We start from the raw sequence: 72,089 nt of genomic DNA, 5'->3' as shown, positions 1-72,089 counted from the left end.
CTTTGAAGATTTATCCGTGTAGCATACGCAGAGCTGGCAAAGTTATTTTGTTGCCAACTGACAACGTCAATCATTGCACACTTTTATATATCAAGATATTACTATCACATAACCAATCAAATATTAATATATTCCCTTAATGGAATGTGTCAAAATGTGTCATCATGAACACGTATCACGTTATCATATGATTATGACTTATACTATAAGTCTTATAGCATTAAAAAAAAATTATTTAACCTTTGTACAGAGTTTTTACTTCTCTGCTCCATACGATGATAGCCAACCAGTCTACTGGCAAGCTAGATATAGCCAGCAACTAGACATACTGCACTTCCTTAAACCATCCTACAGAATACAAAATCTTTGCAAATACAAGTGAATATATTGTTAAAGCAAAGTTACACACATAATGAAGCCCTCATCAATCAGCTCCCATTTTGTTATCAATTATAAATATCGGATCACGACTGAGGCTCCGCCGAATCGTCCGTTAGACACTCCAGAGAGGCACCCTGCAGTCTGTGCCGCTGATTAGAGCGTCCTCAGGACACTCCAATCAGCCTGCACTTACTGGTGCTGCCAGCCCCGCCCCCTCCGAGCGACATAATGACATCATGTGCCCGACATGATGATGTCAGACTTATTTGTATAAGCAGTGAGCTCTGATGTCATTGCTTATGTCATCATTTCACGGTCACTAGGAACGTGTGTGTATTATAAGGAATGATATTGTCTCTACTGTAAATTTGTATGGATACTAGAAGTTACGTTGGAATTCTACATCTGCCTAGAGCAGCGTTATTCAACCGCTGTGCCGCGGCATGAGCGGTCCTCGAGTGCGCCGTCTGGAGAAGTGTCGCCGGAGATGCCTGCCAATGCACAGCCGCTACCAGTTTAACTTCGAGCCCAGGCAGCGCTGGGCTCTTCATGTTAGCTCATAGACGCTGCCCTGGCTTTGACCTATGAGACGCGGTGGCGTGAAATCATAGGTCACCCACGCGGCATTGCCTACCTGTCCGCACCCACTACTCTATCTCTGCGCTCTGCATTAAGTTGTTAAGTGTGACTGAGGCTACACAACACTGACTGCTGGGTACCAGTACCACCCGCGGCTGGGGGACAGGGACAACTGGGAGCTCCTATCTCTGCTACCATGAGGTCAGCCAAGTCTTTTTTGGGGGACTAGGCAATAATTGAGTTTTATTTTTCTATTCTGTGCGGGCCAATGTCTTGAATTTTTTTTTTCCTGTGGGAGCCAATGGTCCGTATTAAATTTGGAGTGAAAGTCCGTTGCCGGACTTTTCGCCGTCTTCTGCTCTTTTCTGCGCTAAAAAGTATCGTGCGTGTCCCCGCGTATCCCCGTATTCAATTACAAATCGGCGAAAACGTGATGCAACGAAACTCAAAACAGGCGAAAAGTTCTGGCATTTTTGGGGAAAGCCTGACACCCCCCTAAAGATGCTGTGACATGGGGGTTCACTCTGGGTACCCCCGATTAGCCCTGCTAAAGGTTTTTGGGGTCTTTGAATGGTCTCAATAGGCGCTATTTTGCGTCATTGAGCAAGTGATGAAGAATAGATTTTAGCAAGTTTTTTGGGGGAAAATAAGTATTCCCATCAATTTTGGGGTACATGAAAATTGGTGCAAGCATAGTTCAAAGTCACTAAAATAAAGCTTTAAAGTGCACAAAAAAATGCACCTTCAGCAAGCACCTGCAATCCAACCCCCCCCATACTTCCAGACCCCCCCAGAGGTTATTGTGCTAGTTTTTGAATTTGTACCCCAACTTTTTTTTTCTTTGCCCATTTTTTCAAAGTGCTTTTTTGGGGTGTCCTTTGTCTAATTTTTTGCGTTTTTTTTACGCAGTTAGCGTCAAGGGGGGTGTAAAAAGGGTTTAGGGTGGTCCCCGCAAGTTTGCACCCCAAAACCTCAATTCTGCACTCTTTTCTGCCGAGTGTTCATAGGCAAAACTATTTTGCCTATTACATTACATTGCGTTATCGCGCCGGCGAAAAAAGACGCTGACATTGAATACGGGGATAAATCAAATAGGCGAAAATGACGTCATCGGCGATACTTTTCCATAAAAACTGACTTTCGCTCCTAATTGAATACGGCCCAATGTCTTTTATTTTTTTTCCTGTGTGGGGCCAATGCCTTTGATTTTCTTCTTCAGTGGGGACCAATGTCTTTGATTTTTTTTCCTGTGAGGGCCAATGTGTTTTATTTATTTTTTCTGTGGGGGCCAATGTGTTTCATTTTTTTTTTTGGGGGGGGGGCAATGTGTGTGTTTATTTCTCGTGGGGACCTATGTTTGTGTTATTTTCACACGGGGGACAATGTGTGTGTGTTTTTTTCCAGTGGGGGACTGATGGTGTGCCTTGGCAATTTTTGAATCGTGTTCGGTGTGCCACGAATTGAAAGAGGTTGAAAATCACTGGCCTGGAGCCTCGTGCTCTTATGTCACAGAAGTCCTCTAGGATTTCTAATATCTATATAATTTACAGTAGGGAATGTAGTATCTATATTTATAATTGCTATGTCATAACAAGGCCAAAAAAGGATAACATTTCATGTAACATTCTTATAATGTTTTTTTACTATAAAAGTGTTGCCCAAAGAATGCGTACACATTTACAGTACAGTACATGGTTGTAGCAAAATGGATTAGAAACGGATTTTAATGACCTTTGTACCCAATGATAACATTACTTATTGAGGCTACCATGGATCATTGTAATCCACGTTTAAACTTACTTTTGTATTTACAACCAATAAAATAATCAGATTATTAATTATTTTGTGTATTACACATTAAAACTTCTACATTTATGTCAGGTGTATTTTCAACAGTAAAAGCATATTTTTATATTTTAAATGCAACAATAACATATATAAGAGAGGTAGATTATTAATTACGAAAAAACAAATCATAGCCTCTTAGGATGATGAGAGCCACATACATAGGGGCCTATTTAAAATTATTATAGAGAGAAAACATATTTTCTTGCCGGAGACAGGACTTCTCCCTATCTAAGTCCCCTGGACTTAGCTTATATAAAAATTTGACACGTACCAATGCTGTTCCCCTTACTTGGAAAATTACTTTTTGTTTTAAATTTAAATAAACCACCCCCCCCCCAAATTTAAATATATAAAAATATTTTTTTTTCCTCTTCTTTACGCAATTCAATAATCCCCCGACCCAATGCAGTAATGCTTTCTGCGATAAGCTATTGCTGTATATTAGTAAATGGACCCGATAATTGGATCATTGTCAGTAAAGGTACAAAACACTGTTTTACATTTCAGTGTGTCAGTTTCTCAGTACATTTCATGGCATTGGAGCGATTACACGGCATAGTTACACATATGTCTAACTTATTTCTAAGGAAGCACCTGGAACATTATGCTGTGGGTGTAACACAGACCCCGATATCACGCATATATCCCAAACTGCTTGTTGTGACAGCTGCAGGTATTCTCAAATCCCTCCAAATTGTGCACTTTAAAAAAAAAAAACAACTTAATCTGCGTGGCTCATTATCATAAACTGCATTTTGCTAAATCACAGGTGAGACTTTAGCGGCAAATTCGAAGATGTACAGTGTGTTTTTTACACATTGCATTAGAAAATTACTGCAAATCACACAGGTGACGTTCACAAAAAAGAGATAACCAGGAATCGATAGAAAAATGTTACGACACAATGATGTTACAGTACGATGATGTTACAATACAATGATGTTACAGTACAGTGGTGTTACAATACAATGGTGTTAAAGTACAATGATGTTGCGTTATAACGATGTTAGGCTACAATGATGTTACGTTACAATGATGCTAGGGTACAATGATGTTACAGTACAATGATGTTGCAGTACAATAATGTTAAGTACAAAGGTGCTAGGGTACAATGAAGTTACATTACAATAATGTTAAAGCACAATGATGTTACAGTACAATGGTATTACAGTACAATGATGCATTACAATGATGTTAAGTACAATAATGTTACAATACAATGGCATATACAGTACAATGATGTTATAGTACAGTGCTGTTATGTTAGGCTACAATAAAGTTATGTTACAATGATGTTACGGTGCAAGGGTAGAATGATGTTACAGTACAATTAAGTTACATACAATGAGGTTATAGTACAATGATGTTGCAGTACAATGATGTATAATGTACAATGGTGCTAGGGTACAATGAAGTTACGTTACAATGATGTTACAGCACAAAGATGTTACAGTACAATAGTGTTACAGTACAATGATGTTACAGCCCACAGATGTTACAGTACAATGGTGTTACAATACGATGTTACGGTACAATGATGTTAAGTAGTAATAATATAAATCTAGCAAACTGTAAGCCCCTGTTGTGAGATGCACAGCTGTAGTCTATCTTAACATTTGGGTTACTTATTTGGTAAAATGATTTCGCTGAACATAATTGATCCAATGTTATGTACACATATGATGTAGAAGTATGCACACATTTTGCATGTAAACCATGTTATACTATAATAAATATTGGAAACAGAAAAAAAGAGCAAGAATGGAGTTACACAGCCAAATGTCTGTGAATACATCAGTGTATTGAAATTACTTTGAAAGCTTCAAACAACATAATTCATTCTATTTTCAAGAGAGCAGAGTTTAATCAAAAGACAAGTTCTAAACATGGAGCTTACAGTCTAAACAAAAAAATATCCTGTGCTTTTTAGCATTCGACTTTTTTTTTTAAACAAAGAACACATAAAAAAAAAAAAAAAAAGCGACAAACTTAGGTTAAATCAGTGGTTCCCAAACTGGGTGCCGCCATGTGTTGGTGGTTCAGTCCCAAATTAAATTATTTAAGATCGTTGTGATAGTCGAAACTAGTGCTGGTAGTGGCCATTGATAACATATGTGGACAAACAGAAGCACAGCCTCATAACTGAACTTAAGGATGACGGGGAAGCATCATTTATTTAATGTAATCAATTTTGATGATTATCTCAAGCAGAAATGTTTGGCCTAGGGGTGCCATTAAAATAATGCTAAGGCTTCAGGGCACCATGATTCGAGAAAGTTTGGGAATGACTAGGTTAAATTATTGGCTCAAACACATCCTATCTTTCCAGAATGAGGTTATTAAATGAAACGATCTTCAGCTTTGTGTCCTATGCGTTAAATAGAAGTAGTGACCTTTGCACCGTTTTATATATGTCTTTCTAATATTACAATATTTTTTAGCAAAATAAATGTACTAATATACTTTATGTGGCAGGCACTAACTGATAGATCAATATTGATCTACTTTATTGCGTAGCAGTTACAGGGATTATATAGTATAATTCTGGAAACCTACTGTGTCAGTTGGGTTACAGTGAGTTAAAAATATTGTACTATAAACAATATGTATATATAAATCGTGAATTTCCTGACATGACCAAAGTAAAACTGGATAGTGATGCAAAATGTATTCAGATGCATGTACCCTGAATAATTAGTCCAGTAGGGAATCATTGGAATTACCAGTTTAATTATTAAACTTAATTGAATTATTGTCAGTAAAAAATTGAGCACTAATATAGATTGAAGGCCTATAAGCTCAAAGACAAAATTACTACCTGTTCTATTGTTAAAAGTTTCTATTTGCAATTACTTTGTATTTAACTTCACTGCAGAGCATTTTAACAAATAAATATAATAAAAATAATGATTATAATTATAATAATTAATGGGTAATTAATTATTGGAACATAACAACTTATTCACAAAAAAAAATCAAAGAATATGGTGGTTTACTAAGCCGCAGATACTGTATTTCCTCCAGCTTCTCCAATCCTTCTGCATCCGTCAAAATGAAAAACAAAAATCTTTATAGGCCATCTTTACTTATATACACCAGATGCGAATGGCCATCCCAACATGTGGACTTCACTGATGTTTTTTTGTGCAAGCTTACAGATGTTGCAGAAGGTCAGTTAAATAGCAGCAATGTGTTTCTGAGTCTTGGACGGGCACTTTCAGACAAAACTTCTGTTTTAAGGATCAACAGAGTACAATATGCCAAAAAAATTCCAGTAACTTTTCTGCATCACCATCGACACAGGGTAACGTCATAATCGGTGGGTCGGGGACACAGAAAGAAGCAGCAACAGGACAGGACATCAGGCAGAGTTTAACCATATTGAGTGCAACAACCTATTTGAGTCATTGACACTGTTTATGTATGGGGACTACCATTTACACTGCTCTATATTACAGCAATTTACCAGATGCGCCTGATCTGTATTTCATGTTTTCGGTAATCAGGAAACCCCTTTCTACTAATGACTTATAATTTCTCTCTGTTCTTGTTTGTCTTCTACCTTTAATATACTTGTCTTTAACCTCTTCATACAAGATTTATTTTCTATAATAACTTTGTTTAAAATGCTTCTTACAGAATTCCTCACTAAAAAAACAAATATACATTATTTAAATAATGTTATTGTATTTTTATGGTTTTGGAGGATGTGCTGTTCACTGGATCCGATGGAGTCTCTGGTGTCTATAATGGTCCCACACCTCACTCCCCTCTTATCCTACGTCTGGGCTTGTTTCATGTGGGACCAGGGTTATTTATGCCCCCCACCACCCACCAATGATCTTCCTATTTGCATTAACCAGGAATTCATGGTTTGAGAGGCTTTCGACAATCACTTACAAACAGGCCGAATGTTGATAGGAGAAAGAGTGTGGTGTGTTGTATACAGTCACCAGGTATCCCGGGCGTATCAGTCAAACAGCGCATCCACGCGAAGTTGAACAACACCCAATGCTAATATTCCTTTAATAATTTGTCCAAACATATATAGGGCTTGTTTAAAATTACACGAGATGTGCAAAAGCAAATGGGCTCTTGCATTCGTGGATTTTTTTTTTATTTAACACTCTAAAATATTTTAAAACAACTATTTGCAAAATAAAGAGTAAATTAAAAAAACAGTAAAGTGAAAGTAATATAAAATTATCATAAAAAAGTGTAAAATTAGGAATGTACAAATACTCTTCTGAAGAATGCAGACATCCAAATACACATGTTTAAAAGAACCATTTACATTTTAACAAATTAAATATAGCTACCTATTATAAAACAATTTTTTTGTAGAATAAAGCACATTGTATACAGCAGTGATATATTTGTATTGTTTAGCTGTTGTACTAGTTAACTCAGTTAACTATTAAAGATATACAGTATTTTCTTTTTTTAAATAGCACATTACTGATTTTCATACAAATGTATTTATTACAGGCAAAACAAAGACGTGATATAGTTACATAGTACTGTTTCATTTTAAAAGTTGCTTATATTAATTCAGGAATATATATGATGTATAGATTAAATCAGCCATAGGGATGTATACTTTATTTGTGTTGTTTTTTTAACTTTTTTTGTTATTTTTTTATTGAGATTTTGCAAAAGAAATAAAATATAATATGTGTAAAACAAAAAAAATTGGAACGTATTATACAGAATTAACCTTTAATAGTGTTTTAACACAAGACGAAAAAAACATATCAGGTAATAGACTCCTTTAGGCATAAATACAAAAAATGCAATAACAATGTAAAATAAAATAGATATTGGTAATGCTATTAGGATTATCTTGTGATAGATGCAAATACAGGCTATGTGTTGAAGGGAGACTGCTCTTGTCAAAATGAGATAGAGAGAGGAACAGGGGGTGAGACAGTGAGAAAGATGGAGAGAGAGTGCAATATATTTCTCTCTAAATGCTGCAAATAAGCAAAATAAAATACAAACTGACCTGATCCTATACCAACATAGTGCTTGATATGCTAATCAACATAGAATAATAGTTGATATTTGTAAATTAAATAAGTTTTGGATATTTGATGTCAGATAATTCATGATGGTTTTATCCTAGATTTGTATCTGGCAACAGATGTAATGTAAAACCAAAGCATACATGGCCTAACCACAAAACATACCACTGTAACATCCTTCCCAGTAAGTATGCACAAAGCTTTTGCATTCCCTTTTAAACACCCTAAAGTTTTCTTGAAGTACAAAGCCCCATTGTAAAACAACATTTGCTGCTTTAGAGTTTTATTTTTTAAAATGTATTTAATTCCTCACTTCAAATAAATGATGAAACATATACAGTATATGTAACTTTAAAGGTTTAATACTTTGAAAATTTGTACCTAAATGCACATTGCATCATTAAATAAAATATGTAATTATTATCTTTAAGTTTATAATAATTTTCTTTTTAAGTTTAAAATATTTTGGAAGTAACAAATTGTTTATTCAGCTGAGAAAATAATAATTATGTAGTATATATTTCAACAAAGAGATGGAACACAAAAAAACATTTACGGATAAACTGACAGAGTAACTCCGACTAATTTAAGTTTTTACAGTATGCCTGAGCAAATTCTGCTGAAAATTCAGTCTGGATGGTGTTTCCACACAGATATCATGTTATATAATATCATGTAATGTTATATTGCAATTTAATTTGTAAGATCACATATATTTAATGGGAATGTAATATGTAAGATTATAATATTATAGTGTAATGTAATATGTAACATCATATAATATATCTAACATAATATATTGTATTAGCGAGCAAAGGAGAGTGGTTCAGCAGAAAATTTCATAGGATATTAGTAGAAGAAACCAAAATTTGAAACCAAAATCTGACAATTGAAGGATCAAATTCCTAAGTATGTCATCTTGGCGGTGCACTAGAGAGTCAGTAAATTAATACATATTCACAAAGAGAAAGAAAGAAGACTCCCTTTGTGTGCGTATTGTAATATCATATTATGTTGTATTGTCTTATATTATTTAATATCGTATGAAATGGTTTTGTATTATAATATCACAATCTATGGGTTTATTAGAATATAGACCCTGTGCTCCGTGGTACCAAATAAATAAATGTGCATAAGTGCATGTTCAATTTAGAATTGAACTTTGTTTCTTATAGCCAGTAGATGTTATCTATACTGAATGATGTACCAAGTGTCAGTAGTATGAGCCATAGTGAAGATGTATCAAGGGGGGGATTTATCAAACTTTAGAGAGAGATAAGGTACCAACCAACCAAGTCTTAATTGTCACTTTACAGGCTGTGTTTGAAAAATGACAGTTAGGAGCTGATTGGATGGGTCTTTATCTCCATTCAGTTTATCTCTCTTTAATCTTTGATAAATCCTCCCATAAACCTTCTAAAGAGGACTAGTGGAGAAGTTGCCAATCAGCTTCTAGCTACCATTTATTTATAACATTCTCTAAAATGATACCTATATTCTGATTGTGCGGAAGTTCCCACAAATATGTTGCAGTTATACTGTAGGTTGCTTTGCTGTCACCCTTCTGTCCAGTTTATTCCTAACCACATGGATGGGGTTTAAGTGTGGAGACTGTGCTGCCATGTCATGATTTGAATCCTCTCATCTTGTTCTTTTCATCTAAGGTAGTTCTGACCTAGCCTAAAGGTATGTTTTGAGTCACTATCTTGCTGTAGGATAAACTTTTGCCCAACTAGGTGTAGACCAGAGGGTATTGCATGGAGCTGCAAAATACTGTAGTAGCATTTTTGGTTCTCTGTGTGCAAATCGCTGACTCGGGCACCTGCAAAAGAGCCATGGGGGTTTATTTTCCAAGCCACCACGTTCCGTCACGTTGCAGTCCGAAATTTAAAAGGACAATGCGTTTAATAACAAAAGGATGTGGAGGCTTTAGTAAATAACTCCGCACACTGACGAACCAACTTTTTGCCTACTCGGCAGCATATATAATCCATGCATGATGAATCAAAGATTTAAAATTTTGATTAATCGGTCCATACGACCTTCTTGCAGTCCACAGCAGCCCCCTGGCGGTGTTTCTCAGCCCAGGCAAGTCCCTTTTTCATTGCTGCAGAACAGCTGTTCCCTGAAAAGGCTTTATTTCATAGCTCTGAAATTTACATTATTTTTCAGTTAGCCTAAATTTTTTTTATTTATTTTTTACCTATGTACCATTTCAGGTTATTTACTGGACTTGAATTACTTAAATTTCAATAAAAACTGAAAAATTTGAGGTGTTCTAAAACTTTTGGCCAGTTGTGTATACAGAACATGAATTATGTGGTTACTCGATAGGAGTGATGATAAATGTTGCACAAAAGGTATATATGACATTTGTCCACATATACAGTAGTTTTATTGGGTCTTTCCAGCATAAAGTATTTTCATGCCTCCCACCTTCTCTTCCTGACATTAGTCATTAGGGCGCTCTCACGCGACACATGTTGTTTCTCGCTGTTGCAAGTTGTAGTAGTTACTACTAGTCCTCTTTGCTGGTCCTCTTCTTCACTTAAAACATAAGTGAATGCCAAGACTGGGATCCCATGCACAAGTAGAAATGACTAAGAGATTCTTTATATTTCCATTTTTTAAATTTACCATGGACAGAGACAGGGGTTCTCTTGCTTGAGAAGGTGCTGGAAGCATAGAGTGACAATTCATGTACATTGGTGGTAATGGTATAGGAGAGAACCCTCAAAAAGCCCACTCGCAGTCTTGAGAAACAACTAGAAGCCCATGTGCCAAGTGATAGTGGCTTGCAGGCAGATCGAGGCGCATGGATGCGGGGATATAAGAAGAGGCCACCACACCACCAAGGAGAGGTAAGTTACCTGTTCCAGAGCGGAGCCTGCACCATAGGCACTGGACTTCCCACCTTGCCTCTGCCGGGAAAAGCATAACGGTATCAGAGAGAGATGATTTAAAAGAGCCAGGTACTCCCTTCGATCATGCTGTCAATGCGCATCAATGAGCCTTGGAGTGCCCGAGGAGAGCCTGGTTCTTCCTTTCACCAAGCTGATCCACCTATACAGGAACATCTGATCCGCAGGCAGCTGTGGGGAAGTGTCAGGGACAAGTATGGACCACGGTTGGCACCAGAGCCAGGGGAGGAGATGATGCGAAGTCAGCCACAGCTGAGACGATGCACACCAGGAGGTGCACTTAGCTAAAGCTAAGAGAGTAGGCTCGCGGGCAGTAGTACATATAGGAGGCCACAATGCAAATAAAAAACTCTCTTTTCAGCAGCAAAGCAAGCAACTAAGCCTGTGGAAGAGGGGCTTTCCTGACCAAGACGTCGGCAAAGTAGATTTAAGTTAGAGCGGCCTGACCTGTGACCCAGCGGAGGTGCGTTACCAAGACTGAGCTTGCAACTCTTTCCAACTACATATTATGTGCACCACCGATGTTGCAACAATAAAACTGATACATTAGGGACACTTGATGATTTGGGTGCTTATATTACAGTATAAGAATTTACATAGAAGATAGAGTTATTTCACAGTTTGTGCCTACATTCACATATGAAATTTTATTTATGATATTGTGATTTATATTGCTTTTTAAAGACTGCAAGTATTGTACTCACCTGTTACAGAGATTGTGGTTAAAGGGCTAATAGTGTGGTTTATATTGCCTTGTAGATCACATGAGGATTCACATTCAGTCTATATTGTATTGTGACCAATCAGCATAATTAACTACAAAATGTATATTCATCCTAAGTTTAGTTTTGTAAAGTATCTACTTACCTGTGTAATAGTTGGTGCATCCAGGTTAAAAAACATTTGTGGAAGATCTCCAGAGAAGTGTTCCTGAAAAATAAACAAAACTATATATACGCCAAGTGTTTTTTTATATATAAGAAAATACTGTGAATTTAATGTCTTGTGTTTGATTAATTTGCTGAAAGTGTTTAAGATTTATGTTCCTGTAGAGGGACCGATAATCTTACCCAAGCAGGCCCAGGAGGTATACACTAGAATGTTGCTTGGTTGGAGTCACCGATAAAGCATCCTACCTAAGTAGGGGGAGTAGAGGTTGGTTGCAGAGGCATATAAATTCATAAAAAATTAAGTAAAAGTGGGTTACAAAGGTAAATAAATAAATTAAAAATTAAGAACCAGTAAAATTCTTTTAAATCTGCTGTGAGAATACAGAACAGAACATGAAAGAGCAAAATAAATAATGCTTATCTACCTTAATTTCTCCTTATGCAACCACAGTTACGCACTTACTGTACCTGAGGGAGGAATTGCTGTAATGAGGTGAGATGATGGAGGAAGAGCTCTGGGTAGGGCTGACCATTAGCAACATCAATAGTTTTACCACTGATGGGAGGGTCCAATGGTAAAAAGCCCATTGCTTTTATGTATTGTGCATACAGTACATGGTCTCAACTACCTTAATCTGCACATACGTGGACGCGAACCATAGCTGATTTAACCATCAATGGTTTTCCGTTGATGGTAAAAAGACCATCGATAGACAAGCCTAACTCTAGGTGACAGCGGAGGGAAGGTTAGAAACTCACAGAAACTGCTTCCTCCTATGCTACCTGTGGCTGTGGCCAATAGCTGAGCTGAGAAAAGGTCAGAGCAATTGTCTCCGGCTCTATCTTAATGGGCTAACCAATAGGAGACTGATGAGATGGGGTTTGTACTAGACCAGGGAGCAGAGGCCACCCTGCTCTTCCCTGCAAGTATTTTGAAAATAATTGGTGCAATCCATAATGTGTTTCCATAGTTACAAGTAAGATCAGTTACTCATGAGCTATCTCTGTAAAATGGCTGCATCAGTGTGTTTCTGAGGTCCAACAGGCAATTTCAGATGGCATCCTGTAGTAATACACATTGTACATTTTTATCTTTTTGTGGTTACTTTAGGGCTAATGCTACACTGAGAGCAGCTTGTCCTGTGGTAAATATTCTGTCTTTTAAAGTGAGTGAACCTTCTGCGAATTTAATACACATTGTACATTTTTATCTTTTTGTGGTTACTTTAGGGCTAATGCTACACTGAGGGCAGCTTGTCCTGTGGTAAATATTCTGTCTTTTAAAGTGAGTGAACCTTCTGAGAATTTTCTGTGTCTGCACTAACACTGCTAGATTGGCGTAACCATTTATAGAACATTGTCTAAAGATTTACACGACAATGACTCTGACCTCCATGTCACCAGTCAGACGCTCCCTATAGATTGCAAAGTCAAATGCTTTTCCTTCCCTCACTTACACCATCATCACCTCCCCATTGCGAACAGTGGCTCTGAACCTCTGGGTTTGGCCGATGATGCTTTTGTGGGTATTATGGCTGAGTGTGTAAGAGTTGTTATGTAGCTTGCATCCTATGTTCTGCAGTGATTTGTACTGTAAGTCTTTTGCACTTCATTTGTTTTTATGTCACTGCTTATGTACTATGTAAGGCTCTGCGGACTTCTTATGGCACCATATAATTAAATAATAATAATGATGATGACTTACAGACTACTAAGCACGGTCAGTGTATTACAAAATATTTAGTATTAGAACAAAGCACAGCAGCCTCCTCTTCCACAGGTGTACAGATCAGTGACATTACAGCGCATCCCCGGGAATGGGTATGTAATGCCGGCTGTCGGGATGCCTCCTGTCAAAATACAGACAGCGGCATCCCGATGGTTGGTATCCAGACAGGGGTTGGGTAAGTATACCCCTAACCCTCCCTACTCCGCACTCTAACGCTACTCGTTAGTGCCTAAACCTAAGTCTCCCCGCTTCATGCCTAAACCTAACCTCCCCAGTGGTGCCTAACCCTAACCCCCCTTAGGGGTGCCTAACCCTAACCTCCCCCTAAAAAACCTAACGCTAACCCCTCTATGGTAACTAACCCCCCCTCGGCTAACAGCTAAGACCCTGGACTTACCTAATTCAGGCTGGCACCTGGGATTAAGATAGGCGTTCTTTATTTCGACACCTAGCTTAATTCCCGTGTCAGACTTCCAGCGTCGGGATTCAGACCGGCAGCATGCCGTCCGCAAATCTGCTACCTACATCCCCATCCCAGAACTTGTACACACTTGATATTTGCATATGGCAGAGATCGGGTTCCATCGAATACTTTTAATGGGAAGCATTTTGGATTGTCCAGTTACACTTCCATGAAGGAACAGTTTTAGGTGGACTTTGCCCCAAAGTAAGCTTCAAACGCACATGTAATTAATGCAGTCCCAATGTCTCCTCACTCCCACAATTAATAAAATACAAAATGACGAGACTATCTCCAGCAATAATTTAGAAAAGGTGGTACAGATGCATCCTCATACATCTAGCCCCAATATGCCACACAGCGCGACATGCCTGACGGCGCGACATGCCTGGCGTGAGCAAGCCGCCGGGTCCCATGCTACTCTGCTAGCGTCGGGCGCCCTTTTTTTCTGAAAAAGTGTCTAAATCGTAGTTTAACGGTTTAGGTGACATACACTCTTGCGCCTTGTCAGAATTCTGCACCTCTCTGGACTTTTACTTTGTGGTAAAAGCAGAGTAGGGGCGCTCCATGATTACACATTACATTACACATGCAGCAGCTCATAATTCATTTGAGGATTTTGTAAAGATTGGTCAAGTGGTAGAACTAAAGTAGCATAGATGATGCGTTTGAGTTTGGAATTTCACTGGTCAACATGTATGTTTTTTTCCCACAAGAAAACTGAATAGAGGCTATTGCGCAGTTTTAAATTCTGAATTCAAATATGTGATTAGAATTTTTCAATAAGGCAAAGTGTGTTTGTGACAGTTACTTTTCTTTTTTCATATTTTAGTGTTCTTTATGGCCTGTCATACACACACAGACAGGGGCATACACACAATATGTCCCCCTGTAGTCCCTCCCACCTTTATGTGGAGCCTACAACAGCTTTCTCCTCCTCCTCAATGCAGCCTGACCTGCTTGTGTAGCCCCAAACCCCTGGTCGGGTCAGAGGAGCATGTGTGCTGGGCTCCTCCAATCAGGGCCCAGCACATTCTCCTGTGACCCCTGGGTGTCTCTCACCATAGTGGATTCTGTTAGCCAAAGTATTTGTTGTATTAGTTGTTAGAATATTTTCAATAATACCAAGAAAGTGTTTAAATCATCCAGACAATTTCAGTTATGTGTATGGTGAAGTAACCGTCAAATCCCAGAGACGAAAATTCACGCCACTTGTAAAAAAGTGTTATGAACTTTACTTTGGGTGTAAAGTTGGTGGTCTGGCTAAGAACTGAGCCCCTTGGCTTGGGGCTGTCAGTGATGAGCATGGCGACCGTTTCCATCAGCAGATTTCTACGATGTAAAAGAGGTACCAAGGTAAATGGAGTTCCACTATGCTGGCTAATTATTGCTGTACCCAGGGCCAGGGCGTGCCTGTAACGTCAGGCTGGGGGCAAGCCCAGCACTCCGCTCCGTCAGTAGCTGGGCTTCCCCCAACCTTCTTGGCTGCATGTGTGCTGCTGGGGGCAGTGGCTGACAGTGAAAGACACTCTTGTAAGCCAATCAGCAGCTACTGGTAATTGAGCAGTGAGTGACTGGACCTCATTCAGAGTCGGTCGTTGCGGCCGCACGATCATAGGGGAAAAGGGTCCGGATATGCAAATGATGCACTCGCAAGTTGCGTCCTTAAGTTCGGATCGTTAGTTGGCCGACAAAGGGGAGGATGCGGCAGTAAGACAAAAAATACTCACCCTTCTCATACGCATTACACGTCATCTCCAGGCATATAAGGATTAATCGCGACCATTGGAACTGGTCGTAGTGCTTAAGGTTGACCATACCCTCTCTTAAGCACTACGATCAGGTCAGTGTACAAACCACCCATGTCACGTGTGCCATGACACTACTTTGTTAATTATGCACTAGCATAAAACGCCGTTTGCATAATTAGGCACGCCTGCGTTCGGATCTCCACTCCCCCGTTTTCAAGCACCTTCCCCTGTTACCACCCACAAATGCCTCATTCTGTCACTCAAACTACCGACCTGGCTGTGTTCAAGGAGAGAGAAATTTCTGATCGTAGCGGCTAGTTTGCGCACGCGCATTGCAAACTTTACACATGCGCAGCTTAGCGAACATCGGTGGCGTACGACCGTGCGGCCGCAACGACTGACTCTGAATGAGGTCCACAGTGTCAGTCACTCACTGCATGTGCAGTATACGTATGTGTGTATGTATATATATATATAAATTAGAGATGTGCGCTGACCCCCGTGTTTTGGTTTTGGGTCTGGATCTCCCCTGGTTTTGGATCTGGATTTGTTTTTTAAAACCTCACCTCCGTGTTTGTTTTCGTGTTTTGGTTTTGGATTTTTTCTTAAAAAAATTTAAAAAACAGCTAAAATCACATTAAATTGGCCTTTTTTTGTTCCTACAGTATTAATAACCTCAACAACATTTATTTCCACTCATTCCAGTCAATTTTGACCACCTCACAGCTCACAATATTGATTTTTTCATCTAGTTAAAGGGCCAAAAGGTTGCATACAGCTTGCTGGCTCAAAACTGATTGATATAATTATTAATAGAGTTGAGGACTGTGCAAAGATGATGGTTGGGATACCCTTGAGGATTGAAGAATTGATAGTTGGTGCAGCCCCTGGCTGTAAAATTGCTAATAAATTAATTAAAAAAACAATTCATTGGAGCAGCCCCTGGCTGTAAAATTTATAATAAATAAATAAAATAACCATTGGTGCAGGCTCGGGCTGAATAATTAGTAATAAAAATAAATTCATTGGTGCAGCCCCTGGCTGTAAAATTGATAATAAATTAATTTAAAAAACAATTTATTGGTGCAGCCTCGGGCTGAATAATTAATAATTTAATTAAAAAAGTAAAAAACAATTCATTGGGTGCAGTCCCTGGCTGAATAATTCATAAAAAGAAATTCATTGGTGCAGACCCTGGCTGTAAAATTGATAATAAATTAATTTAAAAACAAATCACTGGTTCCTAAATCAACCATAACATTAATTTAAAATGTCAGGCAGCAATGCCCCAACCAGCACATAATGGAAAGGAAAATGGTGCAAGATGGAATAGTCCTTGCGCCCTTATGTTGTATACAAAACAGGACATTCACAGTTTAACAAACCAATCATTTCAGTGACAAGGACTGCCAATTATGGCTGAAATGATTGGTTTGTTTGGACCCCCATAAAACAAGCTGCCAATGTGCATTGGACATGGAAATGAAAATGATCCCATACACAAACTTGCTTTAGATTACAAGTTGTCGTCGTCCTCGTCCTCCTCATCCCCATCAGTGTGTACATCCTCTTCTTCACACAATATTAATTCGTCCCCACTGGAATCCACCATAGGTGCCTCTGTAATTTTTTTATGTAATTGTTGGTAGAGGTCTTCCTCGTGGAATTTGTAATTCATTTTAATGAACATCATAGTTTCCACATTTTTAGGAAGTAACGTCCTACGCTGATCACTGACAAGGTTGCCAGCTGCACTGAAAACTCTTTTGGAGTACACACTGGAGGGTGGGCAACTTAAGTAATGCAAAGCCAGTTTGTGTATGGGCCTCCAAATTGCCTCTTTTTCCTGCCAGTTCTGAAAGGGACTGTCTGACATACCTATTAGGATGTTATCTCTGAAATAGTCCTCCACCATTCTGTTAATGGAGACTGTATCACACATAGTCACGGTAGAAGACATGTCACTAGTAGGCTGTTCTCTCAGGCCCAACCAGATTAAATTTTTTGGTGAACGATCTGCATGACCAGCAAGCATTCTGTAAGGAAGAGTTTTTTCCTGGCAGCTGCAGAAACTGAAGGAGGAGATTATGGCGTTTCACGTGCGGCTGCAGCTGACATTTTTTTATCAACAGCTCTTTGCATAGTTTTAGAATTCGGTCTGTTGGAAAAAAACTCACAAGGTAGGACTTAAACCTAGGATCCAGAATGGTCGCCAAAATATATTTTTCAGATTTCGAGATCGACGACTCTTAGATCCTGGTAAAGTGAATCAAGGGCTTGATCCACCAGTCCAACATACCTTGTGCAATCACTCCGTTTCAGCTCCTCCTTCAGTTTCTCCAGCTATTTTTGCAAAAGTCTGATTGTTAAGGGCTCAGAGTCACTAGTGGGGAAAAGTCCTGCACAGCCTTGAGTATCTTGGCAAGATGCGGCCGTATTATAGTGATGTGGCTTCTGGGGCCTGTTGCAGCCTCTGGGCTGGTTGAGGCCTTGAGGGCAGAACGACTTGGCAGGAGGATGCTGAGTAGCTACCAGTGCCGCCGGGATGACACTGGCGATGGTGCACTGGATTGCACACTGAGGATGCTGAGACGCTACCAACGTCGCCTGGATGACACTGGTGACTGTGCGCTGGAGTGCGCACTTGGACCGCTGAGTCGCCACCAGTTTCGCTGGGATGACACTGGCGACGGTGCGCTGGAGTGCGCACTTGGACCGGTTTAGGTGACATACACTCTTGCGCCTTGTCAGAATTCTGCACCTCTCTGGACTTTTACTTTGTGGTGGAATGTCCTGAGAGCAGAGTAGGGGCGCTCCATGATTACACATTACATTACACATGCAGCAGCTCATAATTCATTTGAGGATTTTGTAAAGATTGGTCAAGTGGTAGAACTAAAGTAGCATAGATGATGCGTTTGAGTTTGGAATTTCACTGGTCAACATGTATGTTTTTTTCCCACTTTTAGCGGCCAATGTTGCCGGGTTGACACTAGCGCTGGACACAGACTGGCGCTTCAGGTGGAGAAAGCACACCGTGCCGTCAGGTGACACAAGCAGCACGAGCAGGTGGAATGCAGACTGCGCCACCTGGATGGGACAAATGGCAGTAGATAAACACAGTAAACTGGCTCTGGAACTCGACTGGAAAACAGGAGACTGGAACAACCGGGAGTACGAGAAACTGGTTTGAATATAACAGGAACAGGGAAAAAACAAGAGCAAGTTGCCCTAATGACAAATTATTGAGCACCTGGGCTGTATTCAGACAGGAGAATCAATCAGTGTGCACCTGATAATGCACACAGACAGGCAGTAATTAGTGCAGAGGCTCAGCAGCAACCAAGACTGGAACTGCAACAATATGCTGCTAACCACTGATCCTAACAGGAGGAAGGAGGAGACTTCAGTGAACGCTTGTCCGGCGTTCACCCCGCAGAGCATTGGCAGCGCAGAGGCTTGTGACACTGATGAGGTGAAAGACCTGACTCAAGCTGGCAGTGTCTGAACTAATTTCACGTGTGGCAAGTTCAAAGTGTTTGAGAACCTTGCACAACATGGAAATTATTCTCCACTGCGCTTGAGTAAGGTGCATTCCGCCTCCACGGCCTATGTCATAGTCCGCTGTATAGGCCTGGATGGCCTTTTGCTGTTCCTTCATCCGCTGAAGCATATAGAGGGTAGAATTCCACCGAGTTACTACCTCTTGCTTCAGCTGATGGCGGGGCAAATTTATCAGTACCTGCTGGTCATGCAATCTTTGACAAGCGTTTACCGAATGTCTAAATGTCCGGATATTTTGCGGGCCACGGAGAGCATCTCCTGCACGTCCCTGTCATTTTTAAAAAAAATGTTGCACCACCAAATTAATTGTTTGAGCAAAACATGGGACGTATTGGAATTCACCCACATGTAGTGCTCTCACAATATTGGTGGCATTGTCCGAAATCACAAATCCTGAGGAGAGTCCAAGTGGGGTAAGCCATTTAGCAATGATTTCCCTGAGTTTTTCTAAGAGGTTCTCAGTGGTATGCCTCTTAGTAAAACCAGTTATATAAAGAGTAGCCTAGCTGTTATGGCGTCAGTAATCTGCTGTGCAAATGGGTGATTGCTGTAATACTTGTTTGCTCTTGCAAACGATTGTTTGACAGTTAATTGTTTTTTGGAGGATATGCTACAAGTAGTCTTCCTCCTGGTCCCCTTCTGGGATGAAAATCCACTCACAGCAACAGCAACAGGTGTAGTCATCAAGGATCCTTCTGAGGAATCATGGATAGGAGAGGAGTTAATCATGCTTCGAATAACAACATTGGATGCAACAGGACTACTCCCGATGACGAATGAGGATGTTGATGAAGCAGGTGTTGGAGATCGAAGGCGCTTGGATCTCACAGAGAGGGAGCAGGTAGGTGACACTGGACTTGTTACGTTTTGAGTTTTGGAACTTGGTGACATACACTTTGATATTTGATGAATGAGCTCCAAGTGACGTAACAAGGAGGAGGTTCCTAGCTGGTTTAGGTCCCTTCCTCTACTCACTCTTGCTTGGCAATGGTAACATATGGCTTGACAACTGTTGTCCGGATTGGGGTGGAAATAATTCCACACGTGAGAAGTGGATTTTTTGGTCTTTTGCCCCAGCATGACAACAATGAGCTTTGGCTTTTTTAATCCATGGGCAACAGCTGTTGCCTTACTTACACAAAGAACATCCTTGGCATCAACATCCTCATCATCCTTAGCGCCTTCAACTACCAAAATATCCTCCTCCACCATGTGCAATTCCACAGAAGCATCCTCACTGACTACGTCTGCAAGATGTTGACTGCCCTTCCCCACATTTACAGAGGGCACACAAATGTTGGAACTTGGAGGATCCTCCAGTACACTAGTATTTTAGTTCTGGCTCACACATGGCAACCGCGGACACACTTGCACTCTCCTCTGGGATTTGTGATTTCGATTTCTCAGGGCACACAGTTGGTTTTTCCGGAGCTGTCTTACTCTTCTTAACAACTTTAATTTTTTTAATGGTACCACCACTAACAGGGGTGTATCTAGGGGTCCAAGCGCCCCTGGCAAAGTAATGGACTGGCGCCCCCCCATATTTTCTGAATTACTCTGTACTTATAATGTCTCCACAGCCAGCCCTCCTACTGTATCCCTAGCCAACCCCCATGTTTTATCAGCCAGCACCCCCTTCTGTTTTTTCAGGCAGCCCCCTTTTTGTCTCCCCAGCACCACCATCACCCTCCTGTCTCCCCAGCCATTAGCCTGCCTGTAATAAAGGGCTCAAGTCCCTGGCCCCCCCAGATCCAGCCCCCTGCTCCAGTCCCTGACCCTCTGCAGATCCAGCCCCTTGCTCCAGTCCCTGATCCCCCGCATCCAGCCCCCGGCTCCAGTCCCTGGTCCCCACCAGCCAGCCACCGGCTCCAGTCCCCCGCATGCCCACAAACTTACCGACTTCAGCCTGTGGCTCAGTGGTTCCTCAGTGCAGCAGCAGAGATGAAATGCACATGACGTCATGACGTGACGCGCGCCTTGTTAAAAAAAAAAAAGCTTTATATATTCTATGTACCTACCAGGCAGTCGCCGGCAAGCGATGGCGGCTGCCCGGACCTTGACATCTAGGAAGTTCCTAGATGACAAGGACCGGGCAGCAGCCATCGCTTGCCAGCGGCTGCCTGGTAAATAGAATAAATAAAGCTTTCTTATTTAAACAAGGCGCGCGTCACGTCATGACGTCATGTGCGCTTCATCTCTGCTGCTGCACTGAGGAGCCGCCGAGCCACACGCGGCCGCGGCCCTATCTTGATTCTAGCCACTGGCCACAGGTGGCACCCCCGGATGGCGCCCCCCATTGGTCAGCACCCCTGGCGCATGCCATCCTGGCCAATGGGTAGATACGCCCCTGACCACTAATACTACTACAAGCAGAAGGGCTATCAGAATCAGAACCAGCAGTCATCATAAAAAAAGGCCAAGGCCTTATCATTTCCTTGCCACTTCGTGTAGTGAATGGCATATTGCCAATTTTTTGTTTATCTAAAGGCAAATTGCCTTTCAATTTTTTTTTCTTAACTTCAGTAAAAGTAACTTTACCATATCGATGGCGTGACTTAAGCCCTGGGGCATGGGCCTTCATAGAGGACGAGGAGGTTGATGGCCTTGCACTGCTGGTGGCAGCTACATGTGGTTCTTGGCCTTGCTCTCCATGTGACAGCCCTCCATATTTTCTGTGGTCTTGAAGCAGTGTTACAACCACCAATAGTGTAGCCAAGGTGCGGTTACAAAATTCACACACGTGCAGTCACGCACACACACACAAAAAATTTGTCAAAAAAATACACGGTTTTATTTCTTTCGCCGGTCCACAACTTGGGCCTGGAGCACTGATTGATGTCGATTGGAATCGGGCAGCACTAGGTTGCGTTGCTGACTTGCTGTATCTTGTGCGGCTAAGCCTAACACGCACACACACACACAGACAAAAAAAAAATATATTTTTTTTTTCGGGTCCAGAACTTGGGCCCAGAGCACAGATTGATGCTGATTGGGGCTCAGCTCGGCGGCTCCTCTGTTTCAGCACATGCCACAGCACTGATGGTACAGCAGGACACGGAACCGGTGACAATGGAGGAGTTGCCCCCTTCAGGGCTGGCGCCCGGCGGCAACTGACTCCATTGTCTCCGGCAGTTCCGCCACTGCAGTAACACCAGCTGTTGCAAGCGCTTTGTCGCCTAAGAACCAATGACACAGCCGTGGTGCTAAATGCCAGCATCCTGGCAGCACAAATACCCCCATTTAATGCCAATGTTTCAAGAGGGCTGCTTGTAGTGTGCTGCTTAAGAAGTACCATGTCCTTACACATCTTAATGTACATTTTTTAAATCCTCTGTGCGCCGCTGTTGTTAGAACTACTGGACTGTATACTGCAAGCCTCCATCAAATAAACATAAGTATTATTTCAGAAGTTTATTAGTATAATATATTAGCGTTCCCGCTAGGCTGTTTTAGCAGGGTGCGGCACCCTGCCCTCCTTCTGGAGGGCAAAAAGCACCCTGCCCTCCAGAAGGAGGGCAAAAAGCACCCTGCCCTCACAGGCTGAGGGTGCAGTCTTCACCCGCAGGACGCAGTGTCCCGCGGGTGGAGACATGTGCGGTGACCCGGTCACCGCCCGGCATCTATTCTCCCTGTTTGCAGCGCTTGGGGGCTGCCCGGCATGTCCGTAAGTGCCGGGCACGCCCCCAAGTATGATGAAAAAGGAGACGCGTCTTATAGACACGCCCCCTTTATGGCCACGCCCCCTTTTCGCCCGTGCACACAAAGTTGCCCTCTCTAGCTCCGGCACCCTGCCTGCCGCCGGAGCTAGAGTGAACACTAATATATCTTTAAGTAGGCAGTTTACTTAAATAAAATTGATACATCGGTTAACATTGATGTTCCAGAACCACTGTTTAGGACTAAACAATGTTTTGTAGCCAATGTTAAAAACATTAGTACTTCCAATGTTTTCTTTCGATGTCCCATCCATAACTAAAAGTGAATGCAGTCCGTTAAAGGAGAAATCAATGGTTTAAGATGGGGAGGAATTGTGACTCAAACGTACTGGCAAAATGTGTACCGCACAATTTTACTAAGCCTTGGATGGTGATAAAGTGGACAGAGATAAGGTACCAGCCAATCAGCTCCTAACTGTCATTTTTCAAGCACAGCCTGTGACATGAGTTAGGAGCTGATTGGCTGGTACTTTATCTCCATTCACTTTATCTCCATCCAAGGCTTAGTAAATAGACCCCGTAGTCTGGGAGAGGAACAGAGGCAGACTCTGATGTTCCAACATGTTTCAGGCCATTAAGGCTATTTACCGTAATTCATTGGTCTTAATAATTATGGCTGTGTACTGATAGAGACTGGTTACCACCCACCCTGACCTCGGGTTCCGGACTGTAGATAGACAATGGCTAGATAGACACCACATGTTAGACAGTCAATAGGTCGACAGGGACAAAAGGTCTACATGGTCAAAAGGTTGACATGTAATAAGGTCAACAGGTACAGGCATGCAAATTGTCACAAGCTTTTTTTTTTTTTTTAAGGGTTAGGCACTTACCCAGTTATGGCTAGGCACTTACCGGAGGGTTAGGCACTAGAAGGGACGGTTAGGGTCAGTCTCCTACCCCGGCGGTTAGGCACCAGGAGGGAGGGTTAGGCACCAGAAGGGGCAGTTAGGGTCAGGCACCTACCCCGACGGTTAGGGTTCGGCACCAAGGGGAGGGTTGGGGTGAAGATTAGGGCTAAAAAAATAATAAAAAAATCATGTGTCGACCATTATCATGTGGACCTTTTGCCCCTATTGACTGTCTAACATCTGGTGTCTACCTAATTACGGTCTCTCTCTTATACCACACCCCCTGACCTCTGCGGTTATTCCTGGCTGTCAACGGTACTGAACTTCGCATGTTACTCACAACCCCTCTGTCACCTGCACTGAACGCAGCACCGTCACCTGTCATTCTTGTCTACGTCCCTCAACCTCAATTTGTGTCCTCACTGCTACTCATCTTCCTGCCAGCTGTTCAGAATAACTGGATCTTCCTTTTCTTACAGTAGGTCTCTATAAACCTAGTTTTACACCAGTGTATTGCTCTACTCCTATATAGCCTTGTATGCACCAATCTCTATACAAACCTATACCACCACGCATAAGACATGGGGCCAGCTAAACACTGGTAAGCATACAGTACTCTATGGGACAGAGGGGCTGCTATTGGCTGGTGGCAAGCATTACACAATGCAAGCACACCAAGAGATGTTGAAAGAACATTAAGATACACTAAGCCTATACTTACGAGGCCACATACTAGATGATGAATGACATTTTGTTATAGAAAAAAAAAATCCATAAAACATGACCTGTTGGTGAACCCGTCCATGGATTATGGGGTAATACTGTTAAAAAGTAATTTCTAATACGTGCCACAATAGTAACCAGTTCAAGAGCAGTTTCACTGACTGACTACAGCGTGAGGAATCTGCTATGATTGGCTACTTGTGTACAGACATCATGTGGAGCAGGAATGAAATACAGGTTGAGTCTCCCATATCCAAAATGCTTGGGACCAGGGGTATTTTGGATATCGGAATATTCCGTATTTTGGAATATTTGCATACCATATTGAAATGTCTTAGGAATAGGGCCCAAATCTAACACAGAATGCATTTATGTGTTATATACACCTTATACACACAGCCTGAAGGTAATTTTATACCATATTTTCAATAATTTTGTGGCTCAAACAAAGTTTTATACTTTATTTTTAATAATTTTGTGCTTTAAACAAAGTTTTTGGACATTGAACCATCAAAAATCAAAGGTTTCACTATCTCAGTCATGCTAAAAATATTCCGTATTTCGGAATATTCGGATATGGGAGACTCAACCTGTACACTGTATTAAAGAGGTTTATTAAAAAAAAAAAAAAAAAGTAAATAAACTTTAGCTTGATATAAACACATTGGTAAATACCTTGGCACTCTTCATTCCATCTCTGTAAAGAGCATGTTCATTGCCCTCATTCCCAAGACCCCGCCCACCTTTCTTGGATCAAGGCATTTTGGTGCATCTTTGATTGGACTTACCGTATATACTCGAGTATAAGTCGACCCGAATATAAGTCGAGGTACCTACTTTTACCATGAAAAACTGGGAAAACTTATTGACTCGAGTATAAGCCTAGGGTGGGAAATGCAGCAGCTACTGGTAGTAATCCCCCCCTGGTAGTGTCCCCAGTAGTAATCCCCCCCTGGTAGTGCCCCCAGTAGTAATCCCCCCCCAGGTAGTGCCCCCAGTAGTAATACCCCCCCCTGGTAGTGCCCCCAGTAGCAATATCCCCCCCTGGTAGTGCCCCCAGTATAAACCCCCCCTGGTAGTGCCCCCAGTAGCAACATCCCCCCTGGTAGTGCCCCCAGTATTCCCCCCCTCCCTGGTAGTGCCCCCAGTAGCAGCATCCCCCCCCTGGTAGTTCCCCCATTAATCCCCCCCTCTTGTAGTGTCCCCAGTAGCGATATCCCCCCCCCCCCTGGTAGTAGCCCTCCCAGTAGAAAGAAATGTAAAAAAAAAAAACACTTACCTGTAACCCCGCTCCTGGTCCCGACGCTGCTACAGGCTCCTCCGCCGCTTTGCATAATGGGAGAGACGTCGTCATGACGACGTCTCTCCCATTACCCACTGCGGGAGCTGGAAGATGGCTCCCGCAGTGGGAGCAGCAGTAGCCGCTGAGAGTCTAACAGATTCTCAGCGGCTGCTGATTATACCAAACACGCAGCTGCCGGCTCCGGCGGCTGTGTGTTTGGCAGTGTGTAGTGCTGACCGAACTCCGTCCGGTCAGCGCTACACACGCGGTGCAGGCTGTGTCACAGTGACACAGTCTGCACCGCGGCCCGCATGGTACGCTACTCAGCAGCGTACCATGCGGGCATGACTCGAGTATAAGCCGAGGGGGTGCTTTTTCAGCACAAAAAATGTGCTGAAAAACTCGGCTTATACTCGAGTATATACGGTATATCTGGATTTTCTTTTGTGGAGGCAGAGGACCTTTTATCCATGTTTCCTATGAAGTGGTGAGATAATGCTAAATACAGATTTTACTCCTGCTAAACTTGATGGCAGTTGAGTGAATAAAACTTCTGTAGGGACAAAATAAAGGGATTGAGGGTCTGATTCAGAGCCGGACGCTATTTGCGCTCGCTCGTTCAGAAAAAAGGGGTGGCTATTCAAATTAACCGTTCGCTTTTTGCGGTCTGTTGACGCCTCTAGGTCTGAACGAGCGAACAAAACTTGCGGTCCTAACTTTGATAAAAACGTCCCCTGGCCGCTCGCATCCTACATCATGTCCGCTATTTATTAGATTAATCGAGTACATCGAAAGGCGTATGAACTGCTCGCTATTCTTGTGGTTGGTTTTTCCTACCACAATCTTGCGAGCAGTTCTGACTATAAAATAACCTAGTGACGTGGTCAGTGACGCTGCTGTATTAATTATGCACTCCCTTAAAACGCCCGTTTTGACCTTTAGGCACGCCTGCGTTCTGATCTCCACTCCCCGTTTTCAAGCACCTTCCCGTTACCACCCACATACGCCTCCTCCTGTCACTCAAAAGAGCAGGCATTCGCTATTTAGCGAGCACACGATTTTCGGCCGCACTGACTGGTTCGCGCATGCGTATTACAATCCGTACGCATGCGCAGTTGTGCGAACATCGCTCGGAACGAGCGAGCGGCTCTGAATGAGACCCTGAGTGTGTGAAAGCTATAACTTTTGTACTACTGAGAACACGCTCTCCCTCTATGAACTGCATCAACATCCTGAGGCACTGATAACCCTTTATTGGCTGCATGAGAAAAGAATGAAAGCTTTATGCTGGGTACACACTGACCGATATATTGGCCGATCAATTGATCGCCCAATATATCTGGTGCTTGTCAGCCAGTGCACCAGCGATATGTCTGTGAACGACGTCGTTCACAGACATATTGCATCGGTTGTGTTTCATAGCCGATGGCAGCTATATGCTGTATGTCCATCGGGCATACTCGCAGCAGAGGCCACTGGGAGGGGGATGGGAGACACCCCCTGGCCAGTGGGACCTGCGGCCAGAGACATTATATCAGGAAAGTTCTTTTATGCATATATTGTAGGTTCAATTTACACTGGCGGTGTGGATTATAACAATACAAGATAAAAATCAATAGTTGGTTGATAATTTAAAGACACATTATAGGTACAATAAATACTATTAGGTCAGTAAATAACATAGTAATTAGACACTAAATGCAATATAAATATATTAATTCCAAAAATGTGCACAATCTTTATTGTGCTACTGGCAAATCGAACTGATATTACAATAAATATCCACATACATAAAAAAATGACAAAATACCAGTTATAATACATAATTCCTGATTGTCAATTACAATATTTACCACATCAAAAAATATCAATAACTCAAAAATTATTAGGCCGACAATACTAGTGTATTATAAACGTATAATGCACTAGATGAATTACATATAACGAATTATAGATGTGAGGGGAAAACTCAATATGATTGGATGTCCAGAAGTTCTCTCAGCTCACTGAAGATCTAATCTCCCACTGACGGTCGTTTCAGTCAAGGTAGAATCTATTTTGGAGGCTTCCTGAGTGTGGGACAGGCCCTCATGGAGCTCAGGTGGCAGTTAAAGGTTTAATACAGGGTTCATTAGTTCTGCATGCAGAGGGCCAAATGTAATAGGGTGCCAGTTTGGAAAAAAGTGGCGTGATTACGGAATATTTCCGGCAGCTTTCAGTTGCCGTATGTACATCTAACCTTGCCGGAACTTTGCCTCATTCTTGCAACACCATGACTTTTCCTTCAGATGTTTCTATACATGCAACTCACCATATGTAATAGAAAGCGAGCTGAAAAATTAGCAGAAATGCGCCAGCATAACTTGCTACACAATACCCGAGACTCGGGCAGCGAGATAGGTAGTGGAAAAATGGAGGGGACAGAGTGGGAACACTATAATTTTCCCTAGCACCGCACACTTGTCCAGCCAGGGTTAGTGGAACCATAGAGAGACCCGCAGTGTGGAGATCACCCTACCTTGATTCCACCAGACTTAAATGGAGTTGTGCACCTGAGATTTGTCTGTTTTTGTGCCTTAAATCAGTTAGCACCAGGGTTGGTTTCCCCAGGGGAGCAAGACCCACAAAAAAAATGTGCAGGCTGCCCTCCTGGGTTTAATCAGCCATAACGCCAATAGCATTCTTCTGCACACCCCCTAAGGGTTTGGGAACTGAGGTAATAATTGCTTTAGAGTATTATTATATTATGGTCCTGATAGGGCTTGCTGGTACTTGTAATGCACCTGTGTACCCAAAGCCCCAGGTGTATGCAGAGTAGCTCTAACGCTATTGACAATAGGACTGGTTATACCCAGGAGGGGGGGGGGGGGGGCACTTTTTTTTTGTGAGTGTGACATCATAACCTATCCCACTGTCTTAAGTCTCCAAATCGCAGGCCATTATATCCCACAGCATTCAGTGTAAACTCACAGCGAGTTGGAGCTAGTTATAACAAGCTTGAAATTCACAACATATTACATTGTACCCAGAATATTAAGGCCTGAGAACATTATGCTCCCAGCCTAGTGAAGTCTTACAGTGATCTTCAGACACTTGGTTACCCAGGAAGAGATAGTCCTAAAAAAAGAGAGCATAACCACTTAATATCTGCCCAAAGTAGATCAACCTGTTGGTCTAATGCTGCGTATCCATTAGGCGATTTTAATTAGCGATTGAACGATAACGACATCGTTATTGTTCAATCGCTCATTAATCGTGCACTATAATGTCGGAAACGACCAGCGATGCGCGCTCCTGCTGGTCGTTTCCGACATCATCACGCCGGTCAATCTGCCGATAACGACAGATTGACCAGATTCAGGGATGAGGGAGGGTGCCTACACTGAGCGACATCATTCAGTGCAGGCGGATCAGTAACGACTGTACGATTACGATGTCGTACTGTCTTTCCATAGTCGGGTAGTGGATGCGCACCTTTGAAATGCATACACACGGGACGATTTTTATGAACGGTATGGACAGAAACGATATTGTTCAATGATATGTCGTTCAGTGTGTATGCAGTGACTGACCAACAATGCACGCTCCCGCTGGACGAGAACGATCTCTTTGGTCGTCCGTACATGGAGGCCAATTTGGACGATATCGTCAAGAGATGTGGCAGGATGACTTCACTGAAAGATATCAGTCAGTGTGTACACCCAATATAGTTTGTCCTGCATTACAGCAAAGATCAAGGGAAATCTTTCACCAGTATCGTTCATACAGCACATTGTCCCGTGTGTATGCGCCTTTAGCGCAAAAGCGTAGATCAGCGTTGCAAGCGATTGGCCTGTGTGCAGCTCTCCTCCAGACTTGAATTGTGTTGTTACGTAGAACATTCAATTCCAGTAGTGTCTCCACATCCGCAATCTGATTTAAGTGCACATACATGAGACCTAGAACACAGAATTCACCTATTCAACATGAGTCCGTTTGTCTGTATCACAGAAGTAGAACTTTTGGAATGAAAAACAGAAAACATCTTTGTTCCATTGTTGAGGAAACTCATTAAAAAAGAGATGACCCAGCCTAAATCGTCCCTGCAACGAGATGACTTGTAGCAATGAGCTAGAACTAGCCGGCATTCAAGTGAACTTCTATCACCCCCCAACACCGTAGGATCATGTCATACTTGATGACTATTGGCCAACAGAAAAGCTCACCACGAAATGTTGTCTGCGTCCCACAAATCCTGTTACATTACTCTCGTCATAGGATTACACAAACATGCACTTAGCGTGTATTAGTATAGTGCTTTAAAATTAATCTTTATTTTATTTTTTTTAACTTTGGTTGTAGCCGTACAACTGCATCAGAGCCCTTATATCAGAGGGAAGAAGCCACTTTTGGCAAATATTACCCAGGCTGCTCCGTGTGCAGAAAAGTAGCTATGGAAATGTGTTTCTTCACCACGATTTTTCCTCGTTTCCGTATGTATTGCTCCCATGACATACAAATGCATCATCAAAGACCTTTGCTCTAATCGTGCCAAATAGGTCCGTTGGGCGTACCACGGACTTTCAGGGTTAGCTGTGCTGAGCGACTTATGAGCACCACTAAAAGTGACAACTACATTGCTAGCGTACACTGACCACTGGGGCTGGCAGAGCTTGTGCTTCTGTATACGTCCAAGTCGCAAAGTTGTGTAAAAAAAAAAAAAGGTACTGATAAGTGGCCGCGGCTGTTCCTTCCGCCATGTTTCGCTATGCTTAAGCCGTGATTTATACACCTGATACTAATTCCTTCAGTAGTAACCTAGCATTCATGGTACATTGTAAACGGTTTGTATGTAGCTACGTTGCAACTAAAAAAATAATAATTATGCTTTGCTACCCGTGCTAGAAGTCGTGCCACGCTTTTTACGCCATATGATAGAGACGCTAGGCGTACGAGGACACATCTGTATTTGACATATGCCACAAAGTCATATCAGCCCTAACAACTTTTATATTACTTTAAAGAAATTAAATGTATTATTTACCAGGGTAGACTGACATAAAACAAGTTATTTTCCAACACACACCAGGACACATCCTTAAATGTAATCACAAAGGTATGAGATAGCATGGCCACCATGGCGCTAAGGAGTCCATGAGTTTCCTGTCTAGTAAGGAAAACATATCTATGTAATCCATATTTTACATCTCTTGGGAACCATTTCTTTCCAATGGCTATCCCTATCTTACAGCAAGGTGCTGATGTCCCTGATTGAGTGGCTGCCGTGGTTCAACTGTGTGGTTAGTGCAGTTACTATGGGAATCTTTACTTTCCAGGAAGAAATTGAAGGTTGGTTAATGGAAACTTGCTAAGTCTCGTCTTCAACATGCATCCACAATGGGAGTTGCACGCTGCCCCTCCCATGTCTGCCTACGAGCGACGGGACAGACTCTAGTCTAGCCGGAGAGGAGGAGTACCCACCAAGGGCTGGTAATTATATGCAACCGGGGGAGGGAGGGGGTAGGGCATATGCCAGGTTCCTTTACTAGAATATATACTGTAGGTTTTCAATAATGCGGACATTTTGGTAAATCATTTTATGGACATGTAACAGACACAAAAGCTAGGGGGCTCTATGACCAATAATAAAAAATATTCAAGTGCACCTGCCATCTCTACTAACATAAACCATTAAATAAAAAATGTGTCTAGCTGTCTTAAAAACATCTTCCATCGGTACAGTTTTTATTCTCCTTCATAGCACAGGAGCACAGACCATCGCTTTTCCCACAAGAACTGCTACTGAATGAGTCTCCTTGCTATAAATTGCATTACTGGGTCACGGGTATTTTTGGACAGTAAAAAAAACAACAGTAAAGAAAGAAGATAAAAAAAAAAAACCCATGTAAAACAAGAAGTTATTCTATAAAAAACAAACTAGTAGACTAAAGCTGGCCACACACTGGACCAACTTACATCCAACCAGCCAACTTGTTGATTGGTTGGAATGAAAATCTGGTAACGTATGGGAGTAACTGATGATCAGCAATTTTCTCCTAAATGCCAGAAAACAGATGAAAGTGGTCGTTCAGACAAGTTTGTTAAATGTTTGATCGAAACTATTTGTTCAAACAACAGTTTTGGTCCATTTTCCAGCGTTTGGGAGCAATTGCTGATTGTATTCCTTACCAGATTTTAATTCCAACCAATCAACTAGTTGGCTGGTTGGACAGATAATCTTTAGATGCGTGGCCAGCTTAAGTCCGTGGTGACAATAACACCTAAAAGGACAACTGCAGGAAAATATATTTCATCCATGAATCCCATTTTCCCAACTAGTAGCAATGTAAACCCAATGTCACTGCAGGTTGGTAGTAGCCCCCCCATAAGGGCCTGGAATAGTCTGATTGTACAGAAGATGTTGCGGTTTCTATTCAGCATTCACATCTTCTCCAGATTTTTTGCCCAGAAAACCAGGTGACACTGGTACTCGAGGAATCAGCGGCTCCCACACATGGTATCTCTAGAGTTTCAATACTTTTAAGAACGAGGGTCAATGGACAAAATTTTAATCGAAATTCTCCTTTGTGCTTACAAAAGTTATTTCACCTTTTAAATAGGATCTTTTTCTAATCTGTAGCCAAAAATAAAAACTGGCAGCCCACAGAAGCCGAGCCCAGGATACTGCTGAAGAGGACGGACTACCTTAACACATTAGACATAATTTGTTTTTAATCGTTTTGGTAAATTACCTTTTTAAAGTATTTTTTCGTTTTTCCAGTAAGAATTTTTTTGTACCTAATAAGCAATCTCATGTTTCACAGGGAACAAAAACAATACATGTGAACAGACATATATTAAAAAGCAAAAGTTACCTAAAGACTGAAATCTGCTCGGACAAAACACGGCATCACTCGTGGCAAATAGCATAAACAATAGTTATGGGAAGGAAAAAAAAAATAACACCAAAACTCCAAAATGTGGCAAAGAGAAAACTAAATTTCAGACGGCTCTTTTTACTGATAGTAAAAGTCGCTCATAGACTTCATAAGAACATCACAAACGTATAAATCCTCTGTGTAGCAGCAGATAGGTTTGAGCCTAAACAAAGTGTAAAGTGTAGCGTAAGGTAAATACCAGTTTGTCGGGGACAAAAGAAGTCCTCGAAGTGGGGACACGGCTTGTTAAACAAAGAATTAAAAATAAATTAGACGTACTCTATGCGAGACAAAATTCTGCAAAATACGCTATAAAGGCCGGGCTGCCGACTGCGCCACCTTGTGTTGGCAGTTGGAGAAGCAACTTCTAGTTGATACACGGCCCTCTACCCCAAGTTTTTTAACTCGTGATTCTCTCTCTCTCTATATATCTTTATTCTGTAACATATATCTAGGGGTTATTCTTTAGAACCCCAAAATGGATTCGTCCCACAACAACTCCTCTTCCGTTCTTTGGTCCTCGGGTTTTCTTGCCTTTTTGTGTTTTTTGCCCTCTTTCTCGGCGGCCTGCTCCTCTTTCTTTTTCTTGTCTTTCCGGTGTTTTGTCTTGTCAGCTGGACTCTCTTCGGCTTTCCTCTCCTTATCGCTGCCGTTGTCTTTCACCGAGTTGGCGTCTTCGATTTTCCTCTTCTTCCGCTCGCTGCTCTCATTTTCCCTTCTCGTTTTGCTGTGGTGCTTGTTCCTGTGTTCTCTCTTGTGACGCCTCTCCTTTTTGTAGGAGCCGCTGCTTTCGTCCGACGAGGAGGAGGAATAATCGCTGGAGTCTGGGCTGGAAGGAGGGCGCTTTCTGTGCGGGCCAGGTTTGCCGGGCGTTCTCATCATCGGCTTCTGGGGCCAACAACCCTTTTCCCAGCTGGCCGCTCTGGGATCTGCCGGATGAGGTGAATGATACACTGGGTAGGACGCGGGATGGTGAGGAAAATACTTGTAAGGATGAGGTTTTGGCTGAACGGGAGCAGGGTCCATGTCCTCGCTGCTGTCGTAGTGATCCCTTTCTTGCCGTAGAATAGTTTTAGGTTCTAGACCTCTTGCCCTCTGGACTCTTATATAATCTTCTAACTCCTCTTGGAAAGAGGCAAATGTCTTCTTTGAGGTGTTCATCAAACTAGCCACCATGTTCTTCCTGAGGGAACAAAATTCAGTTACAGAGTGTTTATGACTATATGGCCGCAAGCAATTACTGTCATCTGCAAAAACCAGCGCATTAAATTTATTAATGTTTCCCCTCTTTGAATTACTACTGTAATGTAGGTAGTGACTTACACGTGAACTGCTGCATAAAATGATAGGGTAACTCCCCAACAAAATGACCGATTGCGTCATTAACACTAAAAAGTGATTGTGCAGATTGCTACAGCTTACACCTCAGTTATCTTCCAAATGCAGACTACAGTGCGTTCTGCGGTTTCAACAGGCGATTTCAGGCAGAGGCCCCAATTCAAGTCATAGGGCTGTATTCAATTTGTGGCGAAAAGTCGTTATCGGCGATAATTTATTGCCGATGACGTCATTTTCGCTTATTTCAATTATCCCCATATTCGGGAGTGCGAAAAGTCAATGTAAAAAAATGGGGATAATTTTTCGCCAGTCTTTAGCTGGCAGAAAAAAGTGCAGAATTGGGGTTTAGGGGTGCAGGCTTAACAAAAATAGCCTACACCCCTGCGAATGCCCCCTAAAAACGATCTGTGTAAAAAAATAAATAAATAAAGAATCGGGACACCCCGAAAAATGTTTTTTTAATTTTGGGGTGAAAAAAAAAATAAATTGAAAAAGCACTTCTAAAATAGGTAAATTTAATCCAGAGGGGGTCGGAAGTATGCGGCAGGTGTCTTCTTCAATGCGGGTGGTAGCAGCAGGTGCATTTTTGCAGAATTTGAAAAAAATCATTTTAGGGACTTAAAAATATGCTTGCACCCGTTTTCACGTACCCCAAATTTCATAGGAACAGTTATTTCCCGTTTTTTGGCGATACTTACCTTTCCGTCGGCTCCCGTTTTCGTTGATTTCTAACTGAATACAGGGATAAAGTGGGCACGCGCCCGATACTTTGTCCCCGGAAAACCTGCGACGTGTAGTGAAAAGTCCAGCACGGACTTTTCGCTCCAAAATTGAATACCCCCCCATAGGAGTAGGGGTACCCATCGGAAAGGCGGCACTGAATGGCTCATGTAACCATAGTTTCTAAAGCATCAGCTGGCTTGAGCCATCGGTGGGACACGAGTGCGTATACACAGAGGAGAGCGCTAGTCCGCGCATGCCCTAAGAAGCGCTGCTGCTCAGTCAGTGTTTCTCCGTGAGGTGTATGACATCACCAAGCACCGGGATGGAAAATAAAATTATGTGGCAACCATCGCAATCATACTACCGAATCGCGAAACAATCAACTGAGATATGTCAGACCATTGCAGCACTTTTGAAAGAGACGGCAACATTATTTGTTTATTCAACTATATTCAACTTACCATTTAAAGAGAGCATAATGCAAACATGGCTTTCTAATGACCAAGTAGGGGGGGTGCAGTTCTCATCAGTGTGAGTAAACGGCAACTCAGGTGAAAAGTTCATCTGTACATCCATCTAACTCATAAACTGAGCCTCTCACACCCCCTACTGGCAGCTCCTGGCAAACTGATAAGCTACAAGAAATATGGCAGATTCATGCAAACCTGTGGCCCTCCAGCACTTGCAGAACTACAAGTCTAAGCAGGTCTTTGTTAGGCAAGACATGCGTTAGGACTTGCAATTTCATACAAGATGGAGGAGATGTATGAGATTAATTCATCTGAAGGATTTACAGATGTACACACTGGTGATATCATTGCTCACAATAATGCCAGGTTTGTGAAAATGCCAGTGATGCCGGTTCTCAAATGCGATCGCATTGCAGTGAACGCCAAGTGACTGGGGCATGCAAACAAACATTGCTGCCACGCCCCAAATGGTACGGGCCGCAATAGGGCATGGGGTCATTGGAAAGAATGGGTTCCATGACATAGCCTAATGAAGGGGGGAGAGAACTACCAAACACTGAAGAACGGTATAACAGGCTGTGCTGTCTGTAACCTCATCATAAAGCAGCCTATGGTGATGACTGGCTGTGTAACAATGGGTCCTGTTAGATGGAAAAGTTATTAACTTACTTGATATGATGCTTGTTCCCCTGCATGTGAGAGTGGTACATCTCTATAGAGGTCAGGGTGACGCTGCAGATTGGACACGTGTACATCCCATCGCTCACTGTATGACAAGCACAGAAATAAGGCTTTAGATTTATGGGTTCCTGAAAGCGTATATCAATAAGTGACAAACTGAGACATTTCATTATAATGGTGTACAGAAGCTAGTGTACCGACACCTAAGCGCTATTTCCATCTAATAGGAGGACCTACAGTGGCTAAAACGCTAAGATATGGGAGTTAGGGGAGCCTGGGATGGCAATGGTCCACCACCGGTAACAGGTGGGTTTGTCTGCTCTAGACACATAGCGAAGGGCAAGTTGAAAACTTACACAGGATTATTTACCACTGGGAGAAAGGTTATATCATTAACGTAATATTACAAATCTAATGCAAAATTTAAATTTAATTCCATGCAGTCACCAACACCAGCAGGGAACGCTAAGGGCACAAGCTTGGCGCAGGGTTTAGAATGGCAGTGGAGATGGGGCACTGCCCAGTTAATAACAAGCCTCAAATAACCGCTTTATACACTTGCTCTTCTGGGTGGAATAAATAGAGGGATTGAGCATTTTGTTTCTCAACTTTTTTTTTTAGCGTACAGTTTATATTAGAGAACCTCGGTCTCAACGAGATGGGAGCTGGTGGCAAACACACCGACAACATAAATAAGGTATAAATGTATCCACCGGACTGTCCATGTTAAGTACACAGCTCTTGCACGTCATTTTCTAACACATGCTCATACAAAACCCCACAGTGCCTTATCCCTCCTTCATACCAATAGGCTCCATGTCATCCTCCGTATCCTCCATCTCTTCCATCATTCTCCTGCGTGCCTCGTTGCGATGGTGCTTTTTCCCATTATAATGCTGCTGAGCCACAAGCGGGTTATTAAAGGAGGCGCAACAAAGCTTACAGTACTTATTTGGGTCACTCAGATCGACCTCGTTATCAGCGGAGGAGGGCGGCGGCGGCTGCTCTGCGCTAACTTCCTGCTGGTTGGACTTCTCAGAGGGAGGAGACGCTTCAGGACCAGGCTCTCCGACAGGCGGAACCGCTGGAAGAAAAGAGCGCAAGACGACGTCATAATCAGAACAAGACAAGCGTAGGGTTCCCAGTAACCAGTGATTCAGTGCTGCCATCTACTGGGCATTAAATCTTACTGTACCGAAAATATAACTGAGCGACATTGCTGAGGAAGGCCACACAAAACCCAGGTTCTCACCTGTTTCCTGCGGAGGTTCCGACGAGACCTCTTCAGCTTCTGACACGGACTGCTCCCCAGGCGTCTGCTTCAGCTTCTTGGCGTGAATCTTTCCCACGTAGTGTGACTGGGCGACGACTGGAGAGCTGAACACCATGTTGCAGAGGCTACAAAACTTGTTCTTGTCACGTGCTATGGCTCGTTCCACCTGAAACCGAACACCAGTTACAGGGCTCTGGGCAGGGTGAGGGAACAGGGGGGGGGGGCGCGCTTATTTATCACCATACCTACACGCATCATTTCTGGTAGTGCCTTACCGCTGCTTTATAAACACCACTACAAAGGCCTGCCAGACCTATCTCTGGACCTTGTTAATGACATTTAAATCCGGGTGCCCCATTATACATCACTATGGTCTTTCTCCTTCTAGTCATGAATGGAGAATACAAGGCATTACTAACAGAACAACGGGAGGGGGTTACTGTTATTTAGTTACTATCTATGAGCAATCTGAGTCTTTGGTGTCAGAATAAAAGTGAACAATATAAATGCTTTGCCCCTGTAACTACCTCATGCCTCATTCAATTAAGTGTGAGGTCAACATACGAGCTTAATTCCGAATATAACGGTACAGAAGACAGTGCTCGCACCCTCAGTAACATCCTACAGAGGCGCATCACAAGACGTCTACGCTTAATAACATAGTCCCCACAGTACTCTGAATATCTACACCCAGGACGGTCATCCTCCGGGGCTGCTGGCAGGATGTAACAGGGTGCAGAGAATGCTGGAAAAGTGAACTGCTGTGTAGCTTACTGTTCTCTATTCATTAGCAATTAATCTGTATTAGTCTGACTACAGAAGACTGATGAGAGATCTCCGGTATGATTTACAGCACAGCGATGCTCATTATGCCCTGTTATTAAACTAAATGTATAAGAAGTAACAACGCCTAAAGGAAGACTTACACGATCCACCTGCTTTTTTTTATACGCCATCTCTTCCAGTTCTTGCTTAAGGAAATACAGACGGACTCTCTGCGCATGTTTCTTACCCTGAAAAGAGCGATACAACACAGAACTATGACATCACTGAAGATTACAAGGAGCCCCTGATCCCTGTGTGTGTACGCAGGTGAATGGGCAAGTCTGGAGACTTGATCGCTGAAACTTTCTTAAGCTGGGTACACACTGGGCGATATATAGCAGCCGTTCATGGCCGATATATCGCAAGCGCGCCGACGGGTGTGTATATACCCTGGATAGGTCTGTGACATTCTCAGAACTATCACTACTGCTCTGCAGCACAGCAGATGGTCGACAAATCTGCAGATAGATCGGTGCATGTGGCCGGGCGGTCAGCCTGCCACCCATACACTTGCTGCAGGAACCGTCGGTGACCGACATCTCAACTGCCCACCCAGTTGTGATGCCAGGGAACACACATCGAGCGGCCGATCGGTAAGTCTGTATAGCTTATCTGATCGGCCGCTGTGTCGGCGGATCCGTCGGCACAGTGTGTATCCAGCTTTATTGCTGTAATCTTTCACACAATTTTATCAGCCTTATATGCAGATACTCTGACAGAACGGGAGATCGTATATGCTGAAAGAACAGGCAGCATTAATCCCCTACTGTGATTACACAGAAGACACCGACAAGACCTTTTAGGAAAACAGAGACATAACAAAACAGTGTTTATGGCAACCTCTGCTGAACTACGCGGTAGCCTGAAAACTGTCCCCGAATAACATCTCACAATGAACAAGCTGTTTGGCTAAATAAATAGCGACACAAACAGACTATTAAACAATGCTGTCTATGCAAAATAGTTTGAATTGTGTTGGTGTCAAACCGAGATTCCTACTGGTCTTCTGTCTAAAGGTGGGCATCCACTACCCCATTAAAAACAGAGCAATTGAACGATAATGACATCGTTATCGTTCAATCGCTCGTTAATCGGGCATGCAATTGTCGGGAACGACCAGCGATGCGCGCTCCCGCTGGTTGTTTCCCACATCAATCACCGCCTGAACATGCCGATAACGACAGATTGGCCATGTTCGGGGAGGATGGAGGGTGCCTACACTGAGTGATATATCGTTCAGTCTTTTCATTGTGGCCTAGTGGATGTGCCCCATTAGTGAATTAATTACACAATTTATAGAGGAGTGAAAAAAAAAAAAAAAGGATACAGTAAGTAAACCTAATACTAAGAATGTAGACACAAGTACAGTTCAGCAAGATAAAATGGCATAGACCCTTTTCGCCTTCATCCAATATCACCGTGATCCAGTGGTTACCTCAGAGGCTCCAATGGTCGGTACCATAGTTCTCATAAACTTACCAGGATGGACCAGAGCTGAGTTGTTGATGCCCCTTCCCAGTTACCTGGCACTGACAGCACCTCTGTCTTTTTGAACAAGGCAATCGGTATAGGAGAATGGCAGAGCATGACAGCTGGAGCCTTCCTAAGGACCTATTGGATCAGGCTGACGCCCTAAGTAAGATAGTCACCCCTACATTATTAGTTTTGCGCAGCGTTCTATGTTACAGAATGCGTCATACCTCATAATGTGCATTTTTGTGGGATTCAAACTGCAAGACGGCCCCACACACCCGGCAGAAGGTGTCCGTAAAAAGCTCCTTTTTGGTTTTCTCGTCCAGTACAAATTCTGTGGAGCAAGAATGGAAAGTGATGAGCAAGAGATCCAATGGACACGTACTGTAACAATGATGATATAAAGGTTCCAACACCTCCCGCTGAATAGAACATTTCTTTTACGTGTGGACAGATTCCTGGTGCCCATAAGTACTTGAGGCTCGGAGATGAAGGTTTCTGAACCTGTTTTACATCATTTGGTGGCAATAACTGGCACGAGGATTCTTCCTATATCTGCAGTATTCTTTGTGTATACATGGACCCATTCCAAAGTGTAGCATAAAACATTATACCGCTTCCTATGTGATATAATTGTTGTAAGTTATCCACACACGGCACAGTGGGTCATATAGGATTTTGCCATCTGCAATTTCTGCATTTAACCGCAATAAACGTGTTGATCACCCCGCACATTGGCTTATCTCAGTTCTGAATGTACAGAGCCTATCCTCAACTAAGCCGAGCCATTGGACGATAACCTGAATACAAAAGGACCAATATGAGTGAGCCGCCCCGTGTAACACACCACATATCATTGTATGGTATACAGTCATGTGACTTCATACCATTTAATTTGCAACACAAATTGTAACTAAGTGCCTAGGGCACTATAGGCAACTGTATATGTGGCTACAATGTGAAGAAGATCTGGGAATCGCAGCTACCTGTGGCGGAGCGAGAAAGTCCCACCTTGCGGCTCGCGCCATATGGTGCTGTAACAACTCTCACGAGTAATGAATGATAATCTGGTACAGCTAGGAGACAAGGAACCGGCTCCACTATCACCACATACATCAGTCCTGTTATACAACAACAGGATGCGTTATACTAATATTCACTTAAGCCAAATCCAATGCCAAATGACCCTTTAATAGGGAACTAAGCAGTTCTAGCTCCAGGGACTAACATGTGAAGACAAGTACCAGTAATTATCCAGGGCTGCGTCTCAGAATAATAACGAGTGATTTCTGATAATTAAATAAAACTTGGGATTGGGGGATATATCAATTTATCAATTCTTGTAAAGGGTAAGGGGTGGAGAAGTTGGCTATAGCAACCAATCAGCTTCAACCTATCATTTTATAGAATGCAGTTGACAAATACTAGCTTAGAAGCCGATTTTTTGCTATAGGCAACATCTCCAATCTTGAGAAGACTTGGTAAGTCTGCCCCCTAGGTCTCTTCAGACAGAACATATAGTGCTTTCAGTATCAAAGCTTGGAGATAAAGTACCAACCAATCAGCTCTTGCCAATTTTCAAACAGAGCCTATAAAACGATAAGAGCTGATTGGTTGGTATCTCTCCCCGAGGTTTGATACATCTCCCCCTTAATCTTATGTAAAACGTGGTTCAATAAACCACAGCTCTCAGCCCTGGTCATTTATCATTTGAAAATGGAAATCGTCTCTCCTGCTTTGTTTCTAATGGAAGACAAAGTTGTTTCTAACCTATCTACTTGTGAATTAGAACTTTTAGGTAACTCCTATCACTTTAGGGTGAAAGCCTTGTACTCAGTACACTTCCTCTTTTTCTTTCCGGTTGCTACTTTCTATAAAATGTCTCCCATTTATATATTAACAGTTACTCATATGGCCGACAGCATACTTCATGGTGTTTTACAGTTGGGAGCAAAACAGTAATGAAACACGACTGTATAATAATAACAGACAGACAGAAAGGTAGGAGGGCCCTGCTCGCCAGCTTACACTCTATGAGGACGGGTACTGGAGTCAGGCTGACATGTTTCATTTTGGTTTTCATAATACATAATAGTAATGCCCCTGTTATGAGCAGACTATTCGTTACTTTTGCTGAATTTATCATAAAAAAATAAAATAAAATAAATAAAAACTTTCTGGGGAGCAGACTGATGAGACGCACCCGAGTCACTCATCACTACGCACATAATACATAGGAGGTGACTGCAGGCGTATGGAAGATGACAGGCTCAGGTGGTTGAACATTGTTCCCATGTGACTGTGATTTTATTGCTCCCCAGGTAAGAAACCTCAGCAGTGACACCATCTGGGAAAGCTCATAGCAGTCACTGCACACCTAGACACCCAGCTCAGAGATGCTCTATTGTTATGGTCTGCAGAAATGGGACTCCCGCACCAGGCTGGAAACACCACAATACTTCCCCTCCGCAAGCTCTCTATAATGACTCCCTCTTTATGCACAGACCTAATACACCGAAGGCACTGTATTCTGCTGTGATTCTTTACTGATCTATTCCTAAAGTGATGCCGGTGTATAGCGCTTTGCACATCGATGAGATTAAACGTAAAGCAGGCATGATTATTACTGTAAGGTGTAATCTACAGAAATCAGAGGCGATGAGCTGGCACTTATCTAAACATTTCATCAACCACCGATTCATCCCAGTAAAAAACAGTCTGCCAGCTGCAGTAACACAATTAGTAACCTTCTTTAATCTGACCCCACTATGTCACTAATATTCCGCAGAACTTAACGAATATGTTTCAGTCATTCACATCCGTCCCTGCCCCGGTGAAGCTTACAATCTATGTTCCCTATCACATGGACACGTACAGTATAGACAATAGCGTTATTTATTTTATCAGAAGCCAAATAACCTACCTGTGTGCATGCAAACTCCACACAGATGGGGTCCTGGATGGAATTGAACTCATCACCCCATTGCTGTATGGCAGTAATGCTAACCACTGTGCTGCCATATGAAAGCCATATACAGCTCACAACATACAGTACAGACACCTGGAGATGCCATGTACTAACATGGTCAGCATAGTAACTGGAAGGAGTTTTTTTTTTTTTTTTTAAATTTTTACTGCTGTTATGAAAATCACACACATGCTGTTATAGGGAACAATGATCCCTACACCTGAAACTTTTTACTTGCCTTCTAAGGGGGTCGCAGCTCATTGAATTGACCCCCATGTGTTTAACACGTAGTGTCGTTACCTAAGATCATCACTGAGCCCACTGTCACCTCCTAAATGTGTCCTTAATGCACATAAACCGGCCTAACTCCATTGATTTGACCCTGCGGTGTTATCACTTGCATTGCTCTACTGATTTATTGTTTAGTCTACAATGGATTACACACAGTAAACAATATATGGAACAGTGGGAAGCTGAGAACACCCTAAAACTCAAGTATAAATGTAGGTATGCAGTCGGGAAGTCGGCGGACCTAATCCCGACAGCCGGCTTCCCGTCTGTCATATCCCTGCCAAGGGTCTAAAGACAGGCGTCGATATGACGACGCCTGTCATTAGACATACAAAGGGAGACCGACGCCCGGCATCCCGATCGAAGGGTCGCCGGGCGCGGATTGCTTCGGGGTGGGGGAGTTAGGTTTAGGGTTCCAGGGGGGCTTAGGGATAGGCACCCCCCCGGGAGGTTAGGTCTAGGCTAGGGGAAGGGGGGTCAGCGTTAGGCACCCCGGGGGGAAGTTAGGGTTAGGCCGCGGGGATGGGGGGGGGGGGGGGTTTAGGGTGTAGAAATAGGTTAGCTAGTACTTACCTTAAGACGATCGGGATTTCCTCCTCTGCCGGGATGCCGCTGTCAGGATTCCACCCGCCGGGCATGGGTCCGGTGGTAAATCATACCGATTCCACAAATGTATACTGTATCAAATGCGTTATAAGCAATATAACCAGCAGTGGGTAAGACAGTGGCTCCCAAACTTTCTTGAATTAATGTCCCCTGTAGTATCAGTCCTCTTGTCATGGCACCCCTAGGTCAAAAGTTTCTTATTGAGAAATTCAGAAACATTACTAACTGTGCCTACCGGTCATCCTTAGGGCCAGTAACGCTTCTCTTTGCCCACTTTTTTTATTATTGGCAGTCACTGTAACTGTTTTTATGCATATACAGCAGTTGCCATGGTATAAGTTTATTTCAGCCTCGCCAGTGTTACACCATGCCATGCACAATACGGAATGAGAATATATCGTCACCGGATTTGACGGGTCTAGACCAGGGGCATCCAAACTTTGTCCATGGCGGGCTGTATTAAGAAAATTATATTGGACGGAGGGCCACAAAAAATGTTTACTTCCCAGCAATTATACAAGGGTTCTTTTAATGAGTAAATCTTATTCTATGAAACACTAAGGGCAGTATCCAATTAGCAGTGCTAAAGTAGGGCTATTAACTGATCGCAGCAGGGCTATCCTATTAGCCCCGAAGTGCCGCCCGAAGCCAGCACTTATCGTGGATATTTTTCAGGACCTGATGCGTCCTGAAAAAGAATCCACGATAAGTGCTGTTTTTTCACCCCAAAAAGGGTACGAGCCTATCGCGGACCCTATGTACTTTTGTGAGATATATCCTATTATTCCCTTTGAAATATGATAGGGTGATAAAAAAAAAAGATTGGAAAAAAAATCCCTATTTTTTGCTGATTGCGGGGATCAATTAGCGCCCGAACAATGTTCGGGGCTAATTGGATACCGCCCTAAAAGTCAAAATAATATCTCAGAGCCTCCTAATATTATGCTCTTCTATGTCTCAGTCCTCAGAGCCCCCTCAGTCATGCCTAGTCTTCATTCTAGCACCCGTGCAGTTCCTCTTTCCTGCCTGGGGTGTCACTCTCTGCTCTGGTGCTTCTAGCACACACTGGTGTGTACATCAGAAGTTTGTTGCATCAGCTGAGTGTGCTAGCAGCACCAGTGACACCTCAGGTAGAAAAGAGGAACTGCACGGGTTGTGACAGGTGTAGGGTGCTAGAATGAACACTAATACCCCTCTAAATCGCTCGGCCCACAGAGACCCCCATTCCCTTATGAGCCAGCCCAGAGCCAACCCTGCATGACCTTGCCTTACGTACCTAAAAATGTACTCCTGTCCTCATTCCGTCTTACCTCACGCCACCGACTCCAATAACGCCCGTAAATGACTCAGGAGGTGGGACTGGTGGCGGAGAGGGACAGTCCTGCAGTGATGTCTCTGTGCCAAACATACACCAAATCTGGACTCCGGCCAGAGCTTTCGGGGGGAATCCCGGATGGAGTAAAAGGTCCTGGCCGGGTTTAGCCATCCCTGATCTAGACCTATACACCAGTGATGGCCTCACAGAATATAGTGTATAAGGTTCTATATCAAAATATGTCATCACAATTGGGTACAAATCAGTAAAGGTGCCTACACACTTACTGATATGCACACGATCCGACATCGTGTATGATTTCCCTGGAAACTCCTCCCCGGCAGCTATGCACACGATTTGGTGTTTAAAGTGTCCAATTTACAAACGATCCATCGCGCATCCAGACTTTTTCCAGTGCATTTGTGTCCCAGATTGCCAGACGCTGCGATGTGCGACTAGCTGGGACGCGCATCATATCGTGAGTGGGGTATCTCGATTTGGGCATTTTTTACACGATCTGTCGTTTCGATGCGTCGGAATCGGCCAGATCGTGTAAAAAAATCGGTAAGTGTGTAGGCACCTTAAGACTGGGGTCTAGGTAACTACTAACAATAAGATATTTGCTATTACAATTGGTATGGGATAGTCACCTGTCAGCCATTTCCATAAGTTCAATATATATCATCATCAATGATTGGAAAGTATTGTGGGGGAGGATGGTCAGCCTGCGAATAATACAGTGTTCATGTCATACTAGCATAAGCGCTTTATAATAAAGTAACGGCGAGGTAACTCTAACCTACTGTCATACAAGTATTACACAGCAACCTAAAAAAGTAGTGGTGCACCCAAAGGGAAAAATAAAGATTTATGGTAAATGTCATCATGCTAAGAAGACTGGCTTCATCCCGGCATTCAGGTTACACCTATACAAGTGCAATAAGTGGTGTCTAGCTGGTCAGGTAAGATAACTTATGACAATCAAACCTTCCAAACAGGACAAGTGCAGGTGTTTCCCAGAGCAACCTATCATATTCTAGCTGTCATTATATAGCATGCAACAAATAAATGACAGCTAGAAGCTGATTGGTTGCTATGGGCAACACCTTAACCCAACCTTCCCCCCCCCCCCCCCCCCCCCCCCCAATCCCCATTATATTTGATAAATCTTCCTCCCTTACTCCTTTCCTCAGGGGGGTTGCATCTGACCTCTCGATGTGCCGGATTCTTTCTGGACCCTTACCAGCGCCCCCCCCATTCCTCTCTATTACATCATATGAAGCCCCCAATGATATGGCATGCTTTCTTTGCCACTAGGAACCTGAGGAAGGGCCACTTGTGTCAGGAGAAGCTGAGCCGTTTGCTGGTATGGATGCCTGGATAATCCCTAGAACTGCAGTGTCCTTCCACCGCCCACTTGTGCGCTCTACATTTAGATTATAAATAAATGGCTAATACAAAGGTGACATCAGATAAACACTTTTCACACCAATGTTGGGTACACACCTAAACGACCGATCCGCCAATTGGTAAGCTGCACACACTTACCAACTGACCACTCGATGTGTCGGAAGTCCCTGCAGCCGGTGGGTCGCCCGTACTCCGGGCCGAGCAGATATGTCTGGGAATGGCGTCGGGTGTACATATATACCGCCGACCTGCTACCGATATATCGTTGATTGAACAAACAATATATTGACATGCGGTATAAGGTTTACAATTTATTTTAAGCACTCGATGAATAGTAATTCTGTACTCTGTGCCCTACAGCCCCAATTCAATCAAGTTTCTGAATGGACACTGAACAAGTCTTTATGCAATGTAGAAATGCTGAATGAGTAACGTAGCACCATACACAGGCCCATTTATAATTGCCTGCCAGTTGCAGGCATAACGCGATTACAGTAATTTAGCCTATAGGCTTAAAGATGTGTCCGCATACATCTAGCCTCCTTAAGTGTTAAACAGCTCTTCTAGTAGCACCGAGTGTCTTTTCGTGAAATTTTTTACCTTAAAATTCGCCTTTTACTCAAAGCGATGCGAATAGGGCGCACCAGCTCACACTGACGCTGTACTGTAGCATTCCGCATGCAGATATAGCCGCAGTCGCTCACAGAATATCGGCATGCCGCAAATTGTAATCAGCAGAAGCTGCTTCTGCGCCCTATTCGTATTGCGAATAAAACGCATTTTAAGGGAAAAAGTTGCCCGAAAAGATGCTCGACGCTACAGTCGCACGGCGTTCGCGTGTTATGTGTAACGTGACTTGTAGTGCACGGAGGATAGATTTATGTGGGCATATCTGGTAAGCTGGGCACACACTTGTAGGTATACAGTTTGTTCGAAAGATGAACGCTATATCGGTAGTGCACTGGCAGGTGTGTACACCAGGTATGTCTGTGAACCACATCGTTCACAGACATATCGGGTTGGCCCTGCAGCACAGCAGATATAGCACACAGATACAGTATATTGGTGTATCTGCATGTGTGTACTCTGGAATCGGTATGAAATACCGCCGGCCGCATGGTTCGATTCCCGGCAGCCCGACAGATGAACAGATCCTGGCAGCGGCAGCCCGACAGCGCTGGAAATCCCGATCGTCCTCAGGTAAGTAATAACTAACCTACCCTAACCCTCCTTAGGGGTGCCTAACCCTAACTCTCCCGGGGGGTGCCTATCCCTAAGTCCCCCCCGGGTGCCCTAAACCTAACCCTCCCCCCCCCCGCAGCTGTCCGCTCACGGCGCCTGCCATCCGCTCAATTGGGATGCCGGGCACCTGTCTCCCGGCGTCGGGAAAATTGCAGGCGTCTAGATATAGACGCCTGTCATTTAACCCACGCCGGGATAAAGCAGTCGTGAAGCCGGCTGTCGGGATCACGTCAGCCGGTTTCCCGATTGCATCCCGTGTGCTCTTGCTGTACCACAGTTTCTTCTTGTACCCCTGATATCACCTGACTTCACCCAAGTTGCATCAGCTGAGTGTGCTAGAAGTACCAGAACAGAAAGCCACACCCCAGGCTGGAAAGAGGAACTGCACGGGTTAAGACAAGTGCAGGGTGTTAAGCTGCATACACACGTTTTCTGTCCAACCATCCAACTAGTTGATTGGTTGGAATGAAAATCTGGAAAGGTATGGGAGTAAATGACAATCAGCAATTTGCTCCCAAACACGGGAAAATGGCCAAAAACTGCTGTTTCAACAAATTATTTAGATCAAACATTTAACAAACTTGTCTGACCGACCATTTTCATCTGTTTTCTGGCATTTAGGAGCAAATTGCTGATCATCAGTTACTCCCATACGTTACCAGATTTTCATTCCAACCAATCAACTAGTTGGATCGTTGGACAGAAAATCTTTACGTGTGTATGCAGCTTTAGAATGAACACTAAAGGCCCCCATACACGGTGCGATTCAAAGTTGGTAAGAGGAGTTGTACGATTGCCCTTGAAATTCTTCCCTTGAAATTTTTCATAAGATGTGGTGAAATGGCGTACGATTGATCGTTACGATCATAGGATAAGATGCATAGACATGTATCACATTGTACTCAAAAGATCGTAGATCTCTCTGCAAAACCATCTGATCTGCGATCCAACTAGACGACAGCGGGGTAGCAGAACACACAAAATACACCTATTTTCACACGATTGGTCTGTCCAACCTGTCTTAACTGGCCATATTGTGTAAAAAATTGTCCCGTGTATGGGCACCTTAAGATAACAAAGCGAAACAACTACCTACTACCAACAGACGGAAGTGACAACGAACAGACGGAAGTGACTTGCATAGTACAGGGGAATGGTGGAGCTGTGTTTTGAGAAGGAAATGGCACAAACCACGACAGTATGACACGAGCCAGTGCCCAGGAGCATGGATGCAACTAGCAGGGTCTGAGGCACTGGGGCAGGAGGTGGATGACATGGGTGTACAGACTGCTACGATTGAGAAGGCACGAAAACCAAAAGAAGGAGAGGCCTGCCCATGACAATATACAATCTATAGGGGAGAGGAAGACACAAAAGCAGGATACTGAGTGGGTGGGAGTTAGGAGGAGGTCTGGTAGACTTTTTTTGGAAAGATGTATATTTTGAGCGTTTAAAGATTGTTTTTTTTGGGGGGTGGGAATTCAATTAGGTGAGAGTTTAGTCCCGCGAGGCGAGATCACGGCAAATTCGCATTGCATATTACATTTACAATTCAATTCCGAACTTGCATTTCTTCTCACCCCCAAGCAGATGAACAGGTAGGGAAAATCTTTATATTAAAGGTAAAAATGTCAAGACCTGCTTCGGCACCCCCTTTAATGACTAATTAGGCATTTGGAATGTTTCAATTAGCTTAATTGTGCCAATAAGTACATGACTTTTTGGGGTGAACAAAATAAATAAATGGCCTCAAATCACCCCAAAATAAGCTTTTCAGCTATATAATGCACCCCACATTTAATGAAAGTATTTATTGCAAGGGAAAATAATTGCTTTTATCATTTTTTTCTTTTTAATTTTAAAAGTCGCCTCAAATGCCCCAAAAGCATCCTTTTTTTTTTTTTTTACTTTTTTGGGCATTTTCTGTTTAATTCCTTTGTAATGAAACGAAATTCTGCAGCTTTTTATATTTCACTTTTTAAAAAAATGCACTAATCAATCATTTGACAACTTTTAGATGCATTCTTACCGACATTTGGGCATCCCCTCCGGGAGGGGGCTGCCAGGTAGGTGCAGCAGGGAGGGTGGGGGCAGTTTAGGCAGGCGGAGCGAGGGCATGCTGACGCGATCGCGGCCCCACCCCCTACTTTATAATGCCCACTTCTCTGGGGCCCAGGATGGCCTCCCCACTTTTTCATGCTACTTTGCCCGTTTGCTTTCTGGACAAAATCCGCACTCTTACAGCGAGTAGTGCGAAATGGCATTTCTAACTGAACTGTGCGTATCTCGGGTGCGCGCATGAAGGCAAAGGGTGCAAGTTTGAGGTGCAGTGTGCAAATTAAACGCCTTTTACAAACTCGGACCTAATTGGATTCCCCCTTTGGAAACTAATGGGGGGGATGGTGGAAGGGATGAGAAGTAGCCAGTGTGGAGTACTGGGGTCAGTCATGAGAGAGTGTGGATGAGGTATTTGAAGGTGAGGGTGGGGAGTGTACGCTGGATTCTGTAGGGGAGTTTGCCAGTGAAATGCATGACAGAGCGTGGAAGCCAATGTAGAGCCATGAGAGGAAATGGGTGTGATATGTTAGGTCGACAGTTATGTCAACATGCATCATATCTACACGAATGACACGTTGACATGATAGTTCAATATTCTAGCGTCCCTGGTGGCCCAGCGTTCACTGACCTGGTCCCAACAGCTGCAACGGCTCCAGTCCAGCTCCAAATCCCAGTGGTCACATTACCGTCACTTCCAGCGCAGACCTCTGACGAAGCAGTGCTTTAGGTATTTTAACCTTAGGCCTAACCTCCTCCATCCTGACTAACCCTAACCTCCCCCTCCGTGCCTAAGCCTAACTCTCCCATGATGCCTAATCCCTAACCATCAGAATTCTGGAAATTTCGACATTTTACTCTGATGTCGACATTCTGAGGATGTCAACATTGTGACTAGATCCCAAAATAATCAGTCACTGACGTTTAGGAAGGATAGAAGTGGGGAGAAGCTGGTAAAAACCTGGCCAGAGAGGAAGAGGATACAATATTCAAGGGTATTCATGTGCTAGGTTTTTTCTCAGCCAAGGGAGTGGGCTCATTCACAATTCTGCCTAAGAACACAGCCATGAATAAAGAATGGTACCAAACCATCCTCCAAGAGCAACTTTTCCCAACCATCCAAGAACAGTTTGGTGATGAACCTTGCCATAAGGCAATAGTGATAACTAAGTGGCTCGGGGAACAAAACATCGAAATTTTGGGTCTATGACCAGGAAACTCCCCAGACCTTAATTCCATTGAGAACTTGTGGTCAATCCTCAAGAGGCAGATGGGCAAACAAAAATCATACTTGATTAGGCAAGTATGGGCGGCCATCAGTCAGAATGTGGCCCAGAAGTTGACTGACAGCATGCCAGGGCGAATTGCAGAGGTCTTAAAAAGGGTCAGCACTGCAAATATTGACTTTGCATAAACTTAATGTAATTGTCAATAAAAGCCTTTGACACTTATGAAATGCTTGTAAATTTACTTCAGTATACCATAGTAACATCTGACAAAAAGGTCTAAAAACACTGAAGCAGCAAACTTTGTGAAAACCGATACTTGTGTCATTCTCAAAACTGTTGGCCAAGGCTGTATATAGGATAATGGACACTCACTTAGGGGTAGATGTACTAAGACGTTTAAACGGCAATAGGAATAGATGCTAAACCAGGCTGGTCTAGCATTTATTTCTACTGACGTCTTATAACTACCGGTCAAAGTCACCGATGATAGCGAGTTATCTTTGTCCCCCTCACATCCTGATCTCACCCCAGATGTTTTTTTTTTCCTATGCAACCCTTCAGGGCTGGAAACAAAGATCCGGGAGTTTGTGGTTACCATGAGTGCAGCTTATAGCAGCACTAAAGCGCGGGGCAAGACGCCTCACGGCTAATTCAATCGACACCTTAAACTTTGTCCTTTCCACAGCATCAGCAAAAACCTACAGATATAGAAATTAAAGTATTCTGCTGACAGCCAAAAAACAGAAGAGAAAGACCAGCCCGTGTCATAGCATACAGAGAGAATAAAGAAGGACAAAGTCCTGTTGCATCAAAATACCACTGCAGTAAATCCCACCGGGATCCACAGACAAGCTACACGGAAAGCTTGACAAAATAAGATACTTCAAAGCAGATTTTAATTTACACCCATCTACTACAACCCGTTTTATCTCAGTAGCAACAGAAATTATGGATTTATTTTTTCCACCCGTTACCCACTTACAGCTAAGAAAGTTTAGATCTGCTTTATAACAGGAAAGAGAGCAAAGCATAACAGGAGAGAAGGAGACCGTCCCAGCTGATCTAAGAGCTGGTCATCTAAATGTAACACAGAGAATGAGAGAGAGCAGAATATGCTCGTCCACAAGTTAAATCCATCCGCTAGTATTGTGAGTAGCATTTCGCTTCTATGTACCAAAACTACAGACTAACTCACATCTCCAGGCCCCCTTAGAGCTGCACTTCCACGTTATCTACCACAATCTCGAGCGCAAGCCGCTTTAACGTAATGTACAGTACAAGTTGTGCGACTTCTTTTGCATTCAAATTTTGCTAGCATAAAAACAAAATACACATAGGAAGGAATTCAATTATCTTTGGGCGCCCGATCTCCCGTCTAAAGCGACTGGGAGATATTCATTGGTCATGCTAATGGGCTGTATTTCTCTCCACAACCTTCCGAGGTGGCGAGCAGAAATATGCAAAAAGTTGGGCGTTTGGGCAGCTTTCCCATTACTGTGAACGGGTTTAGCCGCTTTATGCGCACTTGGGCACGAATTGCGTGTTATGTAATGGACGCCTGCGGCCCATCGACAAAACAATTGCCGCTCGTGGGGGCGGCCATGCCTTGCGGGTGCGAGAAAACAATTGAATTCCCCTAATAGAACACTATTGGCCTAATTGTGCTCCATGGAGCAATCTGCATAGAAATAGGTGTTGCTCAATCCTTTAGCATTAAATGTGTTCTAACCCTGGGTGCACACTATAGTGTAACTAAATATACTCAAAAAAGCTGAATTCCTACAGTACTCAGCAGCTTATAAACATATTACATTTTATCACACTCATCAACCCAAATCATGCCTGTGCCAGTAAATATCAGTAGGCACAATATTGGTCTAGCACGATGGTGACTTGGGTTTGCATGAGTATATTTAGGGTATCATTTTATTTAGTAACAAAATAAAATGTATCATCATGAGACGGGGACATTAGATACTTGGTCACAAACATATCATCGGCCCGGGGCCGTGATCATTTGGTCTGGCCCTCGGAGCTCTTTTCTGCTAGCCTTTTCTGGCTAGCAGGGTGCCTATAATGGCACCCTGCCACCAGGATCTATGCAGCAGTGCCGCCTGGTGCGTCAGACTGTCACACCTCCGGGCATTGCTGTAATCACCGGCGATTGTGGTCCCACCCCGTGTGACGTCACCCAGATGGGGCATGGCCTGCACTTGCCCCGCAAATAATGTTATATATATCAAAATGGCCCTTGGCAGAAAAAAAAAGGTTCCCCGCTCCTATCTAGCCATAGCTCTGATGTGCCTCCTAGACATTGTGCTGTATACAATATAACACCATGTGGGCTACGGGCATTAGCCACGCACGGGGTCCTGAGCATAGACAGATCCAGGAACTGCTGCTCCGTCAGCTGCGGAGCACCAGATCCAAGCTCTGCTCAATACTGATCTCAACTCGGGCTACGGAGCAAAGTTCAACCTGATCTTGGAGCTGGTACCTCGCTCCAGGGCCCCGGCCACCCCTAGATTGTCTTTAACAATTTCTCAGCATGCTACACTAGGATTCTCAGCACCGACTGCACGAATATACTAGTTAGTGATGCCAGGGTGCTTGTTCCATGCGTTGCCCAGGACTCTGCTAAAACGGGAGGAGAGTTTATTACTGAATTGAATATAGTCCAGCTAGTACTTCTAGATCCAACTTCCTTTTCCTGGTTATAATTAAGTCACAGGTCCTGTATACTACAGCGGTGAATTGGTAACTGGATGGATCCCGGTGCACGCAATGCCGGCGGTCAGAATCTCGGGCATGCAGGTAAGTAGTTTAGCCCTTCCCTAACCCACCTTTCCTGCAGCTTAACAATAACCTTCCCCTCCAGCAGCCTAACCCTCCCCCTATTGCCGATCCCTAACTCTAATACTCACCATCAGGATCGCAGATGCTGGGATTCTGACTCATGTCTGGATTCCGGCGCCAGGATTGTAAACGCCGGGATGCCGACTACATCCCTTGGTAACAAATCATGTAATCTATCATGTAGCAGGGAGTGATGGAAATGATCACCTAGGACAGCAACCGAGCTATATATACAGAAGAATTATTATGTACCAATCAGACTATGACCGGGCACCCGCCCCACCTTCCCCCATACTGTTTAATCCAGGGATGCTGTGTTTTGTTTTGTTTTTTTAAATAAAAATAGGCTGCAAGTAAAGAGAGAGTAAGGTTGGCCATTGGTCAATTAACCATTAATAGTCACCATCGATGGTGCCATCGGCGGCTAACATGAATGGCATGAAAACATCAACAGGGAACCATTGGTTGTTTGCACCCATCGATGACCATAGCTGCTGTGGGGGATGACAGAGGGTGGGCCAATCGGGGCAGGTGTAAGCGGATCATCGGGGGTGGGGTTAAGCTCTATGCCCCACAGAGACATCGAAGGCGGAGAACCATTGGATCTCCGGATGGTAAAACATTGATGGTTGTTAACTATCGATGATCGATGGCCAACTCTGAAGGAGAGGCAATTTAGAAGCATTTATGAAGTCCCAAACTGTTCAGGGAGACTAAAATAAGCTCACCAGAACGCAGCTTTAGTAACTCCTAGTTATGGAACAGGGTAGTGTGCTTATGTAAAGTTATTTTAACAGTGCGTTCACACTTCTGACCCATTCCCCCAAAAGATGATCATTTCCTAGCAGACTTAGGTACCCCAAACTGGGAATGACCATATGAACAGGTATTGTCAAACACTTAATCACTAAATCTGATGAATCTGGGAGTCATCGGGTGACAATAAAAACTGAATACTAATCCCCTGGTGATGGGAGCACTGCTGGTGACAGATCAGGACGGATCCTGGTTCCACCATAAAGTGCTACTAATGCAGACAAAGTGTAAATTACATGTTCACCAGACACACCAATGACATCATATAAATAAAGGTAGGTCTTGGGTAAGACCACAGCTTGCACCACAGTACTACAGCTTACCAGATCACCGTGTCTGGCAACACTGAATGCATGCCAAAACATAGGATAGACCTTGGGAGGGTAGGAGGGGGCTGCTACCTTGTGTGGTGGGTAAAATCAAACATGAACAAATTGCAATTATTATTGGATGAATTAAAAGTTTAATTTACTGTTACTTCCAATCTGCATGGTCCCTCTAAACCAGAGGTTCCCAAACTCTGCCATTACAGTCCAGGTTTTCAGGATATCCAGGCTTGAGCACAGGTGACTTAATTAGAACCTCAGTCAATTTGATTTAACCATCTGGACTCAAGCAAGGATATCCTCAAAACCTGGACCGTAATATCGGCGTTCGGGAACCTCTAAACGATAGCAAGGATGGACAACATGTGTTGTGAAACTACAAGTCACAGAATACCCTGCCTCCATGTCTGCCCTAGAGATCTGAATAGTCTAGCAATGCTTTTTACAATTACCCTGAGACCATCATATTAGCACGCCCTGGGAAGTAAAGATGTGCCCTCACACACACCAGGCAAGACGCCAAGCGTGAATGAGCTGCCAGATTCTGAGCGAACTCGGCTTACGTCTAGTGTCTCTCTCACCCCAAAATGCATCTTAGTCGCAGTCAGATGTGACAAACCCCTACAAGAGACTGCACTGATTCATGTGATATGCGACACTTTTATATCTGTGTATGACTCGAGTCTGAATCTGTACTACGGAACTTGGCTTGAATAAAAAAAAAAAAAATGCGTCTGCTGTGTCGTTGCACTTTGTATATAGATTCAGACTCAAGTCGCACACAGATACAAGTGTTGCATATCACATGAATCAGTGCTGCCTCGTTAAGATGTTTGTTGCATTCAATTGCGACTGAAACGCATATCCTGGTGAAAAAGAAACTTGGCGCAAGCCGTTGCAAGGTACCTGATGTGCCAAGAAGGGCTATTTGGCGGAACTGCAGCAATAGTGTTTAGCCGGCGCTTGGAGATTAGATAATCTCCAAGCGCCGGCTCTTTCTATACTGTGAACGGGACTCAGGTGGCGTCGACCCGGGTTACCCGTTCACACTGCATTGTGAGCCGGGTTGAACCCGTGTTCAACACTGCTCGTTCTCACTAACAGAATTCTCCTTGTTTGTGCGTGAATCACATGTAACTGGCTGCTATGCTCTGAACCCTGGCTCCTCATTTTTGGAGACAGTGTGTCCAAGGCCGTATGTATATCCATTCACAAGGCAGTGTACCATACAGTACAACGTGGAAAGTTTATTGGTGCAAGTTGTATGTTTTCCTGCAACCTAAACATAAGCAGGTCGGCAAAAAAAGAAAGAAAAGAAAAACTGAACTTTTTGAAACAGGACACGGTTGAGATTTGGCTTCTCTCACCGCAAAACAAAAAAAGGGTGATACTAATCTTCTCCACTCACCTACATTATTGTAGAAGTGCTAAACTATAGATTGAATAGCTGTGAGTACGTGTTATAATTGTTTAACGTAGCACCTAAAAAAGTTGAAACCCCCCAAAACAGCAAATTATATTAAATAAAACAAACAGCTAAATCAAAACTGTTACCTTTTGTTTGGAACTGTAAAGCCGATTAAACGCTATTACCGGTATGTTGGGTTAGACTAAGAGCCTCATTCAGAGCCGGACGCTATTTGCGCTCGCTCGTTCAGAAAAAAGGGGTGGCTATTCAAATGAACCGTTCACTCTTTACGGTCTGTTCACACCTCTAGGTCTGAACGAGCGAACAAAACATGCGGTAGTTTTTTGGAAAACTACGCCCCCTGGCCACTCGCATCCTACGTCATGTCCGCTATTTATTAGATTAATCGAGTACATCGACCAGCGTATGAACTGCTCGCCATTCTTGTGGTTGATTTTTCCTACCGCAATCTTGCGAGCAGTTCTGACTATAAAATAACCCAGTGACGTGGTCAATGACGCTGCTGTATTAATTATGCACACCCATAAAACGCCCGTTTTGACCTTTAAGCATGCCTGTGTTCGGATCTCCACTCCCCGTTTTCAAGCACCTCCCCGTTACCACCCACATACGCCTCCTCCTGTCACTCAAAATAGCATGCATTCGCTATTTAGCGAACAAACGATTTTCGGCCGCACTGACTGGTTCGCGCATGCGTATTGTGATCCGTACGCATGCGCAGTTGTGCAAACATCGCTCGGAACGAACGAGCGACTCTGAATCAGGCCCTAAATTAGGACACGACACGCGAATGTGGGGGCTGTGACCAGCAAATACTAGGCTACAGCAACGACTGAAAGGGCTGTGGAGTCAGTAAACCAATCCTTTGTCAGACTCTTATAAAAGGTTTGGCATAACGACTGCTACACAGCTCTGATCTCCACAAATAATAAGCAGAAGTAACAGGTCTACAAACATTATCTGACTCTCTCTCCTAGGATAAAAACTGAAGTTCAGGCTGGGTCCGCTACCATAAACAAGGTGGTGTGTCCTGTAGGGTAAGGGGCCCCTCAGCAAACATTCCCTACATGTATATGTTCCCAAAGGGAACTTGGTATATTTAAAAGCCACAGTGAAAGGGGAGGAGCCGCCTTTATTATACCATATATAGACACAACAGGGGGACTCCCCAATCCCAATGATAAAGTGGGCTCCTAAATCTAATCATGGGGTAATGCCCAAAGGTCCACATCAATTAATAGGACATGTGGTGAAAAGGGAGCATACTATACACAGTCAGCCTGTGGCAAACTATATAAAGATATATTTTATATATAACATGGAGTCTCCGGTTCCCATACTATAAATACCTCCAGTGATGTCTGTGGAGGGGGCTTAATCTATGTGTGGACGGTGAATAAAATTTGCCAATATTACGCATTTAGTGAACGCGGTAGCATAACAAATTGCCGGTTATCCAGGGGACTTACACACTATTCCCAGACATACACGGTGCAGTAAATCCCACTTCCATATCATACAGTAATGAGGCTGTGATTATGTATTCCTAGGAGGAGGGGGCTATGGGGAGTCCCCAGATCTATAGGGGGTTGTGGGACTGACAGTCAAACCTGTGGCTTTCTGCCTGCTGGAAAACTACAAGTCCCAGAGCTGCCTGCTGAGGAAACAAGTTCCAGGGCTGCCTGCTGGGTAACTACAAGTCCCAGAGCTGACTGCTGAGGAACTACAAGTCCCAGAGCTGACTGCTGAGGAACTACAAGTCCCAGAGCTGACTGCTGAGGAACTACAAGTCCCAGAGCTGACTGCTGAGGAACTACAAGTCCCAGAGCTGACTGCTGAGGAACTACAAGTCCCAGGGCTGCCTGCTGTGGAGATACCAGACGCTCTGGGGCATGCAGCTGCACAGCAGGCAGAGCCAGAAGCTGCCAAGGATGGGCACCTGGGGAAACCCCAGTAGCCTGTCCCGGCGCTCAGCCCCTCCCCGGTGGTGCCTGGGCCCTGTGTATGATGTGTGTGTACGGCAGGCTGGGGCTCACTCACACTCACCTGTCAGGCAGGGGATGGTATTACTACTACTAATGTCACCCCCCGCCATGGGCACGCTACAGGGGGCTGCGGAGGGGCTGCTGCTCTGTGTTATACTCTCCGCTAGCTGCGGGATGATCGCACCCTCCGACGCCATGTTACAGGCGGCACTCACTCATCTCCTCCCCCACCCTCTGCGAGACGGGCCAGGGGACAGTGACGACACGCGTGACGTGCGCGTCGCCGGGCGCTGAGGCGTGGACGTGAGAGCGCGTTCCCGCCTGCCCGTGCGGCCTGCAGTGTGACCGGGCGCAGCGTATGTAGCCGGATGCGCGGCCTGCGCCCATGTGTGACCGCCATCTTCCTTCAGGGCAACATGACCACACAGCAGCAGGAACAGTCAGCGGACCGCCGAGCATAGGAACCTTCTGTTTTCGAAAACAAAAAAGTGGGAGCTACCATGAAACTGCAATTTACGCATAGATAGATTAGATAGATATTTATTTATAGTATACTAGTAAAGGGACCTGGGTAAACCCAGTCTGCTCAATACCCCAAATCCACCTCTATTCTATACTGCTCCAGCCCCTTGCTCTGCCCCACAATGCCCCCATTCTATCACCCTCCGCCCTCTTGCAGCTACATATAGTTAATACTTCATGGCGGGTCTTATCCTAGGTTGATAAAAGGTATCGGTACTCGGTAGTAAGTCGCTGGTACTCCCCTAAAGTTACAAGTTGATACAGACTTAAGAGTAGCACACCTCACAAATTTTAGGGACTGTTCCGTTGTCCCACCAGCGGCCTGGGATAGTTGGGGGGGGGAGCACAAGACCATGCCCCTTTTCCAACACATTAGATGTTGGGACGTATGGAGTAGCTTAAGGATGGCCATCGGTGGGGTGTCCATCGATGGGTCCATCGGTGATTACTATCAATGGCACAAAAACTATCTATGGTTTGCACCCTTCCACGGCCACCGCTGCTTGGGGTATGGCGGGCCGGGGGCCCATTAAAATGGGGGCGTAATTTAGCAGGTGCTGAGGGTTGGGCTAAGCTCTGTCCCGTCAAGAAAAAAACAAAACAATCGTCTCTCTACCTTCGATGGCGAAACCATCGGCCTTTGACAGTTAACTATCGATCGCTAACTATCACTGGACTAGGATAATTAAATTGCGGGGTACATATTAAGAGCTACATTGGTTATATTATAGTCGGGCAGAAACATTGCAAATGGTTATTGTTTTTCTTTTCTATTTTTTTTGTTTTTTGACTTGGACATTTTTATGTAGTACTTGGGTTGGTGGTGAATGTGCTTGGTATAGAAGCATTTAGGCTATGGGGGAAATTTACTAAACATCGGTGTGACAAAAGAAGTAAAACAAAAAATGTATGGCCTTACTGGGTAAGGCTTGCTGGACTAAGGACCTGATTCAGGGATGTACCCTATGCCAATGTTTTTGCAGTTGAGCGATTATCGGGCGGCTGTGCATGAGTCAAGGTGCATTACTGAAGTCACTCGCAGCGACTATTCACACTGCGATTGACAGGGAGCGCAGAAGTAGCGTTAAGGAACCCAGGCGTATTGCGACCGTTTTAGGGGCATGTCACATATTGTATCTGTGATCCCATATGCAAGTAAAATGGATCCTTGGTCTCAATTCCCACGGCCATTCCGCAAGACCATAGACTCACTCAGGGCTGCAATAATCGATTGATCTGCGGCCGATGATGCGTTTTTGTGCACAGATGCTGCGACATCATCCTCAGATGCTTAGTATTCACATACGCAGCAGCGGCGACATTAGCGTACAACTCTGAATAAGACCTTTATGAAAAAGAAAGAGATAAGTAAGTTGGTCACATACAGAAAACAAGTTGTGACGCTTATATTGGCCACGAAGGGTCATCAGATTACTAATACTGTGGCAATCTTTTTCTGACAGCTGCCATTAATTAGGTTTGCTGTGCTGGGATTACAGTGAGTCACATTGTGCCTATTGTGAGCTATTTTTAGGCAGTTACATCTGTGTTCAAGGCTCTGGAAGTGAATGGGGTTGAGCTTCAGATAAAGCAGGAATTTGGCTGCTGCAACATCCACTTAGTGCTGGTGCTATTAATATTGTGCTCTTTTTAAAACATTTCTTTTCTACCTCTGTCTGCCGCAATGTGGCGACTCTACCTGCACATTTAACAAGGGCAGACTGACAGTGTTCTCCTGCTTTTGCAGAGCTGTCTACAACACGCTTATACAGGAACAATAGCTAACCGGATGGAAGATCTACAGCGTCCTGATAGACAATCAATAGGTCAACACCAAATGGTCGACGGTTGAAAGGTCAACATGGGCTAAGGTCGACAGGGACAAATGGTTGACAGATAAAATGTCGACAAACAAATGGTCGACGCAAACAATTTACAGCTAGGTTTACATGCATACCACTCAACAGTCCTAATTTTTGTGGGGCAGTCTGTGTTCAGAGGTGTGACATTATAAAAGAGGCATGACATTGTGAGAAATAGCTGCTTCATGTGTGAATCAGGTAGGATTACCACCTTTTCATTTTCAGATTCCTGAACAGGCTGCGTGACCAGGATATATGGTGTCGAAGCCGGATAATTGGCTGAGACAGGATCGGTTTAAAAACTAGATCTGCGTGACGCCATTCTGCGAATGGCAATGAGACGCCATTTTGCGACTGGCCGCCCAGCACCATTTTACTGAAACTCGCCACTATAAGTACATACGGCGATGCTATTATTTAGCGTCGTGCGATTCCCACGCAATAGAAAGAAGTTAAAAGTCCTCACCACATAAATACAGTCGCTAATTCACATAAACTAATTATCCCTGCAAGACACGCACCATAATGAACTCCACAAAACACATAGTCGCACAACGCTAACTAGCGTCTTTTCCCAATTCCCCAATACTTACACACTGCATACTTACATGAAAGGTTCCCTAGTATTAAAGTGTAATATTCAAGGTTTATTCAGTGATTATTAATGTTGTGTAATAAAGGTTATTTGATATCTAAGGTTTAGTACATGGTAAGCAGACCGTGTCTGGTGTTGTCCTGATCCACTGTGTCTCCACAGATTTCCGGTATCATCGGTGAGAAGATCGGAACCTGCGTCTGCAAACTATGGACTATAGAGAGTTAAAACATTAAAATGTACTCTGTAATGTTTACATCTTAGATTAGCATGCAGCGGGAAGAAGGACACAAAGGGCGGTTGGAGGCTGTTTGTGTCTATTTAAAATTGTCCAATAAACTATCCTGTAATAGAAACACCTTTAAGAAGAACCAATGGAATCATGCCAAACTTGCCTATTGTATTGCTTCTCCCTGCAAGAGTATATATGTGCGCTCTCTGACCCCAGTATTGAGTCTTCTTGCTGTGCTGTTGACGGAGGTTTCTAATGCTGATGCCGGTATCTGGGCCCGGAGCGCGTGTGTATATAACAACTGTACCTTGGGTCTGTATGACTTATTTGCACTAATTGTCTTTAGATCACAACATGTAACCATCTGTTTTTATGTTGAATAATAACTTTTTGTGCTTTGGAACCACATTCAAAGTCTGGAGGCATTTATTTACTGTGTGACTCATTACGCTAAATTGCAACAATTTTAGAAGATACAGGCAGGATTTAGAAGGTATAGGTAGGATTGCATAGAAGTTTAAATTAGGTATCAATAGTTGGGGGCTCGCAGTTTTAATCACGCCACCGGTCACTCGGTAACACTCGGTAGCGATCTCTCAGCAAAAGGGTGGAGGCGCCTAACAGGACAACGCATTGTGCCTTTCGAAATCTGTTACCACTGTTGTTGCTGAGAGTCTGCTACCTGTTATTGTGACTTTAGGAGCGCTGATTGAGAATCCAGGGACGAGGGAGGAAAAAGTTTGTTTTCCTCCATCGATAGCTTTTTTTGTTGTTTTGTGTGTTAAAAAGGGGAAGTCGCAATATTGTGTATGCGACTAAGTTGCACTATAGCGTAAAAGTTATAATATGTGTTGTGTAGTAGTCGCATTATTGGGTATTGTCGAAGCTGGATTATTGGCTGAGACAAGATCAGTTTAAAATTGAATCGCAGCGACACCATCTTGCGACTGGCCGCAAGACGCCATTTTGCTAATGGCCGCCTAAGCGCCATTTTAGATAAACTCACTCTTTAGTACATGTGGCGATATTGCTATTAGCATCATGTGATTGCATCTGTGACCATCGCCATAAGTTACGGCGATTCACCAAAAGCTTATTTCATGACTTTACGTAGTTTGGGTGCTCTGGATAAAGTGTATATTATTATAATTCCCCTAAAGGATATATTGCATTAGCTAAACAGGGCAAATGGCCACGTGACAACTAGCCTGTGTAGACAAGCTTCCTGGATACAACGTCTGCTCTCACTCCAGGTGGCCCTGCTCGAATACACACCTTACATTAGCAGGCTTCCTGCAATAAAAATACCTTCAAAGCCAAGAGTGTTATCTTAGGTTTTGGGTCTTGTAGCTGTGCTAATTTGCATTTACACAAGAGCCTGGGAGAACAAAGGACTTTATTGTTGAGCCTGGGAAGGGTGGGGGCTGCTGAGAGAGGGACGTGTGGAACTATAAGGCTCAGCATTCCACACTGCTAGGTGTTCACTTAGTTTAAGTGAGATGTAAGTGCACCATTTCTCATACATTAATACGCACAATTGCACTGGTAGCTAATCGCATATTAGCGAATGCATAAGATCCTATATGAAAACGCTGTTCATTAGCTTTAAGCGCACGCATCTGCTCCAAGTTAACTAGCGTCTTTATATCAAACCCCGCATACTCACACATTACATATCCACATACAAGGTTCCATAAGCTTTAAGGGATACAATTTAAGTTTGTTCATTTAGTACAAATGCTGTGAAATAAAGATTATTTGGTAACTAAGGTTTTATACATGCTAAGTAAGCCGTGTTTGGTATTGTACTGATGCTTACTCTTTCAACAGAATTCCGGTATTATCGGTGTGGAGATCGCATCATGCATTCTCAACTTATGGACCGCAGAGACTTCAAGCAACAAAATGTATATAATATGAACAACTGTTAGGATGTTGCATGGGGCGGGAAACCAGAGACCCTCAGTTGTTGGAAGCTGGGTTGTGTCTATTTGAATCAGCCTGTTAAATGCTCTATAACAGATGTATCCCCCTTGGGAACCAATGGCATCAGCAACAAACGTCTCTATTGTGTTGTCTATTTCTGGGGGTTATAAATATGTGTGCTCCATCACTGGGTCTTAGTCTTCTTGCTGAATGCTGATTGACGAAGGGCTTTCTTGCTGATACCTAACATCTGGTCCGGAAGCGCTGCATATGTATACTGTACTTGGGTCTGTATAATTCCTTTGCGCCGAATTGTGTCTGGGTCAATAGCGTGTAACTGACTGTACTTTTACTGGAATAATACTTGCGCTTTGGAACTACAGATTCTAGTTCTGAAGTCTTTATTTACTGTATGACTGCAAATTAGCGTCATCCTTAGAAGGTATAAGCAGGATATTAGAAGGTATAGGAAGGGGTATATAGAGGTTCAAATATAAATTCCTTAGTATGCGACTAGTTGCACAATAGCGTATATGTATTTCCTGTTTTGCTGCCATGTGTTTTAAACAAAGCCATTGAGATTGCATTGTCAGTGTTGCCAATAGCTGGGTGAACGTGTATTCTTTTTCTGCGCAAGAAAAAAGTGTGTAACTGAGCATTTGTTGGTTTAGGGTGTAACACGGTTCCTAAAAGGTTAAGGGTATCGTAGGACCCTTAAGTACTAGGCGCAAGGTTTGGCCTAGTAGCTCGGTAGTAGATACCGTTCTAACACATAAGCAGGTGTATCTGTTGTCTTTGTTGTAGGGTTCGGCTCTCAGTGTGATTACAGTATTCAGTGATCAGTTAGGGTTATTTGAGCATTGTAATTGAACCGCATAGTTTTGGCTAAACTGTGATTGTGAACTGAAGAGAGGGTGGATGAAATCAACTGGAAAAAGTTTTACCCCCTAGCAGTTGAAAGGTAGTCAAAAAGGGATTTGTGTGGAAGCAGCTTCTTCCATAGGTGAGTGGAGGCATCTAGACTTTCTTCCATAGGTGAGTGGAAGCATCTAGACTTTTCTTCCATAGGGTTTGTGGATACGCCCTGTTTCCAAGACGTTCACAGGTAAGTGAAAGTGTCTTGAGTGTCTTTCATCGGTTTAAATCTTTATTGAAAAATGTAGGGTTCTCCCAGGATGGGAGCCACACAAACAGTAGAGATGTTAGATGATGTACTGCTGTTGGAAGCGCCGCTTGGGTCGGCACGCCATATTATGCATACTAAGTATGGTGCTTATGCAATTAAGTACTGTGATGTATGGTTTAAAATGACAATGAAGAGTGTTAGACCGTTTCCCAGAATTGGCAGCTTAAGTTTGTTAGTTAAGGATGTATTGAACAATGTCTGAGATAGCATCAGTATGGTGCATTCTCAAGTGAAAAAGGTAAAATATAACGAGTGTTTAAAATTATGGCAGCATGAAGGGGATGCATGGCTTAAAAGTGTGCAAGCGACGCAAACTAGCATCGCGAGCACGTTACCGGAGAGTACACCCACAGCGCTAAACCACGGTGCATGCACGCACGTGCAGCAAGGTAGTGTTGCGGAAGGTATTGCCAGTGGTTCACGCGCACCACCGCCACCCTATGCGGATGGGGGTGCAGGTACAGTTGTTGAAAAAACTCATAAAAATGTAACAAGTAATTTGTACCCTCTCTTAAGCAATCATAAGGAAAATGTTTATAATGTGGATGATGAGCCTGTTGTTATGTCTGCCATTTCCGATGCTGTACACATGTTAGGTGCTCCACCACGACAAGCACAAGTGGTGCCGCCATCTTCATCAGTGATAGTACAGGAAGTGTTAACATCCACTGCACCCGTAGAGGAGGTTGTTAACCCTATACGTAGCAGTAATAGACTAAACCCCCAGCCAGATAATAAGGTCAAAAGTAGCAGTGCGGCCGGTCCGCATCCTATCTGGACAATAACTGTTCCGAATGGGAATGTGGGTGCGAACGGTGTAGTGCCCACAAGAGAGGTAGCAATGCATTGTCCTTGGACAAGAGTGGAGCTAAATTCCATAATTAATGATTTCCCCGATCCTAAAAAGGAATTAGTCAAATGTCAAAGATTTTTAAAAAATTTGGGTAGTTCTCAAGAGCCAACCAATAAAGATTTGTGAGTGGTGTTAAGGGCTTGTCTTCCACGCAATACCGACGTGACAAAATTTATCATGGATTGTGTATTGGATGGAGATGTTCCTTTAACAGACAAAGTTAACCAAGGTAACATTTCCCGCATTGTAACTCAATTGGGTGTATATTTTCCAGTAGTAGTTAACTGGAGCAAAATTTTCACCATAAAGCAAAAAGAGAGTGAATCTGCAGAGGATTATTGTAACCGAGCTCTGCAGGCTATCGCCCAGTACACTGGGTTAGAGGATATTAAAGATAGCACTCATCACAGGGGAATGATTGTCACTGTACTTATGGATGGTCTAAAAGAGAACCTAAAAATCTGAGTTCAGACCTCACAGCCTGGCTGGAGGGCAGTCACTGTAGACACCCTCATAGAATCCGCTATTGAACATGATAAGAACATCTCTAAAAAGAGAGAGACCCAGAGCGACAAACTAATGGCTGTTAGTATTCAAGCTCTAGAAGGAATGACTGTAACACCACAGCCAGCAGACACACCTGCACAGTTACACGTTCTCACCAATCCTACACCACCGCAAACACAGCCCTACCCCACTTATCACACTCAGCCACAACACCCATACTATCCATAATAACCATATTTCCTTCAATATCCTTATTCACACCCACCACCTTTCCCTTCCGCTCCACCCACAGCAATCCTTTCATCCACCCCACTCACGAAAGTGCTTTAACTGCAGCCAACTGGGACATGTAAGTAGGAACTGTAAGGTGAAGAGGGTAGGACCCCCTAACCAGGGAGTACCTGGATATCCCCATACGGGATATACACAGAGTACAGGAAGCTCACAACAGTCACCAGCTCCAATTGTAGCCGTAAATGCTGTATTGGAAAGTGCGATTCAACACTAGGGGTCAGGTCATACCTGTAGTCTACAGATTGTCAGGTTAACGGGAAGTACTAGGGAAGAACCAGTAATGATGGTTGATGTAGCTGGTACTATGTATCCTTTTCTTGTAGACACAGGGGCGGCCAGGTCAGTGATAAAATCTCCCATTAATTTACAGGTAACAAATGAGACAGTACCAGCAATGGGTGTAACGGGTAAAGTGCAACATTATCCTTTAACAAAATCCACAGAGGTCACTATCGGGCCATTGCATACCAGGCATTCTCTCCTCCTGGCAGCAGCGGCTCCTACTAACCTACTGGGAAGGGATTTGTTATGTAAGATGGGATGTCATATATTGTACCCCTGATGGTGTATTTTTAGATATCCCAGAGAGAGTTGCACATGAGGTGAGGGATATGTTGGACACTCCCCAAAAGGATAATGTATCACTCTACTGGTTTAAGTGAAAATCCATCTCAGGTAGATCAAATGTTATCACAAATTCCAGATTCACTTTGGACCAAGGATGGAGAGGACACTGGATTAATGGCAAACGTAAGTCCCATAATGGTAAATTTAAAAAGCGTTTGGCAAGCTCCAAAAATTCCCCAGTACCCATTAAAACAGGAGGTAGAATTAGGGGTTTATCCCATTATTGAGCGATTGTTACAGCAGGGAATTTTAGTTCGTACAGCTAGTGTAGCCAACAGTCCCATCTTTCCTGTAAAGAAGAGTGGTGGGAGGGGTATAGGCTGGTACAAGACCTTAGAGGGCTTAATAAGGTGGTAGAGAGCCAATTTCCCGTAGTGCCAAATCCAGCTGTCATTCTCATGCAGATCCCACCAAATGCAACCCATTTCACTGTCATTGACCTCTGTTCCGCTTTCTTCTCTGTCCCTCTTCATCCTGACTGTCAGTACCTATTCACCTTTACATACAGGGGTGTACAATACACATGGACGCAATTTCCCCAGGGTTTCATAGCCCCAGTATCTTCTCCCAGGCCTTACACGACTGTTTACAATCTTTTCAACCTGCCAATGGATCTGTTCTAATACAATATGTAGGTGATTTATTGTTATGTTCTGATTCGTTTATGTCATGTTTAAATGATACTAAACTTTTGTTGCTCCATCTCTCGCAAACAGGACACAAGGTTGCCAAGGACAAACTACAGCCATGCCAGTCCAGGATTAAATATTTGGGACACCACCTAACTCAGGGGTTACGACATCTCACAAACTACAGAATCCAGGCCATACAGGACATGACACTGCCGCAGAACCAACAGCAAATTCGTACCTTCTTGGGAATGTGTGGATACTGCAGAATGTGGATCCCAGGTTTTTCTATTTTGGCCTTGCCATTACAGGACTTAGGACCTCATTCAGAGTCGGTCGAAGTGGCCGCATGGTCGTACGGGAAAAGGGGCCGGATATTCAAATGATTCCCTCGCAAGTTGTGTCCCTAAGTTCGGATCGGTAGCTGGCCGACCAAGGGGAGGAAGCAGTTGGAATTCAAAAAAATATGCCCCCTTCTCGTACGCATTGCATGTCATCTCCGGGCATATAAGGATTAATTGATACCATCTGGAACCATCGGAACTGGTCGTAGAGCTTAAGGTTGACCATACCCTCTCTTAAGCTCTACGATCATGTCAGTGTAAAAACCTCCCATGTCACATGTGCCATGACGCTACTTTGTTAATTATGCACTCCCATAAACTGTATGCACTCCCATAAAACGCCGTTCGCATAATTAGGCACGCCTGCATTCGGATCTCCACTCCCCCGGTTTCAAGCACCTTCAACCTGTTATCACCCACAAACGCCTCATTCTGTCACTCAAACTACCGACCTGGCTGTGTTCAAGGAGAGAGAAATTTCTGATCATAGCGGCTAGTTGCACACGCGCATTGTGAACTTTATGCATGCGCAGTATAGCGAACATCGGTGGCATACGACCGTGCGGCCGCAACGACCGACTCTGAATGAGGTCCTTAGTCTCTTCCTCAAAGCCCGATCATGTCATACACACAGAGGAATCAGAGCAGGCTTTCCTTAATCTTAAGGATAGTCTGACAAGTGCACCTGCATTCGGAATACCTGATTATGAAAAACCTTTTGATTTGTATTGTATGGAAGCCGATGGTTGCGCAACAGGTGTCCTCACACAAAAACATGGTGATGCCAGTAGGCCCGTTGCATACTACAGTGCACAATTGGACACTGTGGCAAGATCACCCCCAACTTGTTTAAGAAGTGTAGCAGCAACTGCTGTATTGGTCAGTAAGAGTGAGGATTTGGTACTAGGCCATGATATGATTGTTTATCCTCCCCATGCTGTATCTGGTTTGCTAAACTCTGCCCAAACCAGACATGTCTCCTCAGCTAGGTTCACAAAATGGGAGCTAGCCTTAATAGCACCTGCAAACATCACCATCAAAAGGTACAGTACGTTAAACCCAGCTACGTATTTACCATATGTGCAACATGATGCACAAAGGGTGGAGAGAGGTGAGCCATTGGCAGCAGGTGAGTTTTGCAGGTATATTGATGCACATGATCATATGGAATATCTGAATCAAACCTTTACTGCAAGACCTGACATACGGGATACACCTTTAGAAAATGTAGATGTGAAATTTTACACGGATGGGAGTTGTCATAGACAAACTGACACTGGAGAGTTATGTACAGGTTATGCTGTTGTAAATGACGAAGACATCATAGAAGCCGGACCTTTAGGACCACCACACTCAGCCTAAGTGGCAGAACTGGTGGCACTAAAGAGAGAGTGTGAATTAGCGGAAGGTAAATCTGCTAATATCTACACTGACTCTAGGTAAGCCTTCGGGGTAGTACATGATTTCGGTGCCTTATGGCATCTGAGAAAATTTATGACAGCAGCAGGCACACCAATTGCACATTCCAAACATATAAAAGGACTACTAACAGCAATCCAATTGCCAAAGGCAGTGGCAGTAATTAAGTGTAAAGCCCATACATGTGAAGACGAAGCTGCAAAATGGGCAGCAGGATTAAAAATGAATGTACCAATTGAACAGATCATGACTTTCCAAACAATTGATATGCTGAAATGAATTGAGATGCAAAATTTGTGTTCCATCCAGGAAAAGTCAGTCTGGAGGTCCAAGGGATGTGGGCAAGAGTCCTCTGGACTCTGGAGGGATGGACAAGGTAAGCCAGTGGCTCCCAAGGCATACTACCCCAGCCTGGCTGAGCCAGCACACGGTCTGACTCATTTGGGAAAGCAAGGTATGTGCAATTTGGTGAGAGCATACTGGTGTGCACCGGGTTTTTCTTCTCAAGCGGAAAAGAGAGCAATGTCCTGTCTTACCTGCTTGAGGAAAAACATTGGGAAAACAATTCCCTACTGAACCATCTCACATTCCTTCCGACTGACGGACCTTTCCAGGTAATACAAATTGATTTCATCCAATTACCACCCTGCAGGAACCTCAAGTATGTATTAGTGTGCACTGACATGTTTTCCAATTGGATTGAGGCATACCCAGCTGCCACTAATACTTCTGCTTTTACTGCCAAGAAAATTGTTCAGGAGTTTGTGTGCAGATACGGTATCCCTAAAATTATCAAGAGTGACAGGGGTACTCATTTCACAGGTGATGTTTTTCAAAATATGTGTAAGCTGATGGGTATTAATAGTTGACTTCACACCCCCTACCGACCGCCAGCCACTGCCAAGGTGGAGAGGATGAACGGAACTATTAAAAACAAACTAAGTATAATCATGGCAGATACTGGACTAGGATGGCCAGAAGCATTACCATTGGTTCTACATAGCATAAGGACCACTCCTAGACCCCCTCTAAATCTGTCCCCCTTTGAAATACTGTTTGGTAGACAACCTCATTTGATTATAAGTCCACAGGAAGATTTGAAAGGTAACAACAAGGTAACTGTAAGGTATCTTATATCAATGAGTAAACAGTTAAAACAGCAACAGCAGAAACTGAAATTGTTGTCCCATGATATGCCTGAAACGAACTGTCATGATGTTGAACCTTGAGAATATGTTATGATCAGAAATTTCTTTCCTTCAGGTTGTTTGACTGATCGTTGGGAGGGTCCGTATCAGGTGTTGCTAACGAGTACCACATCTTTGAAGGTGGCCGAGAGAGATACCTGGGTCCATTCCACTCACTGTAAAAAGGTCAACCAACCGGTTTAGAAACAAGGCGGAGACGAGGCTGATAACGTGGACCTGTTGATCACGAGCTTGTTCCGGGAGGATTAAAAGGTTGCAGTGAGATATCTGAGCTAAAGAAATTTGCAGGTCCTTTGCTGCGGCAATGGACTGGTCTGCTGTGTTCATTTTTATATTCTCTTCCAGTGTTTCCAACATCCTGGTTTGTTCGGAGATTTCTGGTTCCTGTGACGGGGGACCGATAGAAGAGATGGGAGCTGATGGCAGTATTGATGAAGTAGAGTTGAAAGGAGGAGTGCTATGCGGAGACGGGAGGGAATCAATCAGGGGAGTGTTTGACCAATCTTAGTACTGTAATTGTTAAGAGATCTGCTATTTTGGATACTCGGAAACAGTGTGAAGGTCTATCGTCTGAGGATTATTGTATGCGTGAGTTCTGTGGGTCCTTAATTGATGAGAGATGCATCCAACCGTGTCAACCAAAGTATAATCAGTATTGGGGTGGGTATCCTTTAGAGGATTATCACACCATGGTGGGCGAAATTTTGAACCAAATCGACTGTTGGGTGTGCTGTCACTTGCCACAAAGAGAACATAATGTAGGATTAGTGCCCTTCCCGTTAAATGTCTCTGAAATTCTAGAATTGCAAAAAGGGAAGACACTGGACGGAAAATTCCTTAATACCAGACCACCCCATTTTAAACTCCACCAGTACCAAGTAGATAAATCACTTTTATGTCTAAACATCACCAACTCTAATGAACCAGGGAGTTGGGAGGTGACTGGGAATAATCAGACGATGACCTTCTCACAAAGAGCTGACCGTGAGCCTTTGAATTATGAACTGTTACGCAAAATTAGGTCAGGTGGAAGACATTTCTGGTATAAATATACACTGAGTTCCACCAAAGAAATGGTTGGTAGAATGCCAGAAGGGTACTGTGCTAAGGTTATACAACCAGAAACAGGTATTTGCCAGATGGGAGAACCTGATATAGGATAATTCGTGAGAGAAATGTGTTTGATGACCATGATGCATACTATTCCCTATGTTCTCCCCGATGATGTATATTTTATATGTGGAAGGAAAGCGTACAAGTGGCTCTCTCCGAGTTCCGAAGGTTTGTGTTATCTGGGAAGAGTAGTCCCAGAGGTTATGACCATCACACATGTTGAAATGCTTGGTATTCATAAAAACACACCATCACCATTTCTTCACACACAGTATGAACACAGAGGCAAAAGAAATATGATACCTGGTGATGTGCATAAAGCCACTCAGTTAATTAGTGAGACAACTGGCTTTCAAGTTTTAGTAGCATTGGATCCCACCAGGATCGCTCGGGGTACACTAAATTTTAGATATATCCAAGATCTTGCTAAATTAATAGATAATATCACCGAGATGTATGATGACACATTCAGGTATACGGGTAGGGAATTGCAAGCGTACAAGAAAGAACTGGTGCAACACAGACTAGTGTTAAATTATTTAACAGCTGTCACTGGAGGGTATTGCGTAACCTTGGTCACCCAATTTGGAGTAAAGTGTTGCACTTAGGTCACAAATGATACCAGCGATCCCAAGGAGGTAATAGACTGGAAGATGGATGAAATTCTGCAGCTAAAATGGGACTTTCGAAAGAACCATAATGCTTCAGTGGCTGAAGTAGAGGAGAAGGTAGAGGAATGGGTTTCATGGTTGAACCCAGTGAAATGGTTCTCAGGTCTAGGAGAGTGGGTCCAGGAAATGATTGCAAGCATAGGTAAACTCCTGA

General features: G+C 43.5%; 1 protein-coding gene across 1 annotated transcript; it reads right to left on the bottom strand.

Moving 5' to 3' along the window:
• Positions 1–32,251: 32,251 nt before the first annotated feature.
• On the bottom strand, positions 32,252–58,268 carry KRCC1 (lysine rich coiled-coil 1). The gene is made up of 7 exons (XM_088454266.1): positions 58,009–58,268; positions 39,647–39,753; positions 38,048–38,134; positions 37,101–37,287; positions 36,654–36,932; positions 35,837–35,933; positions 32,252–33,819 (listed from the first exon to the last, which is right to left on the bottom strand). The coding sequence occupies exons 1-7, from the start codon at positions 58,142–58,144 to the stop codon at positions 33,102–33,104; spliced, it is 1,611 nt and encodes a 536-aa protein (XP_088310392.1). The 5' UTR covers positions 58,145–58,268; the 3' UTR covers positions 32,252–33,101.
• Positions 58,269–72,089: the final 13,821 nt, after the last annotated feature.

Source organism: Taudactylus pleione, unplaced genomic scaffold, assembly GCF_031769625.1.
Source record: "Taudactylus pleione unplaced genomic scaffold, aTauple2 ptg000611l, whole genome shotgun sequence".
Classification (NCBI taxonomy): domain Eukaryota; kingdom Metazoa; phylum Chordata; class Amphibia; order Anura; family Myobatrachidae; genus Taudactylus; species Taudactylus pleione.
Note: the sequence above shows the minus strand (reverse complement) of the source record. Positions and strands in the feature narration are given on the sequence as shown.

What these genes read in the sequence shown, in the direction of transcription:
- KRCC1 (XM_088454266.1), bottom strand. Translation starts at nt 58,144, where the DNA reads ATGGCGTCGGAGGGTGCGATCATCCCGCAGCTAGCGGAGAGTATAACA. An exon ending in ACAAAAATGCACATTATGAG is followed by an intron (nt 38,135 to 39,646) that starts GTATGACGCATT and finishes CGCTCTTTTCAG; the next exon opens with GGTAAGAAACATGCGCAGAG. An exon ending in AAAAAAAGCAGGTGGATCGT is followed by an intron (nt 37,288 to 38,047) that starts GTAAGTCTTCCT and finishes GTTCGGTTTCAG; the next exon opens with GTGGAACGAGCCATAGCACG.